Raw genomic sequence first — 72,089 nt, 5'->3', positions numbered from 1 at the left:
TTTAGTGGTGTCATTTCACCTGGAAGCGGCCAATACAATTGATGCAAGCGAACAAACGGATAAAACAAAAATGCTAAATAATTACAAGAACAGATTTGTTCAACAGATATCGAGTGGGACGGTCCTTGTTTGCGAATGTTGATAGATTTTGGATTTTATTAATTGATATTTTTATACATTTAGGCCCAGTCAAATATATATTTTTTAAGACGGCTAGCGTGTCGCTTGGAAAAGGCAAGTGAAAATGTGACAATTTTGGGGGGGGGGGTTGACAGCAATTTGCGCTGATGGCTTACCCAGACTAATCCCAAGGCACTTGGGATGAATTAGCGTTTCGAGGTTCCTCAAGAGATTTCACCACAGTCAAATTACGCTTGAGCTCCGCAAGTTCATTTGGGATAAGGAGTTGAACTTTGCGATGGATTTAGAGGTGGTAGTACACTGTAAGCGGTCATTAGAATTGATGCAGACAAACAAACGCGCTGAAACCCAGCCATTTGGAGGGATAAATCAAAAATGATGAAAACTACGAGAACAGACTTGTTTAACAGATTTCGGTTGGTACTGAATGTACAACTCGGGGCAATTATGGTCAAGGAGACAGCAGAGACTGGAGACGAAACGGACACAAAGGCAAGCAATACAGGTAACAAGGTTCACAAATTCGAGCAGTAACTCCCACCCCAGGACCAAACACGTGCGAAAAAAAAGACAAACAAGAAGGCAAAAGTCGAATATGCGGGCAAAAAAGCCAATGAGCAAAATTTTTGCCGTTGATTGTCTTACTTGTGGAAGCGCTACCCACATAAAGCGAAATTATTTTTGGGTTATTAATATGGACCACACCAACGTGATTGAGGTGTGCTCCTTTAACATACCTTGGGTTATTAATATGGACCACACCAACGTGATCGAGGTGTGCTCCTTTAACATACCTAAATGTTTGAATGTGGATTTACAATTGAACTGTAAAGCTCAGAAGTCTCATTGTTTATAAAGCACGAAAACTTGTAATAGTAAACCACAAGCAGCTAGTAATTTGATATTGAAAGTAATTGTCATTGGGCTCAACAGAATCCGATTGAAAATAAACTCCATGAGCTCGCTCGAGACTTTTGATGACCGCGGATGATTTTTTTAACCCGCCTTCTTGGCTTGGATTTTAATATAGACAACTATGCATTTTAAACATTGGCAAAAAAATGCTTTATTAGAAAAAAACATTGGACAAAACTTCCAATTGAACAGTAAAGCTCAGAAGTCTCATTGTTTAAAAAGAACGAAAACTTGTAATAGTAAAATACAAGCGGCTAGTAATTTGGCATTGAAAATAATTGTCATTGCGCTCAATTGAATCCGATTGAAAATAAACTCCAAGAGCTCGCTCGAGACTTTTGATGACGGCGGATGATTTTTTAACCAGCCTTCTTGGCTGGGATTTTAATATAGACCCAAAATGCATTTTAAACATTGGCAAAAAGTTGCTTTTTAGTACAAAACATTGCCCAAAAATTCCTATATCAGCACATAAAAAATGACCGATATCCAAAATTTTGCACATGCAGAAGCGAAGCACACTTTTTAAAATGATTCAAATTCTTGGACTTCTTAGTAGCAAGGTAGTAACGCAGCATCAGAAGCCCTTTCAATTAATGGAACGTGCTACTTTGGGTGGTGCGCAGTAGTCATTGGAAGGAAAGAAGAAAGTACAGATCAGTTTTGCTAGAGATGACCAGGTCTTTTGACGCGGTCAACGGACGAAAAATTTTCTGATAGAATCTTTTACAGACGGAATTGAATGCCTGATGCAGAACCATTTCTCCAGGCATACAGAAGGATAAACTTTTAAAAACGGAAGCCAAGAAATTGGTCTGCCATGGTTTTTTGAGATTTTTCTACCATGAAATTGGTCTGCCATGGTTCGGAAACTATAAAATGGGACTCTGGTCTATAGGAGGGGTTTATCGGCTTGGAGAGTCTGGTGGTGCGCCGCTGGACCTTCTGACATCGGGTGGGACGTTCCTTGTTTGCGCATATTGATAGATTGTGGATTTTATTAAATTATATTTTTTATACATTTAAGCCCAGTCAAATATATTTTTTTAAGACGGCTAACGTTTCGCTTGAAAAAGGCAGGTGAAAATGTTTTAGTTTCTTGGGGGGATTGGCAGCAATTGGCGCCGATGGCAAACCCAGACCAATGCAGAACACATGGGATCAATTATCGTTTCGAGGTTCTCTCGAGATGAACCACACACAGTCAAGTTACGCTTGAGCTCCGCAAGTCCATTTGCTACGAGGAGTTGAACATTGCTATGGATTAAGAGGAGGCAGTACACTGTAAGCGGTCATTAGAATTGATGCATACAAAAAAAAGCGCAGAAACCGGGCCATTTTGTGCGATAAATCAAAATTATTGAAAACTACGAGAACAGATTCGTTGAACAGTTTTCAGTTGGTACTGAATGTACTACTCGGTTCGGGTTATTTGTGGTCGTGGAGACAGCAGACACTGGAGACGAACTGGACACAAAGGCAAGCATTACAGGGAACAAGGTTCACAAAATCGAGCAGTAACTCCCACCCCAGGACCAAACGCGTGCGAAAAAAAGACAAAACAAGAAGGCAAATTTCGAATATGCGGAAAAAAAGTGCCAAGGAGCAAAAGTTTTGCCGTTGATTGTTTTACTTGTAGAAGCGCTACCCACATAAAGCGAAACTAATTTTGGGTTATCAATTTGGACCACACCAACGTGATTGAGGTGTGCTCCTTTAACAAATCTAAATGTTTGAATGTGGAGTTAAAATTGAACAAAAAATTTAAGAAATCTCATAGTTTATGAAGCACAAAAACTTCGAATAGTAAAAACAAGCGGCTAGCAATTCGGCATTGAAAGTAATTGTGATTGTGCTGAATAAAATCCAAATAAAATCAAGTTCCAAGAGCTCGCTCGAGACTTTTGATGACGCGGATGTATTTTTAACCCGCCTTCTTGGGTTGCGTTTCATTATAGATCAATTATGCATTTTAAATCTTGGCAAAAAATAATTGCTTTACAATACGAAACCTCGGACAACACTTCCTTAATCAGCACAAAAAATGACCGATATCCAAAATTTTGCTCATGCAGAATTGAAGCATACTTTTTAAAATGATTCAATTATATGGAATTCTTAGTAGCAAGGTAGTAACGCAGCATCAGGCGCCCTTTCAGTTAATGGAACTTGCTACACTGGGTGGTGCGCAGTTATCATTAGAAGAAAAGAAGAAAGTACAGATCAGTTTTGATGTAGATGACCAGGTCTTTTTACTCAGTCAACAGACGGAAAGTTTTCTGATAGAATCATTTACAAAACCGAAATGAAACCTGATGCAGAACCATTTCCTCAGACATAAGGAAGTATAAACTTTGAAAAGCGGAAACCATGAAATTTGGGTCTCTGGTCGAGATGAGGGGTTCCGGCTTGGAGAGTCTGGTGGTGCGCCACTGGAACTTCTGAGATCGGGTGGGACGTTCCTTTTTTGCGAATGTTGATACATTTTGGAATTTTTTGAATTATATTTTTATACCTTTCAACCCAGTCAAATACATTTTTTTAAGACGGCTAGCGTGTCACCTGAAAAAGGCAGGTGAAAATAAAAGAATTTTTTGGGGGGATTGGCAGCAATTGGCGCTGATGGCTTACCCAGACGAATCCCAAGGCGCTTGGGATCAATTAGCGTTTCGAGGTTCTCTCAAGAGAATTCACCACAGTCAACATACGCTGGAGCTCCGCAAGTCCATTTGGGACCAAGGAGTTGAACTATGCGATAGATTTAGAGGTGGCAGTACACTGTAAACAGTCATTAGAATTGATGCAGACAAACAAACGCCCTGAAACCCAGCCAATTAGAGGGATAAATCAAAAATAATGAAAACTACGAGAACAGAGTTGTTGAACAGCTTTCGGTTGGTACTGAATGTACTACTCGGGGCATTTGTGGTCGTGGAGACAGCAGACACTGGAGACTAACCGGATACAAAGGCAACCAATACACGGAACAAGGTTCACAAAATTGAGCAGTAATTCCCACCCCAGGAATAAACACGTGCGAAAAAAGACAAAACAAGAAAGCAAAAATCGAGTATGCGGAAAAAATGAGCCAATGAGCAAAAATTTTGCCGTTGATTGTTTTACTTGTGGAAGCGCTAGCCACAAAAATAGAAACCATTTTTGGGTTATTAATATGGACCACACCAACGTGATTGAGGTGTGCTCCTTTCCCATACCTAAATGTTTAAATGTGGAGTTACAATTGAACTGTGAAGCTCAGAAGTCTCACAATTTATGAAGCACGAAAATTTGTAATGGTAAAATACAAGCGTCTAGTAGTTCGGCATTGAAAGTAATTGTCTTTAAGTGCAACAAAATCCGATTGAATTTAAACTCCAAGAGCTCGCTCGAGATTTTTGATGACAGCGGATGTTTTTTTAACCTGTCTTCTTTGCTTGGATTTGAATATAGACCAACTATGCATTTTAAATATTAGCAAAAAAATGTTTTACAGTACAAAATATCAGGCAAATTTTCCCATATCAGCACAAAAAATGACCGATATCCATAATTTAGCACATGCAGAAGTGAAGCACACTTTTTCAAAATGATTCAAATATATGGAATTCTTGGTAGCAAGGTACTTCCGCAGCATCAGGAGCCCTTTCAGTTATTGGAACTTGCTACACTGGGTGGTGCGCAGTTATCATTAGAAGAGAAGAAGAAAGTACAGATCAGTTTTGATAGAGATGACCAGGTCTTTTCACGCGGTCAACTGACGAAAGATTTTCTGATAGAATCATTTACAAACGGAATTGAACCCTGATGCAGAACCACTTCCTCAGGCATACGGAAGAATAATTTTTGAAAAGCGGAAACCATGAAGTTGGTCTGCCATGTGGTTATCTCGTCTAGAGGAAGGGTTTACCGACTTGGAGGGTCTGGTGGTGCGCCGCTGGACCTTCTGCGATTGGGTGGGACAATCGTTGTTTGCGAATATTGATAGATTTTTGATTTTTTTTAAAATTATATTGTTTTTACATTTAAGCCCAATCAAATATATTTTTTTAAGACGGCTAGCGTGCCGCTTGAAAAAGGTAGGTAAAAACGTATTACTTTTTTGGGGGATTGACAGCAATTTGCGCTCATGGCTTACCCAGACTAATCCCAAGGCACTTGTGATGAATTAGTGTTTCGAGGTTCTCTCAAGAGATTTCACCACAGTCAGAGTACGTTTGAGCTCCACAAGTTCATTTGGGATAAGCAGTTGAACTTTGCGATGGATTTAGAGGTGTCAGTACACTGCAAGCGGTCATTAGAAATGATGCAGACAAACAAACGCGCTGAAACCCAGCCAGTTGGAGGGATAAATCAAAAATGATGAAAACTATGAGAACAAATTTGTTTAACAGATTTCGGTTGAGACGAACCTGACACAAAGGCAACCAATACAGGGAACAAGGTTCACAAAATCGAGCAGTAACTCCCACCCGAGGACCAAACAAGTGCGAAAAAAAGACAAAACAAGAAGGCAAAATTCGCATATGCAGAAAAAAAAGAGCCAAGGAGCAAAAATTTTGCCGTTGATTGTTTTACTTGTGGAAGCGCTACCCACTAAAAGTGAAACTATTTTTGGGTGATTAATATGGACCACACCAACGTGATTGAGGTATGCTCCTTTAACAAATCTAAATGTTTGAATGTCAAGTTAAAATTGAACAGTAAATTTAAGAAATCTCATAGTTTATGAAGCACAAGCACTTCGATTAGTAAAAACAAGCGGCTAGCAATTCGGCGTTGAAAGTAATTGTGATTGTGCTGAACAAAATCCAAATGAAATCAAGTTCCAAGATCTCGCTCGAGATTTTTGATGACGCGGATATATTTTTAACCCGCCTTCTTGGTTTGGGTTTCATTATAGATCAACTATGCATTTTAAACCTTGGCAAAAAATAATTGCCTCACAATACGAAACCTCGGACAACACTTTCTTAATCAGCACCAAAAACGACCGATATCCGAAATTTTCCACATGCGGAAACAAATCACCACCTTAAAATGATTCAAACTAACGGACCTCTAAGTAGCAAGGTACTACCGCATTTTCTGGAGCTCTTTAAATTAATGAAACGAGCTACAATGGGTGGTGCGCAATTGTGATTAGAAGAAAAGAAGAAAGTACAGATCAGTTTTGATGTAGATGACCAGGTCTTTTCACTCAGTCAACGGACGGAAAGTTTTCTGATAGAACCATTTACAAAACCCAATTGAAACCTGATGCAGAACCATTTGCTAATGACATAAGGTCTTTTCACTCAGTCAACGGACGGAAAGTTTTCTGATAGAACCATTTACAAAACCCAATTGAAACCTGATGCAGAACCATTTGCTAATGACATAAGGAAGTATAAACTTTGAGAAGCGGAAACCATGAAATTGGTCTGCCATGGGTTTCTGAGATTTCTTAACCATGAAATTGGTCGCCATGGGTCGGAAACTATAAAATGGGTCTCTGGTCTAGAGAAGGGGTTTACTGGCTTGGAGAGTCTGGTGGTGCGCCGCTGGACTTTCTGACATCGGGTGGGACGTTCCTTGTTTGCGCATAATGATAGATTGCGCGTTTTATTAAGTTATATTTTTTAAACATTTAAGCTCAGTCAAATTTTTTTTTTAAGACGGCTAGCGTTTCGCTTGAAAAAGGCAGGTGAAAATGTTTTAATTTCTTGGGGGGATTGGCAGCCATTGGCGCTGATGGCATACAACCGGTTCCGGTTCACATGTCTCTCCTGTTACCGCTTGCATTTTCTTCGTTGCCAGCTCTTGCGGTTTTTCTTTTCTGCGCGCCTCCGCTTCACTGAAAAGGCGAGCCTTGCTGGCTTTCATACCCGATAAAGCTTCCTCATGCCTTGGATGCTTGATGTCTGCTACAGCATCCCAGAATTGCGGACAATCTGATTTAAATGACCTTCCAAGTTACAAAAGAAGCACCTCGGGCCGAATTTTGCAATTACTCCTCTCATGAAATTCTCATGGTCGACTTCTGACGCATCTTCGTCCTCGAGGCTAAAGCCTATTGCTTTCATGCCCTGTTTGTAAGTTGTGCATGCTGACACGTGATGGTCCGTTGAACTACAATTTGCACAAGAGCGTCTCTTGTCCATATCTTCCCTTCGTTTGTACCAGTTGTTTCCTTGGTTTACTGGTCCGTTGTTAAAATTGCCATAATTATTCTTGTAATATCCAGATCTCGATGGAGGCTTCAGCAAAAGATATTCTTTTGACTTGAGTCTCAACTCTTCTGGTGTTGGCGCAATGGTTGAGAGTGGTGTGTATTGTGTTGCTAACATTGTTCGAAGTTCATCATTCTTCACGCCATCGATGAATTTTGAGGCTACTGCCAGGTTCATCATTCTGTTTGATTCATCTGGTTGGCTACGCCTTCTCAGCATCTCCAAAGTGCCTAGAAACTTGTCTATCGTCTCATCTTCCCGTTGCCTCCGTTTCTCGAAGCGCATCATTGCCTGGTGCCCCTGCACCCCTGATCCAAAACGATTTAACAAGATTTCGACGATTTTCTCAGCTGCGTCTCGCTGATTTTGCTTCTTGGCCATGACACAGTTCAGGGCTGTCCTTTCCAAGTTACTCGTAAGCGCACTGAATTCTTGCCTTTCTGACAAGTCCTTTTCCTCAAAGTGCAGTTTCATCAGTTCTATCCAGGTATCAATACAGCCATCAGATTCGTCTTTGTAGCATCTTGGTTTCTAAAAAACCCTTCTGGAATTTTCGCTACGTTCATTGGTTCTAGATAACCTCGTGAGGAATGTCTCCATAGACCTGTTCAGTGGTTCAAAGGCTGTGGCCATTGATGTTGCATCTCTTGAATGGCCCGCTTTTGTATCATTGCCCCCTGATAAGGGTTCTGTACTTGGAACTTCCCTTCCGTCCGAATCGCTCTGCTTGTATCTTCCTTGGCTTGCATGAGTCCTCCCTGGGCTGGCATGACTCCTGTTCCTGGATTCACCTCTCCCACTCGCATGTGTGCCTTGCGTCGGTCGCTCGTTTGAGGTCTGTCTGTTGCCAGTTGAACTTCCTCTGATTTTTGGGCCCCATGTTCTATTATCCCCTGTGGCAAAGCCTGATGAACTGCCCCTACCTCTAGTGGATCCATTTGTCCTTCTCCTATTCTGATGGTCATTGAAGTTCACCATCGGCTCCCTGCTGGGTCCTCCCGAGTTCGATTCCCCATCTTTTGGTCCACTCCTGCTGCCTAGTAGCCCGTCCAACCTATCCATAATAGCCTGAGTTCGCTTCTCCATCATCGCATCTATCTTTTTGTCAAGAGTCCCAAGAGTATGCTCTTGTTGAATTCTCAACTTCTCCATGTCGTCTCTTAACCGCAACTCTCTTTGTTCCGCTTCGCTTGTCATTCGCGACAAGTTCTTCGCCCAATGTTCATATGTTCTTTCCTTCAAGCGTTTTTTGCTTCTACTATTTTCTTGTCTATTGCGGTTTATTTCTTCCCGCATATTTTCTCTCTCGACGTGGACTGCCCTTTATAGTTCACTCATTCTTATGGACATCTGTTCATTCTGTTCTCCCATGTCGGTCAAGGCTTCTTCAATTGATACCCCGATATCCACTAGTGGCGTCACAAGTGGTGGTGTCACCCTGTCGATCCCAGGTAGCTTGGTGCTGGTCGAGATTCGGGCTTTGATTCTCTGCCTCGACTTGTTTTCGTTATTCGCCTCTAGATCCGCCGGTGCGTTGGTTAGCCCAGTGTTTCTATTCTCTCCAGTTCGCATTCCCGAATTCGTCAAACTCACAAAGTCTCCTGACTGGCCTGATGCGTTTGTGGTTTTGCTTACTGTCCTTACTTCACCAAATTGGTCCATGATGCCGATTCCTCTGTCGGTGTATGCTTCATTTTCCTGGGTCGATCTATTGAGGCTGACTCGAGATCCAAAGCCAACTTGCTCGTCATCGTCCTCTTCTTCTTCCTGGGATTCTCCTTCATCGCCTGTACCCGCTCCCATGGTAAATGGAAAGATGTTTCCGAAAGTGTTCTTCACTCTTTCTGAAAACGATGAGGACGTTGCCTGTTTCTCCGTCACGCCTGCCATCATTATGTTGTCTGTGGGAGATGTTCTAGTTGCCACAGTTTCAGTAGAGATGTCGGACAGTTCCGACATCTCCTCTCGGTCCAGTGTCCCGGTTGAAGTGGCAAAATCTTGGCCTTGTTCTACCGGAGTAGATTCACTCGCCAGTCTTCTGTTTCTTTTCCCCTCCGGTCCATGTATTTCCTGGTTCTCATCCATGGCTTGGTCCGGATGGACCTCCACTTCTAGCATTGCTTTTCGCTCTTCTGAGGAATTCTGACTCCTGGTCTCAACCATTCTGCCTGAAACCGTCTCCCCTTTGTCGGTCCGGTTTCGTGTGGTCCTTTCCACAAAAGGATCGTTCATTGCTTTTCTCTGTTTCTCCGGTATAAATTTCCTTGAGCTATCACTTAGTTTAGGTATCCTTGACTTGTCTAAACTCGTTTTTGATATATCACTTCTTACTGCCTATGCACTCAATTCGATTGCTAGTGTCCTTTTAATCTGATTACTGATAATAATAACACAACACAATAAATTCCAAAAATTTCTATTGAATAGTGACCACGAATCCTTTTATGTTATTACAGTACAGCGTGTATACAACTTATCACAATAATCGATTAATAGTTGTAAGATGTGAAGCTAGCACAGTATGATGATTTCAGTCCTTTTAAAAGATAGTGTTTTCACTACCCAATCAAGCACAAATATTATTGATTTAAAACCAAAAATAACAAAAATATGATTATTTCCTATGAAAAACGTATGTGTTTTGTACTTAGTCGGTCGCAATATGATAGTCAAACCTGTTTCTAAAGAAAGAGCTTTCCCTGCATGGTGCTGCACCAAACAGACAAAACTCGAAGGCAGTAACTTTCTCAAGTGGGCGTCTATTGCACCCACCGAGTTCTGTGTTACCTATCTGCCTTCGGACTGCCCGAGCTAGACCTACTAAAATCCTCAGGGCAATCACTTTTCTCAAAAACGTTATGGATTTCAATCCACACCAATGAGTTACACACTCTTGTTCAATTTAAACTTAGTGTCGCAAATATCCGAGTTTAGACCTGTTCAGTTTTGTTTTGTTTTGGTTTTTATAAAAGGCAAGTTACAAGTGCAGTCACTGGTTCCCAGTCTATCTCTTAATAACCTAATATGTTTAAATACTTTCTTTTCTGTTGTCCTCTTAAGTCTTGACAAAACAATACCCCTCCGGATTGACAAAAATAGGACCCCTCCGGATTGACCAAATTGGGACCCCTCTGGATTGGCAAAACTGGGGCCCCTCCGGATTGGCAAAATTAGACCCCTCCGGATTGGCAAAATTGGGACCCCTACGGATTGGCAAAAATAGGACCCCTCCGGATTGGCAAAATTAGACCCCTCCCGATTGGCAAAATTGGGACCCCTCCGGATTGGCAAAATTAGACCCCTCCGGATTGGCAAAATTGGACCCCTCCGGAGTGGCAAAATTGGGACCCCTCCGGATTGGCAAAATTAGACCCCTCCGGATTGGCAAAATTAGACCCATCCGAATTGGCAAAATTGGGACCCCTCCGGATTGGCAAAATTAGACCCCTCCGGATTGGCAAAATTGGACCCCTCCGGAGTGGCAAAATTGGGACCCCTCCGGATTGGCAAACTTAGACCCCTCCGGATTGGCAAAATTGAACACCTCCGGATTGGCAAAATTGGGACCCCTCCAGATTGGGACCCCTCCGGGTTTGTAAAAATAGCTTCTCGGAGACTTTCTAAATTTTCACCCGATACCCTTCTGGATACTTTCTCCGATGCTATTATGCTGTTTGAACTAACTAGGAAGGGTGTATCGCCTTCCCTAGACCCTTCCGGAATGAAGTTAAGCCTCATATTTGACAATTCACCCTAACCGTGAAGGGTTTTATCACTAGGCTAGTTTCGACTTGACTATGGTTTTCTGGTCCCCTTGGCCTTCCCAAGGACTGCGTAAAATTGCCTTATTCAACCGTTACTACACTTTGGTAGGGTGTGAGGGCTTCCAAATGTTTTTTTATAAAACGTGAAGGATCTACCTTCCCAAATTAGTGAATTTGCTAAAAACAATCCTAAAAAATTTTCACGCTTATTTTTTTGAATAATTGATGTTTCTATGAGTAAGCTCACCTAATGTTTGATCTAATGGTATCAAGATCAACTGAATCTGTCCAGTAGTTCCAAAGTTATTAACCAAAACGTCTTTTTTTTAAAAATCAAAAAAATTTCTCTCTTATAGGTTCCGCCTAACTTTTTCGCAATTCTGTTCTATTCGACCTAAAAATTATTGATCTGAGCTCAACAAGCCTATACTTGTCTAGTTTGATGCAAAAAACCCGATCTAAAAGGCTCTAGTTGAAAAAAATTGCCAAAAACTTTGCTATTTGGACCCCTCCGTATTGATGAATCCACTAAATCAAACACGTTAAGTTCTATTTCTCTGTAACCCGGAAGGTTATCGACAAACAGGTTTAAAAACCTGTCGATTCACTAGTCGACGTTGACTGAACAACAATTTTTACTGTCCTAACTCAAAAACTTTTAAAAAATTTCTTATTTTATAGTGTTTCGTTTTTTCAAAAATCACTAAAATTCGGTTTTTGGTACCCAAATAGTTCCAACCACTTCTGAACTAAACTCAAACGGTTCCGCCTATTATACTAGTACACTTACAATGTAACAACCTAATTTAGCGCATTTTTCCGTTTCAAAAATTATAGATATCTCAAAAATCGCTATTTGTGGGGGCATCAAAATATCGCTATTTTGACCCTAGAAACCGGTCCGCTTATTGTGTTTTCCACTGAAAAACGATATAGGAGTATTGATATAGACAGTATAAGTAATAACACTAGTAATACTATACCCTTCCGGGTTTGTTCAATATCCGAATTAAGGTGCTTAACTCGGAAATTCGCAGTTCGGTGAAGGGTCACCACAGTGCAGCACTGTCGAGACCCCCACAGATTACTATCTTACTTTTTGTACCAAAAGGGATACAAGACTTGTTAACGATACCCAACAGTCGATTGTTGTTGTCGCTGATCCCCCTTTTGTCGCTCCTTGAACTGCTGCCGGATCAGTTTTCTTCACTAATCCCGAGACCCTTCCGGATTGAGCTCAAATTAGCATTAACGTGCTTAAATAGTCAAATAACCCTACAGTACAAGCACCAAAAAAGGGCCACAAAAATGATCGTAACAATCCTGACTGATATATATGCCTGTATCAACAATATATCTAACAACAACAAACGGGAGAATTGGATCACATCTCTTCGGGGAGGATGATTTCTACTGATTTTATACTTTTTTTGTTACTGTTTTTGGTTTTTTCGGTTATTTTTTATGTTTTTGTTTTTCTTAGGTACTATACTACTTTTTGTTTGGTTTTTTGTATATCTTGGTCACGGACCACTGTCACAGTGTTTTTGGTCACGGACCCCCCAGGAAATGACGGGACCGCGAATCCCCCCACCCTTCCTGGTTCGTGAATTTTCGGTCTTAACTAGGTTAAAAAGCTATTCACGGGAATCCGGAAGGATTGGAACCCTCCGGAGTGGAAAAATTGGGACCCCTCCGGATTGGCAAAATTAGACCCCTCCGGATTGGCAAAATTGAACCCCTCCGGGTTGGCAAAATTGGGACCCCTCCGGATTGGGACCCCTCCGGGTTTGTAAAAATAGCTTCTCGGAGACTTTCTAAATTTTCACCCGATACCCTTCTGGATACTTTCTCCGATGCTATTATGCTGTTTGAACTAACTAGGAAGGGTGTATCGCCTTCCCTAGACCCTTCCGGAATGAAGTTAAGCCTCATATTTGACAATTCGCCCTAACCGTGAAGGGTTTTATCACTAGGCTAGTTTCGACTTGACTATGGTTTTCTGGTCCCCTTAGCCTTCCCTCTTTGTCAAGGACAGCGTAAAATTGCCTTATTCAACTGTTACTACACTTTGGTAGGGGTGTGAGGGCTTTCCAAAATTTTTTTTTTAAAACATGAAGGGTCTACCTTCCCAAATTAGTGAATTTGCTAAAAACAATCTTAAAAAACTTTCACGCTTATTTTTTTGAATAATTGATGTTCCTATGAGTAAGCTTACCTAATTTCTGATCTAATGGTACCAAGATCAACTAGATCTGTCCAGTAGTTCCAAAGTTATTAACCAAAACGTCTTTTTTTTTAAATCAAAAAAATTTCTCTCTTATAGGTTCCGCCTAACTTTTTCGCAATTCTGTTCTATTTGACCTAAAAGTTATTGATCCGAGCTCAAAAAACCTATATTCTTCTAGTTTGATGCAAAAAACCCGATCTAAAACGCTCTAGTTGAAAAAAATTGCCAAAAACTATACTATTTGGACCTCTCCGGATTGATGAATCCACTAAAGCAAACACGTTAAGTTCGATTTCTCTGTAACCCGGAAGGTTATTGACAAACGGGTTTAAAAACCTGTCGATTCACTAGTAGAAGTTGTCTGAACATCAATTTTTACTGTCCTAACTCAAAAATTTCAAAAACGATTCTTATTTTTTTTTAAATCACTAAAATTCTTTTTTTGTTACCCAAATAGTTCCAACCAATTCTGAACTAAACTCACCCGGTTCTTCCTATGATACTAGTACAGTTACAATGTAAGAACCTAATTTCGCGCTTTTTTCCATTTTAAAAAATATAGATATCTCAAAAATCGCTATTTGTGGGGGCATCAAAAAATCGCTATTTTGACCCTAGAAACCGGTCCGCTTATTGTGTTTTCCACTGAAAAACGATATAGGAGTTTTAATATAGGCTGTATAAGTAATAATACTAGTAATACTATACCCTTCCGGATTTGTTCAATATCCGAATTAAGGTGCTTAACTGGGAAATTCGCAGTTCGGTGAAGGGTCACTACAGTGCAGCACTGTCGAGACCCCCACAGATTACTATCTTACTTTTTGTACCAAAAGGGATACAAGACTTGTTAATGATACCCAACAGTCGATTGTTGTTGTCTTTCAGCCCCCTCTTGTCGCTCCTTGAACTGCTCGCCGGATCAGTCTTCTTCACTAATCCCGAGACCCTTCCGGATTGAGGGCAAATTAGCATTAACGTGCTTAAATACTCAAATAACCCTACAGTACAAGCACCACAAACAGGTCACAAAAATGATCGTAATGATCTTGACTGATATAAATACCTGTAACAACAACATATCTAACAACAACAAACGTGAAGGTGGGATCACATCTCGTCTGGGGGGATGATTTCTACTGATTTCATACTTTTTTTTTTACTGTTTTTGGTTTTTTCGGTTATTTTTTATGTTTTTTGTTTTTCTTAAGTACTATACTACTTTTTGTTTGGTTTCTTATATATCTTGGTCACGGACCACTCAGGAAATGACGGGACCGCAAATCCCCCCACCCTTCCTGGTTCGTGAATTTTCGATCTCAACTAGGTTAAAAAGCTATTGACGGGAATCCGGAAGGCTTCCGCGTTTCGAACTACCCCTCCGCCCCGGGGGTTAGGGCCTTATTAAGGGCGTTATTATGAGCATCCGCTCGGCGCGGAGTGCTCGTTAATGGTTCTGCCGGTCATGATGTTAAAAAGAATAACACCCAGGAGCGCCATAAAAACATCTATCTAACATTCGCCCGGAATTACATATCGACGGAAAATAAAGCTAAGCTATAAAACGACTGGACAGCGTCTAAACGAAGCTCTACATGCTATTCACCGGCTCTACCAAAGCCTGTTCTTTCGGTGGTTTTTCTAACATCGGGTCGACAAAAACTTTACTGCTTTCGACCTTCGGTCAAAACACTCAAATTAACTTAATTATATGCAAAAATAGTGAGCTCATGGCTCAGTCTCAGTATCCCCAGACCACGAGGTCACCCCTAAAACCAAGGCTACTACTATTTTTTATATTACTATTGTTTTTGTTCAGTAGATAAAAATCATCATCTCCATCGATGATGGATCAACCCTTTCCCTCAACTTCTAGCTTCTCAATATCAGAAAATGAATCTAGATGTTAATTAATTAAATTCAATTCAGGACATAACCAGGAAGCTCAAATTAGTTTTTATCACTTCGAGTTCAGGTCTCGAGACCCCTCCGGATTCCTGAATCCGGGGAAATAACACTCTTATTTCCTTTCCGGAAGGCTGGACTCACTGTTCCAACACCCTTCACCGTTGGCGTGAATGGCTCTGTAACGATTGTAGCGACACAATCGTTACAACTCGGAGTGGTCTCAGATAACTTGCAGTTGTATTTTTCTATTTCTCGTCGTTGTATCTATCGCTACTAACGTTGTTGTTGTGTTTCTTTTCTGATTTTTTCTCCAGATTGGCCGTTTCAACATTTCTCAGAAATATGACGTCATCATTCGAATTTTTAAAAATTTAAAATACCAGAATATCTGACCTTCACAGTTTGTCTAATCGTTCAATTAACGTCGCTCATCTACTAAAACTGCCAATTCTCAAGGTCAGCGGCCATCAATTTGAAACTACAATTTGTCCATTCTGGTCGAAGGCCACATTTTTAGAAGACTTAGTTTTAAGTTTCTCAAAATTTGAAATTCCCAACGCTGTAGTTGGGTACTGTAAGAGCTCTATCAGGAATTGAAAATTGTGTGTCCAAATGCGACTGCTCAATTAGTTTTAGATTCAGAGATGATGATGTTTCTGAATTTTTCAAAGATTTTAAACTTTTTCAAAGAACTTAGAAGTTCTTCATGGCTTTTAAAAATTTGAATTGAAAAAACTTGAATGGATTTTTTTTTCAAAATTTGAAATTACCAAACTTGTAACACGGTACACTCAAATGATGCTGATTTTTTCCATTATTTACGGTTTTTTACAATTTGTTAAAAATTCGAAGCACCGGATGTGCGTTACACACTATTTAAACTAACTGCGAAATTGATATTTTAAGCGATATTGATATTTTAACACACAACGTACTTAGATAATTTAGATTCGCAAACTGCCTGGTAAGTTTTAAATACGATTTTCTTTGTCTCTCTGATACCTGGCTAGTTTCTTTTTAATAATGTAACATTCGTCCAGAAGTACATATCGACGGAAAATAAAGCTAGATTCTAAGACGACGTTGTTCTTCTATCGCAATCCTCGTAGTTATCACTATCGCAACTATTGTTGTTCTGTTTTTCTTCTGGTTTTCTTCCAAAATGGCGGTTTTTGCCGTTTCTCAGAAGTGCGACTTCTCAGTTCGAACTTTTAAAATATCAAAAAACCAGAATATCTTGACCTTCACCGTTTGACTAATCGTCCCAATAACGTCACTAATCTCTCAAAACTGTCAATTCGGAAGGTTAGCTGCTAACTATTCGAAATCGTCAAATCTGCATTTTTGTCCATTCTGGTCGAATGTCACATACTCCCCGGACAGCCCGGTCAATGTCCCCATTGAATCTCGTAATGTTCGTAAAATTGGTAGTGTCATCGAACAGAATTTACAAAATGCACGAAATTATTCTTATCCACGTCATATCGACTCACTGCAGAATATAAATGGCATCATACTACACTACTATAGCCTTCCAAATTCTTTCACTAAACTGCACTTTCAAGCATATGACTTAAGATTGACATTTTTTCTGACTTTCAATGTCAACGCCCTGATTTAAAATTTTGTCTCCTAGATTTTAAAAGGTGTTAGTTTGCAGGACAGTCCCGCCAACCAACAAGCTAAAAATATCCTACTATGCTTCTTCCCTTCGGAAATTTTAGTTGTTATTGGTCCTGGATATTAAAAGTAAGGAACTCTGTGGTTAGAAAGAACAATGAAACAATCTCCCTCTTTGAGAAATTACACAAGCCTTTCATGTCACCACAAAGTGATCAGTCGTCCTAGTTGATTAAAAAAAATCATGCAGGCTGGAATATTTTAATATACTTTTCACTCAAGTCTTTCTAATAAATAATAAGTGTCTCTAAAGCCACCAACTAAAATCCTGATGCAAATTTATATATGCAATAATTTCTTTAATCTTCAAAAATCAACTAAATGTTTTCTTTTCAGTTTCAATTGCAACTTAGTTTCTTTTTGCATCTTGTCTCTACGGCTCTCTTCCATTACGTTCAATTGTCCTGGAAAATCTCTTTACAGCGGTGGTCACTGCATTCCGATGAGTCACGAAAGTTCGCTTGAAAACTCCTGCCCCAATGCCCAGCTGATACACACTGTACACTCTGCCGTGCTTCGACATATGCTTCTTGGCATACTCATACAACCAGGCAGTCACGTTGGCTCTAAACCATGGCATCAGTCATCTCCTTCTCCCATATCTTTTTCGCTTCCATCGGAATGTTCAGAAACTTGCACATTGTCTCAAAAAGATCTAAATCTTTTAGACAATACAATTTCTCTCAATTTTCCGTCTCCTCCTCCTGTGACATTGACTCTGCACTTTCAGTTTCTATGTCTTGCAACTCATCGTTAGCTATTCTGACGCTGTTGTAAGCAGTCCTCCAACACTTCTCATCTTCTACCCTCTGTTTGCAACAAGGTAGGGGATCCACGTTAGATTCTCTGTTCCTGCAGAAGCTGTTGTGGAGACACAACGTCACGTTTCTCTCCAAATCTTCCCTCAACATCTCTTCATTCTCTCTTCCATTACGTTCAATTGTCCTGGAAAATCTCTTTACAGCGGTGGTCACTGCATTCCGATGAGTCACGAAAGTTCGCTTGAAAACTCCTGCCCCAATGTCCAGCTGATACACACTGTACACTCTGCCGTGCTTCGACATATGCTTCTTGGCATACTCATACAACCAGGCAGTCACGTTGGCTCTAAACCATGGCATCAGTCATCTCCTTCTCCCATATCTTTTTCGCTTCCATCGGAATGTTCAGAAACTTGCACATTGTCTCAAAAAGATCTAAATCTTTTAGACAATACAATTTCTCTCAATTTTCCGTCTCCTCCTCCTGTGACATTGACTCTGCACTTTCAGTTTCTATGTCTTGCAACTCATCGTTAGCTATTCTGACGCTGTTGTAAGCAGTCCTCCAACACTTCTCATCTTCTACCCTCTGTTTGCAACAAGGTAGGGGATCCACGTTAGATTCTCTGTTCCTGCAGAAGCTGTTGTGGAGACACAACGTCACGTTTCTCTCCAAATCTTCCCTCAACATCTCTTCATTCTCTCTTCCATTACGTTCAATTGTCCTGGAAAATCTCTTTACAGCGGTGGTCACTGCATTCCGATGAGTCACGAAAGTTCGCTTGAAAACTCCTGCCCCAATGTCCAGCTGATACACACTGTACACTCTGCCGTGCTTCGACATATGCTTCTTGGCATACTCATACAACCAGGCAGTCACGTTGGCTCTAAACCATGGCATCAGTCATCTCCTTCTCCCATATCTTTTTCGCTTCCATCGGAATGTTCAGAAACTTGCACATTGTCTCAAAAAGATCTAAATCTTTTAGACAATACAATTTCTCTCAATTTTCCGTCTCCTCCTCCTGTGACATTGACTCTGCACTTTCAGTTTCTATGTCTTGCAACTCATCGTTAGCTATTCTGACGCTGTTGTAAGCAGTCCTCCAACACTTCTCATCTTCTACCCTCTGTTTGCAACAAGGTAGGGGATCCACGTTAGATTCTCTGTTCCTGCAGAAGCTGTTGTGGAGACACAACGTCACGTTTCTCTCCAAATCTTCCCTCAACATCTCTTCATTCTATCTTCCATTAGGTTCAATTGTCCTGGAAAATCTCTTTACAGCGGTGGTCACTGCATTCCGATGAGTCACGAAAGTTCGCTTGAAAACTCCTGCCCCAATGTCCAGCTGATACACACTGTACACTCTGCCGTGCTTCGACATATGCTTCTTGGCATACTCATACAACCAGGCAGTCATGTTGGCTCTAAACCATGGCATCAGTCATCTCCTTCTCCCATATCTTTTTCGCTTCCATCGGAATGTTCAGAAACTTGCACATTGTCTCAAAAAGATCTAAATCTTTTAGACAATACAATTTCTCTCAATTTTCCGTCTCCTCCTCCTGTGACATTGACTCTGCACTTTCAGTTTCTATGTCTTGTAACTCATCGTTAGCTATTCTGACGCTGTTGTAAGCAGTCCTCCAACACTTCTCATCTTCTACCCTCTGTTTGCAACAAGGTAGGGGATCCACATTAGATTCTCTGTTCCTGCAGAAGCTGTTGTGGAGACACAACGTCACGTTTCTCTCCAAATCTTCCCTCAACATCTCTTCATTCTATCTTCCATTAGGTTCAATTGTCCTGGAAAATCTCTTTACAGCGGTGGTCACTGCATTCCGATGAGTCACGAAAGTTCGCTTGAAAACTCCTGCCCCAATGTCCAGCTGATACACACTGTACACTCTGCCGTGCTTCGACATATGCTTCTTGGCATACTCATACAACCAGGCAGTCATGTTGGCTCTAAACCATGGCATCAGTCATCTCCTTCTCCCATATCTTTTTCGCTTCCAACGGAATGTTCAGAAACTTGCACATTGTCTCAAAAAGATCTAAATCTTTTAGACAATACAATTTCTGCAAATGTTCTTTCGTCGGTGCCTCCTGTCTATTGTTCTCCTTCACATGAGCTTCCAGCCATCGTATTGCCATCATAACTCCCACTATCAGTACTGTTATGGGCCGTGATGAGTCTGGTAAACCCATGGAGAGCAGTTCTCCAGAGTCCCAGATCAACACCAGATTACTACGTTCGGGGTACCCCCATGTTTGCAGCAAGCAATGGCAAGGAAACTCGTCATATGTCAACATGATGCTCCTCCAGTTACGCTTTCCCGAAGCTTCCAGTAGTGTTTCCACTTCCATCATCACTCGGTGGACTTCATCATTCTCATCTACTGTTTTGTAATCGGTAACGGTTGATTCTCTCTGTTTTTGTCTCTCAAAGTCACTGAAGTTCCCACTGACGTATCCCATGAACTTCTTTCCCAGTATCGATTCTAACTCCTCCTTAGTTCTCTACGGGACTGCTGAGAATATTTTGCATAGTAACTCGAAAGAATTTTCTGACATTCTCGCTAGTCTTACACACTTTGGCACTGAGAAGGCTTGATCCACGATCGTTCTCGTACTTTTTTCATCCACAGCCACGAAATGCACTTGGTATCTGCTCTTGCACATTAGAGCTAATGTCGATCCCACCGAATTTTGCGCTCCCGATGGTCTGCGATAAGTTTCACTGTGTCTGATGTTCATTTCCGCCTCGATCGCTTCCCTTCATTTTCCTATGTGTTTTTGCTCAGTCTGCAAAACTCCTGGGAACACTTCTACACTGATGGCCGTGACCATCTCAAGTTTCTGTTCTAGATTCAATAGTGACTCTAAAGAACCAAACATGCAGTAGAATCCTAGTGCAGTCACTAGATTCACCTCGGTTCCTCCATGGCAATCTGCGATCAATTCCGTTTCCGTCTTCGCTTTCATCACAAGTTCTCAAACAATGTTGTCAACTGTTTGTGTTGTTTCTCCAGTGTTTTCACAATCTAGACTTCCACAGACGTGACCTTCCAGTCCACTGATTTCTGCCAGACAGCTACCAGGTTTAACCCAGTCGTCTGGTCCCCAGCCAGACAACTCTACTTTGTCTTCCCCGTTGCTCTTAGAGGCTGTTGTCATCACATTATAGATGATATTAAGATCACGCAGGTTACAGTCTCAAATGTAATTCCCTCTGCAGATCTTGTGTTGCAAGTAGTATCGAATCAGCGTTGGAACTGGGGCACCACGATGGTCTCATCAGCTCCCACACTACCATCAAGCTCTTTCTCAGTAATTCATCTGAGAATCCCAATCCAAACTCCACTCGTTTGTCGGATTCGGGCACGGAAGGGCAGCTATTTTTTCATCTAAGACTAGTCCCAGCTTGGTCTGCGGATTAGCAGTGCTTCTTATCGTTGCAATTCTAGACTTCCAGAATCTTAACAACACTGCTTGCACGTAATCAAAGAAGTAATGGCGTATATCTTCACTGAGAAACGGGTTGTACGCTATCCCTATGACTCCTGACACGTAACTGTACGACTTCTTTCTGATTGGTCCGCAGTGCTCCCATGGATTCCTTAGTGAGCTTCAGTTCCTTGTTTGAGAATCTCCTGATTTCGTTTATCTTCCTCATGGGTTCTAGTTCCACTGGCTCTTTCATGTTCAACCTCATCGATTTACTTTGATGTATATCCAGCAGTGCTAGCAAGAGTAGGGCTTTCGCTCGTTCATCACCTTCTCTCAGCAACAAAAATTCAATGCTGGCACTGAAATTTGCTCTATTATGAATCGGATGAAACAGAGAGCGTCTCTCCGCTTCGCGCACGCTACTGCCCTTCCCTCTTCGATTATCAAATCCCTCATGCTCGTCATCAGGAAGACCTTTTCTTCTTTCGATCTCTTCCTTTCTTCTGAATCATCTTCCTTGCGAGTAAGTCCGATCATGCACGTGGCGAACCTCAGTTGTAATACAGTCCGGTACTGCTATCAGAGCGTGTATCCTCGGTGTAGTCCCCATCTCTTCCTCAAAGTACCGTAACACTGCAGCTTTCCATGGAAGGCTCACCAATTGCTCGATCGTTTCTGCCTGCATCTCAGACGACGCTAGAGTCCCGTATGCTTTCTGCTTGAGAGTGGTGCCTTGCATCATTGTCTCCAGATAACCTTCCATGGCACTTTTGTCTTCCAGGGCCATTAAGTGTCCTCTGGCCGAGTTTCTGTACTCCAACATCTCCATGTATCCACCGGCGGGTTCATCTATTGATACAGTGTCCGACAGTGTCAGTCGGTTATATTCCACTGGGACTAGTTGTCCTACGACACTTCCCTTTCCGTGGTTCATGGGAGACGGTTTAAAGTCTTTCATGGTACTCTCTCCACATTGGCTGGGTATTTCCATTTCTAACGTTGCTCCAGTCAGAGTGCGGTCACTCCGTTTGGATTTATAACCCGTTGATTTTATTCCTGCCATGAGAATGGGCGGCATCATTGCTACATCCGTCAACATTCTGTCTGTGCCAGGCAATTGATCATCACGTTGTCCCAAATCCATGACTTCCCCGACTCGTTTCCTTTTCGCTGAGTTGACAGCTTTTATCGAAATTTCCGAATCCACCTTCGTCTTTTTCGCTCTCCTCGGTATCACTTTACTGCCTAGTTTCATCTTCATCTCATTGATCTTATCAATCACCAAATTCGATCGCATCGTTCCTTTCCTGGTTCTCGACAGATATACCACTTCTCCTTTATCCTCTTGCGGTGTCATCTTGATAGGAGAGTTTGCTTCGCTTTCGTCAGTGGCTGAGTCGATCAACATTTCACTCAATCTCCCTTCACACTCGTCGAGTTTATCAAAGACTTCCCGCATCAGTGGTCGGTTGAGACCTACTTTCAAAATGGACTGGGTTCCGTAGCTCTGAACTACTGTCCAGACTTCTTCCATGAATGCCACTCTGTCCAATCTACATCCTGTCCTTTTTTCATGGTCTCGATGATGTACCTCCGACTCTTCTTTGGGCGGTCTATTACTCCCCTCTCTCCGTATGTTACCATCAATAGGACTTCCGTGGGGCGGTCCCCAGGGTTGTCATGCCCCAAGATGTTTATCAGGGCGGTCAGCAACATGACTACCTCTGTGTCCTCCAGAGCGAAGTCTCGATCCATTAGCCGACGATAGATCGCATCTACCATCGGTCCTACATATGCCTCTGCCAGGTCCATCAATTCAATCAAGTTGAAGTTATCCATTCTCTTTTCAGATCCGATTCGATTTGATTTAATGATTCGACTCAAACGGGTAATTAAAAGATCAATCAAGATCTAGAAAAGAGGTCACGAATATTACATTTGTCAGTCGCACCTTAACTTCTCGTTAAAATTTATTTCAAACAGTCAGATAAAAAGATTTTGATCCTAAAATTTTTTAAAATCAGTCGGTCTCTAAAATTTTGGAATTCGACCTAAGATTTGACAGTCCAAACTTTGGATCTATTCCTAAGATCGTCATTGAGTTGTTTGTGGTCACTAACTCCTTCTTACCCAGGATCTTAATAACATAACACATAACATAATCATACCACACACATCACACACTACACATACTTTAATCTGACACCCTCTTGCATGTTACCTTAACTCAGCTTATACTTAAGTAATATTTCTTATGTAAGTATACTGGTATATTAGTATCAAAGAAGATTACGTGTATGAGCGCGTACAGTTCCCGAGGTTGCAGTCGTCCTCTGTTCGGATCGTACACTGGAAGCGAGAGCTCCTTCACTTCCCTTTCCACGAGGAAGTCTCTCAACCTCGTCAAGGACAAGACTAGGTCTTCCGGGTCCACGTGCCGCTTCTCCGTCGCCCATGTCACTAGGAAGCATAAGTTTTTTCCCGGTATCTGTGACGCCGCCGGAGGCAAGGCTGCTACACCCCCTAATCCTGGTCTTTGCTTCCGAAGGAATTCAATGTTTTTATATTCTCTCTTAAAATCCGCTGCTAACGCTGTCCTAAAACTCATGTCTGCTGTGATTGCTATCGCACATGTTCTGTTTGTCAGTATGAAATCGCTGTCTGTTAGTATTATGCTACTTGAATATTCATTTGGTAAGTAAAAATATGACTCAAATACCCTACCTATATCCAGTTTCTTAGGGTTTTTGCCTCTTTTCGCTTCTAAATCTCCTGTTTCTCTTGCTATTCTCATTTTTTTTTATTAATAAATTTTCAGTGTGGGTAAGTCGTACCCCCACTCCTCGGATAAAAACATCCACCGACGTACCCGTCGATCGCATACCGGATATCAAGTCGAGGTTGGAAGCCCGAATGAGTAGTCGACCTTCCTGGGCAGCCCAGGAAGGATCCTCTCGTTCGGTTTTCCTGTATTTCATGCTTCCACGATCTACATCTTGAATCGTGACACTGGTCTCCTTTGGGTCCGACGTCATTTCGTTCAGCCATTCCAAGACACGTAAATTCGTCAAGCCTTGTTCATATGACTACTATTGCTCGTCGTCGAATTCTACCTCGGTTTTGGACCGGTCATCGACCCACTCCTCGTCGTGATCATCGATTATGTCAATGTCCTGTGACACAGTTATTTCTTCTAGATCCACTACTTCTTCCCCTATCCTCTTTAGATCTATCCTGTCCACCACAAAATTGTTGCCGTAAGGGTTATATCTTTTTCTGGGTCTTGTCCTGTCATTCTGTCGAGTCTGTATCGTGAACGGAAGGTCCGGTTCCAAGTTCTTGGGAACCTCTTTTTGTTCAGGGTCTTGCCAGTCCTCTTCTGCATAGGGTAAAGTTTCATCGTCTGCTTCAATCGCCTCATTTGGATCCAGGTCAAATTTTATACTTTTTCCTTCCTCTATGACTTCATTTCCATCGGTCTTTTCCCTGGTGCCCTTCTCGTTGACCTCACAAGCAGGGTCCATCATTAGATGATCATCCTCTTCCATGTCTGCAGGTATACACCAGTCTTCTGTCGATGGATTGTGTGGCTTAATGTTTTCGTAATGAGCGGCTCAGCCAGTACTCAGTCTCTAGAAGCGTCCCTTCTGGTGCACCACAGTAATCATGAAGGATCCCCTCCACTTTTTAGGAGCTTTTTTGTTCCTTTCGGTGGTATGACGTTCTGAAATACCCATACGTAGTCCCTTACCGAATAAGCTTTTGCACCAGCTGCTTTCTTGTCAAATCTTTTCCTCTGCCTTGCCTGTGCCTGCTGAGTATTTCGGCTACATAAGTCGTTTAACTCCTGCTGACGTCTCAATACATCCCTTACATAGACCTGCGGTGACGTTTTCTTACCCTCATACTCTGGGTAGAAGCAAGTCAAGGGCAAAGACTTCTCGTGCCCGGTTAGCATCATATGCGGACTAACTCCGGTAGTGGAATGTTGCGTGCTATTTTAAGCTCCCATCACCTGTGGAAGATATCTGTCCCAATCGGTCATGTACCTGGAACAATATACTCTCAGCATCGACACTAACGTTTAATTTTGCCTTTCCACAAAGCCATTCGTCTGAGGAAGGTATATCGTAGAGTGAGCTTGAGCCACCTGCGAACGTCGCATTAGCTCTTTTGTAAGTTTTCCCACGAAAGCTGTTCCGTTATCCGATTGAAACGTCATCGGACAACCATATCTCGCTATCCACGTATTGATCAGGTGGTCGCACGTCTCTTCCGCTGAGGCAGTTATGCAGGGCACGGCCTCTGCATACTTCGTGAAGTGATCTATCATGACCAAGATCTGATTATAACCACTGTCTGTCATGCATATCGTTTGGTGATCTATCTGCACCACCTCGTTGAATTCAGACGACTCGATCGATTGTAAAGGAAATTGCAATTTCCTTGGATCTTTGACCTGCTGGCATGATAGGCATGCTGTTACCCACTTCTCGCGTGCCTTTTTCATTCCAGGCCACTCAAAGCGCTTCAGGATCCTCTGATATACTTTGTCGATCCCCTGATGGCCCATCTGATCATGCGACCTGAATAAATGTTCTGTCTGATAGAGTTCCGGCAACAATATCGCGTTGTACTTGTATAGGACTTTGTCTTCATCTCTTCTCTTGCGAGCCACAATCCCGTCCTTGTTCAAGTATAACCTTCCCTCTTTCTGCATAAAATACTGTCGCAGAATGCGGTAACTGTCTTCCTCGAGGTCTCTTTTGTCCGGGGAACCATTTCTGATCCACCTTTTCAGGTTGCTTGTCATGCGGTCTTTTCTTTGCGCTCTTAGTAGATCCAAGAGTCTGTATCTCGCCTTCAAGAACGACTTCATGAACCTCATCTGACTATTCAGCTCATTGGGCTGATGCGTATCTTCTTCCATCTTAACGCACCAGATCTTTGCCAATGGCTTTGTTTCCTGTTCGAATGGCTGAAGATCAGTCCTGACTACCTCTTTTTGTGGCAACAGACTCATCGAACGTTTCGATACCGCTATTGTTTCCAGATCATCCGCTGCGTTATCAAAGACTCTTTCACCTGGTATGAGGTAGCGATCACTGTCAGGGTTCTGGTATATCTCTCTATTCAGATTTGCTCGAGTTTCCACTAGTAGTGTGTGGATCGCTAGTTCTGACATTTCCGATTCTGAGCTCGAGTTCCTGTCTGAGTATGTGTCAATTCCTGAGTTTCGGGAGTTGTCTTCTGTTGAAGAGTCTGCGACGGAGTCTGCACCATCTCCTGGGTCAGTTCTGTGCTTTCCTCTCATCCATCTGTACTCCCCGGACAAAACTTTGTTCTCCAGGTCCTGCTTGCCATCAGGAACTTCCTCATCTACATCAGACTCCCCGGACAAACTTCCTTGTCCCGGGTGTTGATCTTGAACTCGCTGGCTCTTCTCATCGTTCGTCTCCCCGGACAAACAATCTGGCACCAGGTTCCGTTCAACCTTCTCACTTTCTTTATCCTGGTCCACAAAGGTAACGGTTTTCTTCTTTTGCGTATCGTTCTTTCCGACCGTATGAAGGACTGCTTAAAACCTCGTGTGGTATTGAGGATACTAGTTGCTGAACTATTGTCCTACAATCCCTCTCGTTTTCTTTGTGTTGTCGTCTGGACGGCCTGATCTTCACCTTCTCACTGACTGTCAGTGATGCCACTGCTGCTGCCCACTCGGGGTCTTCTCTGGTCACTTCTCTCTCTAACAATCCACCCAGCATCCGCATCACTTGCGGTGTCACCTGCACCGTTTTATCCAATAATGAGAGGCTGTTAATGTTCATGCGAGAGAGTTCCTGCAGGACCAGGTTCGAGCGCAGCAACAGATCCATGGGCACCGGGTCCGTCTTGGATAGGATCTTTATCTCGGCTGCTTTCTCTACAGGTAATTCAGGATGTCCTGGAATTGGATGTCCAGACTTGTCCAACCATCTCGTTAAGGGAAGCGCTTCATAAGTTTCTTTGTCCAGAAACGAGAATCCTTCCTTTATTTCCGCCTGATTGGCTTGCTTCTGTTCCAATCTTTCATAGAACTCGGTTTTCTTGCTGAGGCTGTCAGCATTCTGGAGTTTGTCACGCATCCTGTGCTCGATTATCATGTGGTAGCCATCTAATCTCACTATCCACCTTCCTATATAACTCTGATCCATCGAGTATGTCTTCAACCAGGATAAAGCCCTGTTGTCCACGCGTAACTTAAAGGGAGCGCTCCCCAAGTATGTGTCCAGAAGCCCTGTGACTCCGATTTTCTTTCCGTTGGTGTCGAGCAGAGCTGCGTGTCCGTTCTGGGAGCCTTCCATGTAAGCACAGCTTCTACTGCTTCCGGGTCCGGCCTGTCCACCATTCTTCCTAGGTACTTGATCGAATCCCTAGGGATTTCACATTTCGATGGTTTGCATTTCAAGCTTGCTCTTTTCATGCATCCAAAGACCTCATCGAGCCGATCAATGTGGTCTTCCAGGGTCGGTGTTGCTATGACTACGTCATCCACGCAACACATCACATGATTCCTGTACTTCTTTGTCACTCTGGTCAAAGCCTGAGCCAACAGTCTTTGAAAAGTGGCCATTGTGTTGCACAAGCCGAAGGGCATCCTCTTCCACTTGTACAACCCCAATTCACACGCAAATCCGGTCTTTTTTACTGTTTTTGGTTTTTTCGGTTATTTTTTATGTTTTTTGTTTTTCTTAAGTACTATACTACTTTTTGTTTGGTTTCTTATATATCTTGGTCACGGACCACTCAGGAAATGACGGGACCGCAAATCCCCCCACCCTTCCTGGTTCGTGAATTTTCGATCTCAACTAGGTTAAAAAGCTATTGACGGGAATCCGGAAGGCTTCCGCGTTTCGAACTACCCCTCCGCCCCGGGGGTTAGGGCCTTATTAAGGGCGTTATTATGAGCATCCGCTCGGCGCGGAGTGCTCGTTAATGGTTCTGCCGGTCATGATGTTAAAAAGAATAACACCCAGGAGCGCCATAAAAACATCTATCTAACATTCGCCCGGAATTACATATCGACGGAAAATAAAGCTAAGCTATAAAACGACTGGACAGCGTCTAAACGAAGCTCTACATGCTATTCACCGGCTCTACCAAAGCCTGTTCTTTCGGTGGTTTTTCTAACATCGGGTCGACAAAAACTTTACTGCTTTCGACCTTCGGTCAAAACACTCAAATTAACTTAATTATATGCAAAAATAGTGAGCTCATGGCTCAGTCTCAGTATCCCCAGACCACGAGGTCACCCCTAAAACCAAGGCTACTACTATTTTTTATATTACTATTGTTTTTGTTCAGTAGATAAAAATCATCATCTCCATCGATGATGGATCAACCCTTTCCCTCAACTTCTAGCTTCTCAATATCAGAAAATGAATCTAGATGTTAATTAATTAAATTCAATTCAGGACATAACCAGGAAGCTCAAATTAGTTTTTATCACTTCGAGTTCAGGTCTCGAGACCCCTCCGGATTCCTGAATCCGGGGAAATAACACTCTTATTTCCTTTCCGGAAGGCTGGACTCACTGTTCCAACACCCTTCACCGTTGGCGTGAATGGCTCTGTAACGATTGTAGCGACACAATCGTTACAACTCGGAGTGGTCTCAGATAACTTGCAGTTGTATTTTTCTATTTCTCGTCGTTGTATCTATCGCTACTAACGTTGTTGTTGTGTTTCTTTTCTGATTTTTTCTCCAGATTGGCCGTTTCAACATTTCTCAGAAATATGACGTCATCATTCGAATTTTTAAAAATTTAAAATACCAGAATATCTGACCTTCACAGTTTGTCTAATCGTTCAATTAACGTCGCTCATCTACTAAAACTGCCAATTCTCAAGGTCAGCGGCCATCAATTTGAAACTACAATTTGTCCATTCTGGTCGAAGGCCACATTTTTAGAAGACTTAGTTTTAAGTTTCTCAAAATTTGAAATTCCCAACGCTGTAGTTGGGTACTGTAAGAGCTCTATCAGGAATTGAAAATTGTGTGTCCAAATGCGACTGCTCAATTAGTTTTAGATTCAGAGATGATGATGTTTCTGAATTTTTCAAAGATTTTAAACTTTTTCAAAGAACTTAGAAGTTCTTCATGGCTTTTAAAAATTTGAATTGAAAAAACTTGAATGGATTTTTTTTTCAAAATTTGAAATTACCAAACTTGTAACACGGTACACTCAAATGATGCTGATTTTTTCCATTATTTACGGTTTTTTACAATTTGTTAAAAATTCGAAGCACCGGATGTGCGTTACACACTATTTAAACTAACTGCGAAATTGATATTTTAAGCGATATTGATATTTTAACACACAACGTACTTAGATAATTTAGATTCGCAAACTGCCTGGTAAGTTTTAAATACGATTTTCTTTGTCTCTCTGATACCTGGCTAGTTTCTTTTTAATAATGTAACATTCGTCCAGAAGTACATATCGACGGAAAATAAAGCTAGATTCTAAGACGACGTTGTTCTTCTATCGCAATCCTCGTAGTTATCACTATCGCAACTATTGTTGTTCTGTTTTTCTTCTGGTTTTCTTCCAAAATGGCGGTTTTTGCCGTTTCTCAGAAGTGCGACTTCTCAGTTCGAACTTTTAAAATATCAAAAAACCAGAATATCTTGACCTTCACCGTTTGACTAATCGTCCCAATAACGTCACTAATCTCTCAAAACTGTCAATTCGGAAGGTTAGCTGCTAACTATTCGAAATCGTCAAATCTGCATTTTTGTCCATTCTGGTCGAATGTCACATACTCCCCGGACAGCCCGGTCAATGTCCCCATTGAATCTCGTAATGTTCGTAAAATTGGTAGTGTCATCGAACAGAATTTACAAAATGCACGAAATTATTCTTATCCACGTCATATCGACTCACTGCAGAATATAAATGGCATCATACTACACTACTATAGCCTTCCAAATTCTTTCACTAAACTGCACTTTCAAGCATATGACTTAAGATTGACATTTTTTCTGACTTTCAATGTCAACGCCCTGATTTAAAATTTTGTCTCCTAGATTTTAAAAGGTGTTAGTTTGCAGGACAGTCCCGCCAACCAACAAGCTAAAAATATCCTACTATGCTTCTTCCCTTCGGAAATTTTAGTTGTTATTGGTCCTGGATATTAAAAGTAAGGAACTCTGTGGTTAGAAAGAACAATGAAACAATCTCCCTCTTTGAGAAATTACACAAGCCTTTCATGTCACCACAAAGTGATCAGTCGTCCTAGTTGATTAAAAAAAATCATGCAGGCTGGAATATTTTAATATACTTTTCACTCAAGTCTTTCTAATAAATAATAAGTGTCTCTAAAGCCACCAACTAAAATCCTGATGCAAATTTATATATGCAATAATTTCTTTAATCTTCAAAAATCAACTAAATGTTTTCTTTTCAGTTTCAATTGCAACTTAGTTTCTTTTTGCATCTTGTCTCTACGGCTCTCTTCCATTACGTTCAATTGTCCTGGAAAATCTCTTTACAGCGGTGGTCACTGCATTCCGATGAGTCACGAAAGTTCGCTTGAAAACTCCTGCCCCAATGCCCAGCTGATACACACTGTACACTCTGCCGTGCTTCGACATATGCTTCTTGGCATACTCATACAACCAGGCAGTCACGTTGGCTCTAAACCATGGCATCAGTCATCTCCTTCTCCCATATCTTTTTCGCTTCCATCGGAATGTTCAGAAACTTGCACATTGTCTCAAAAAGATCTAAATCTTTTAGACAATACAATTTCTCTCAATTTTCCGTCTCCTCCTCCTGTGACATTGACTCTGCACTTTCAGTTTCTATGTCTTGCAACTCATCGTTAGCTATTCTGACGCTGTTGTAAGCAGTCCTCCAACACTTCTCATCTTCTACCCTCTGTTTGCAACAAGGTAGGGGATCCACGTTAGATTCTCTGTTCCTGCAGAAGCTGTTGTGGAGACACAACGTCACGTTTCTCTCCAAATCTTCCCTCAACATCTCTTCATTCTCTCTTCCATTACGTTCAATTGTCCTGGAAAATCTCTTTACAGCGGTGGTCACTGCATTCCGATGAGTCACGAAAGTTCGCTTGAAAACTCCTGCCCCAATGTCCAGCTGATACACACTGTACACTCTGCCGTGCTTCGACATATGCTTCTTGGCATACTCATACAACCAGGCAGTCACGTTGGCTCTAAACCATGGCATCAGTCATCTCCTTCTCCCATATCTTTTTCGCTTCCATCGGAATGTTCAGAAACTTGCACATTGTCTCAAAAAGATCTAAATCTTTTAGACAATACAATTTCTCTCAATTTTCCGTCTCCTCCTCCTGTGACATTGACTCTGCACTTTCAGTTTCTATGTCTTGCAACTCATCGTTAGCTATTCTGACGCTGTTGTAAGCAGTCCTCCAACACTTCTCATCTTCTACCCTCTGTTTGCAACAAGGTAGGGGATCCACGTTAGATTCTCTGTTCCTGCAGAAGCTGTTGTGGAGACACAACGTCACGTTTCTCTCCAAATCTTCCCTCAACATCTCTTCATTCTCTCTTCCATTACGTTCAATTGTCCTGGAAAATCTCTTTACAGCGGTGGTCACTGCATTCCGATGAGTCACGAAAGTTCGCTTGAAAACTCCTGCCCCAATGTCCAGCTGATACACACTGTACACTCTGCCGTGCTTCGACATATGCTTCTTGGCATACTCATACAACCAGGCAGTCACGTTGGCTCTAAACCATGGCATCAGTCATCTCCTTCTCCCATATCTTTTTCGCTTCCATCGGAATGTTCAGAAACTTGCACATTGTCTCAAAAAGATCTAAATCTTTTAGACAATACAATTTCTCTCAATTTTCCGTCTCCTCCTCCTGTGACATTGACTCTGCACTTTCAGTTTCTATGTCTTGCAACTCATCGTTAGCTATTCTGACGCTGTTGTAAGCAGTCCTCCAACACTTCTCATCTTCTACCCTCTGTTTGCAACAAGGTAGGGGATCCACGTTAGATTCTCTGTTCCTGCAGAAGCTGTTGTGGAGACACAACGTCACGTTTCTCTCCAAATCTTCCCTCAACATCTCTTCATTCTATCTTCCATTAGGTTCAATTGTCCTGGAAAATCTCTTTACAGCGGTGGTCACTGCATTCCGATGAGTCACGAAAGTTCGCTTGAAAACTCCTGCCCCAATGTCCAGCTGATACACACTGTACACTCTGCCGTGCTTCGACATATGCTTCTTGGCATACTCATACAACCAGGCAGTCATGTTGGCTCTAAACCATGGCATCAGTCATCTCCTTCTCCCATATCTTTTTCGCTTCCATCGGAATGTTCAGAAACTTGCACATTGTCTCAAAAAGATCTAAATCTTTTAGACAATACAATTTCTCTCAATTTTCCGTCTCCTCCTCCTGTGACATTGACTCTGCACTTTCAGTTTCTATGTCTTGTAACTCATCGTTAGCTATTCTGACGCTGTTGTAAGCAGTCCTCCAACACTTCTCATCTTCTACCCTCTGTTTGCAACAAGGTAGGGGATCCACATTAGATTCTCTGTTCCTGCAGAAGCTGTTGTGGAGACACAACGTCACGTTTCTCTCCAAATCTTCCCTCAACATCTCTTCATTCTATCTTCCATTAGGTTCAATTGTCCTGGAAAATCTCTTTACAGCGGTGGTCACTGCATTCCGATGAGTCACGAAAGTTCGCTTGAAAACTCCTGCCCCAATGTCCAGCTGATACACACTGTACACTCTGCCGTGCTTCGACATATGCTTCTTGGCATACTCATACAACCAGGCAGTCATGTTGGCTCTAAACCATGGCATCAGTCATCTCCTTCTCCCATATCTTTTTCGCTTCCAACGGAATGTTCAGAAACTTGCACATTGTCTCAAAAAGATCTAAATCTTTTAGACAATACAATTTCTGCAAATGTTCTTTCGTCGGTGCCTCCTGTCTATTGTTCTCCTTCACATGAGCTTCCAGCCATCGTATTGCCATCATAACTCCCACTATCAGTACTGTTATGGGCCGTGATGAGTCTGGTAAACCCATGGAGAGCAGTTCTCCAGAGTCCCAGATCAACACCAGATTACTACGTTCGGGGTACCCCCATGTTTGCAGCAAGCAATGGCAAGGAAACTCGTCATATGTCAACATGATGCTCCTCCAGTTACGCTTTCCCGAAGCTTCCAGTAGTGTTTCCACTTCCATCATCACTCGGTGGACTTCATCATTCTCATCTACTGTTTTGTAATCGGTAACGGTTGATTCTCTCTGTTTTTGTCTCTCAAAGTCACTGAAGTTCCCACTGACGTATCCCATGAACTTCTTTCCCAGTATCGATTCTAACTCCTCCTTAGTTCTCTACGGGACTGCTGAGAATATTTTGCATAGTAACTCGAAAGAATTTTCTGACATTCTCGCTAGTCTTACACACTTTGGCACTGAGAAGGCTTGATCCACGATCGTTCTCGTACTTTTTTCATCCACAGCCACGAAATGCACTTGGTATCTGCTCTTGCACATTAGAGCTAATGTCGATCCCACCGAATTTTGCGCTCCCGATGGTCTGCGATAAGTTTCACTGTGTCTGATGTTCATTTCCGCCTCGATCGCTTCCCTTCATTTTCCTATGTGTTTTTGCTCAGTCTGCAAAACTCCTGGGAACACTTCTACACTGATGGCCGTGACCATCTCAAGTTTCTGTTCTAGATTCAATAGTGACTCTAAAGAACCAAACATGCAGTAGAATCCTAGTGCAGTCACTAGATTCACCTCGGTTCCTCCATGGCAATCTGCGATCAATTCCGTTTCCGTCTTCGCTTTCATCACAAGTTCTCAAACAATGTTGTCAACTGTTTGTGTTGTTTCTCCAGTGTTTTCACAATCTAGACTTCCACAGACGTGACCTTCCAGTCCACTGATTTCTGCCAGACAGCTACCAGGTTTAACCCAGTCGTCTGGTCCCCAGCCAGACAACTCTACTTTGTCTTCCCCGTTGCTCTTAGAGGCTGTTGTCATCACATTATAGATGATATTAAGATCACGCAGGTTACAGTCTCAAATGTAATTCCCTCTGCAGATCTTGTGTTGCAAGTAGTATCGAATCAGCGTTGGAACTGGGGCACCACGATGGTCTCATCAGCTCCCACACTACCATCAAGCTCTTTCTCAGTAATTCATCTGAGAATCCCAATCCAAACTCCACTCGTTTGTCGGATTCGGGCACGGAAGGGCAGCTATTTTTTCATCTAAGACTAGTCCCAGCTTGGTCTGCGGATTAGCAGTGCTTCTTATCGTTGCAATTCTAGACTTCCAGAATCTTAACAACACTGCTTGCACGTAATCAAAGAAGTAATGGCGTATATCTTCACTGAGAAACGGGTTGTACGCTATCCCTATGACTCCTGACACGTAACTGTACGACTTCTTTCTGATTGGTCCGCAGTGCTCCCATGGATTCCTTAGTGAGCTTCAGTTCCTTGTTTGAGAATCTCCTGATTTCGTTTATCTTCCTCATGGGTTCTAGTTCCACTGGCTCTTTCATGTTCAACCTCATCGATTTACTTTGATGTATATCCAGCAGTGCTAGCAAGAGTAGGGCTTTCGCTCGTTCATCACCTTCTCTCAGCAACAAAAATTCAATGCTGGCACTGAAATTTGCTCTATTATGAATCGGATGAAACAGAGAGCGTCTCTCCGCTTCGCGCACGCTACTGCCCTTCCCTCTTCGATTATCAAATCCCTCATGCTCGTCATCAGGAAGACCTTTTCTTCTTTCGATCTCTTCCTTTCTTCTGAATCATCTTCCTTGCGAGTAAGTCCGATCATGCACGTGGCGAACCTCAGTTGTAATACAGTCCGGTACTGCTATCAGAGCGTGTATCCTCGGTGTAGTCCCCATCTCTTCCTCAAAGTACCGTAACACTGCAGCTTTCCATGGAAGGCTCACCAATTGCTCGATCGTTTCTGCCTGCATCTCAGACGACGCTAGAGTCCCGTATGCTTTCTGCTTGAGAGTGGTGCCTTGCATCATTGTCTCCAGATAACCTTCCATGGCACTTTTGTCTTCCAGGGCCATTAAGTGTCCTCTGGCCGAGTTTCTGTACTCCAACATCTCCATGTATCCACCGGCGGGTTCATCTATTGATACAGTGTCCGACAGTGTCAGTCGGTTATATTCCACTGGGACTAGTTGTCCTACGACACTTCCCTTTCCGTGGTTCATGGGAGACGGTTTAAAGTCTTTCATGGTACTCTCTCCACATTGGCTGGGTATTTCCATTTCTAACGTTGCTCCAGTCAGAGTGCGGTCACTCCGTTTGGATTTATAACCCGTTGATTTTATTCCTGCCATGAGAATGGGCGGCATCATTGCTACATCCGTCAACATTCTGTCTGTGCCAGGCAATTGATCATCACGTTGTCCCAAATCCATGACTTCCCCGACTCGTTTCCTTTTCGCTGAGTTGACAGCTTTTATCGAAATTTCCGAATCCACCTTCGTCTTTTTCGCTCTCCTCGGTATCACTTTACTGCCTAGTTTCATCTTCATCTCATTGATCTTATCAATCACCAAATTCGATCGCATCGTTCCTTTCCTGGTTCTCGACAGATATACCACTTCTCCTTTATCCTCTTGCGGTGTCATCTTGATAGGAGAGTTTGCTTCGCTTTCGTCAGTGGCTGAGTCGATCAACATTTCACTCAATCTCCCTTCACACTCGTCGAGTTTATCAAAGACTTCCCGCATCAGTGGTCGGTTGAGACCTACTTTCAAAATGGACTGGGTTCCGTAGCTCTGAACTACTGTCCAGACTTCTTCCATGAATGCCACTCTGTCCAATCTACATCCTGTCCTTTTTTCATGGTCTCGATGATGTACCTCCGACTCTTCTTTGGGCGGTCTATTACTCCCCTCTCTCCGTATGTTACCATCAATAGGACTTCCGTGGGGCGGTCCCCAGGGTTGTCATGCCCCAAGATGTTTATCAGGGCGGTCAGCAACATGACTACCTCTGTGTCCTCCAGAGCGAAGTCTCGATCCATTAGCCGACGATAGATCGCATCTACCATCGGTCCTACATATGCCTCTGCCAGGTCCATCAATTCAATCAAGTTGAAGTTATCCATTCTCTTTTCAGATCCGATTCGATTTGATTTAATGATTCGACTCAAACGGGTAATTAAAAGATCAATCAAGATCTAGAAAAGAGGTCACGAATATTACATTTGTCAGTCGCACCTTAACTTCTCGTTAAAATTTATTTCAAACAGTCAGATAAAAAGATTTTGATCCTAAAATTTTTTAAAATCAGTCGGTCTCTAAAATTTTGGAATTCGACCTAAGATTTGACAGTCCAAACTTTGGATCTATTCCTAAGATCGTCATTGAGTTGTTTGTGGTCACTAACTCCTTCTTACCCAGGATCTTAATAACATAACACATAACATAATCATACCACACACATCACACACTACACATACTTTAATCTGACACCCTCTTGCATGTTACCTTAACTCAGCTTATACTTAAGTAATATTTCTTATGTAAGTATACTGGTATATTAGTATCAAAGAAGATTACGTGTATGAGCGCGTACAGTTCCCGAGGTTGCAGTCGTCCTCTGTTCGGATCGTACACTGGAAGCGAGAGCTCCTTCACTTCCCTTTCCACGAGGAAGTCTCTCAACCTCGTCAAGGACAAGACTAGGTCTTCCGGGTCCACGTGCCGCTTCTCCGTCGCCCATGTCACTAGGAAGCATAAGTTTTTTCCCGGTATCTGTGACGCCGCCGGAGGCAAGGCTGCTACACCCCCTAATCCTGGTCTTTGCTTCCGAAGGAATTCAATGTTTTTATATTCTCTCTTAAAATCCGCTGCTAACGCTGTCCTAAAACTCATGTCTGCTGTGATTGCTATCGCACATGTTCTGTTTGTCAGTATGAAATCGCTGTCTGTTAGTATTATGCTACTTGAATATTCATTTGGTAAGTAAAAATATGACTCAAATACCCTACCTATATCCAGTTTCTTAGGGTTTTTGCCTCTTTTCGCTTCTAAATCTCCTGTTTCTCTTGCTATTCTCATTTTTTTTTATTAATAAATTTTCAGTGTGGGTAAGTCGTACCCCCACTCCTCGGATAAAAACATCCACCGACGTACCCGTCGATCGCATACCGGATATCAAGTCGAGGTTGGAAGCCCGAATGAGTAGTCGACCTTCCTGGGCAGCCCAGGAAGGATCCTCTCGTTCGGTTTTCCTGTATTTCATGCTTCCACGATCTACATCTTGAATCGTGACACTGGTCTCCTTTGGGTCCGACGTCATTTCGTTCAGCCATTCCAAGACACGTAAATTCGTCAAGCCTTGTTCATATGACTACTATTGCTCGTCGTCGAATTCTACCTCGGTTTTGGACCGGTCATCGACCCACTCCTCGTCGTGATCATCGATTATGTCAATGTCCTGTGACACAGTTATTTCTTCTAGATCCACTACTTCTTCCCCTATCCTCTTTAGATCTATCCTGTCCACCACAAAATTGTTGCCGTAAGGGTTATATCTTTTTCTGGGTCTTGTCCTGTCATTCTGTCGAGTCTGTATCGTGAACGGAAGGTCCGGTTCCAAGTTCTTGGGAACCTCTTTTTGTTCAGGGTCTTGCCAGTCCTCTTCTGCATAGGGTAAAGTTTCATCGTCTGCTTCAATCGCCTCATTTGGATCCAGGTCAAATTTTATACTTTTTCCTTCCTCTATGACTTCATTTCCATCGGTCTTTTCCCTGGTGCCCTTCTCGTTGACCTCACAAGCAGGGTCCATCATTAGATGATCATCCTCTTCCATGTCTGCAGGTATACACCAGTCTTCTGTCGATGGATTGTGTGGCTTAATGTTTTCGTAATGAGCGGCTCAGCCAGTACTCAGTCTCTAGAAGCGTCCCTTCTGGTGCACCACAGTAATCATGAAGGATCCCCTCCACTTTTTAGGAGCTTTTTTGTTCCTTTCGGTGGTATGACGTTCTGAAATACCCATACGTAGTCCCTTACCGAATAAGCTTTTGCACCAGCTGCTTTCTTGTCAAATCTTTTCCTCTGCCTTGCCTGTGCCTGCTGAGTATTTCGGCTACATAAGTCGTTTAACTCCTGCTGACGTCTCAATACATCCCTTACATAGACCTGCGGTGACGTTTTCTTACCCTCATACTCTGGGTAGAAGCAAGTCAAGGGCAAAGACTTCTCGTGCCCGGTTAGCATCATATGCGGACTAACTCCGGTAGTGGAATGTTGCGTGCTATTTTAAGCTCCCATCACCTGTGGAAGATATCTGTCCCAATCGGTCATGTACCTGGAACAATATACTCTCAGCATCGACACTAACGTTTAATTTTGCCTTTCCACAAAGCCATTCGTCTGAGGAAGGTATATCGTAGAGTGAGCTTGAGCCACCTGCGAACGTCGCATTAGCTCTTTTGTAAGTTTTCCCACGAAAGCTGTTCCGTTATCCGATTGAAACGTCATCGGACAACCATATCTCGCTATCCACGTATTGATCAGGTGGTCGCACGTCTCTTCCGCTGAGGCAGTTATGCAGGGCACGGCCTCTGCATACTTCGTGAAGTGATCTATCATGACCAAGATCTGATTATAACCACTGTCTGTCATGCATATCGTTTGGTGATCTATCTGCACCACCTCGTTGAATTCAGACGACTCGATCGATTGTAAAGGAAATTGCAATTTCCTTGGATCTTTGACCTGCTGGCATGATAGGCATGCTGTTACCCACTTCTCGCGTGCCTTTTTCATTCCAGGCCACTCAAAGCGCTTCAGGATCCTCTGATATACTTTGTCGATCCCCTGATGGCCCATCTGATCATGCGACCTGAATAAATGTTCTGTCTGATAGAGTTCCGGCAACAATATCGCGTTGTACTTGTATAGGACTTTGTCTTCATCTCTTCTCTTGCGAGCCACAATCCCGTCCTTGTTCAAGTATAACCTTCCCTCTTTCTGCATAAAATACTGTCGCAGAATGCGGTAACTGTCTTCCTCGAGGTCTCTTTTGTCCGGGGAACCATTTCTGATCCACCTTTTCAGGTTGCTTGTCATGCGGTCTTTTCTTTGCGCTCTTAGTAGATCCAAGAGTCTGTATCTCGCCTTCAAGAACGACTTCATGAACCTCATCTGACTATTCAGCTCATTGGGCTGATGCGTATCTTCTTCCATCTTAACGCACCAGATCTTTGCCAATGGCTTTGTTTCCTGTTCGAATGGCTGAAGATCAGTCCTGACTACCTCTTTTTGTGGCAACAGACTCATCGAACGTTTCGATACCGCTATTGTTTCCAGATCATCCGCTGCGTTATCAAAGACTCTTTCACCTGGTATGAGGTAGCGATCACTGTCAGGGTTCTGGTATATCTCTCTATTCAGATTTGCTCGAGTTTCCACTAGTAGTGTGTGGATCGCTAGTTCTGACATTTCCGATTCTGAGCTCGAGTTCCTGTCTGAGTATGTGTCAATTCCTGAGTTTCGGGAGTTGTCTTCTGTTGAAGAGTCTGCGACGGAGTCTGCACCATCTCCTGGGTCAGTTCTGTGCTTTCCTCTCATCCATCTGTACTCCCCGGACAAAACTTTGTTCTCCAGGTCCTGCTTGCCATCAGGAACTTCCTCATCTACATCAGACTCCCCGGACAAACTTCCTTGTCCCGGGTGTTGATCTTGAACTCGCTGGCTCTTCTCATCGTTCGTCTCCCCGGACAAACAATCTGGCACCAGGTTCCGTTCAACCTTCTCACTTTCTTTATCCTGGTCCACAAAGGTAACGGTTTTCTTCTTTTGCGTATCGTTCTTTCCGACCGTATGAAGGACTGCTTAAAACCTCGTGTGGTATTGAGGATACTAGTTGCTGAACTATTGTCCTACAATCCCTCTCGTTTTCTTTGTGTTGTCGTCTGGACGGCCTGATCTTCACCTTCTCATTGACTGTCAGTGATGCCACTGCTGCTGCCCACTCGGGGTCTTCTCTGGTCACTTCTCTCTCTAACAATCCACCCAGCATCCGCATCACTTGCGGTGTCACCTGCACCGTTTTATCCAATAATGAGAGGCTGTTAATGTTCATGCGAGAGAGTTCCTGCAGGACCAGGTTCGAGCGCAGCAACAGATCCATGGGCACCGGGTCCGTCTTGGATAGGATCTTTATCTCGGCTGCTTTCTCTACAGGTAATTCAGGATGTCCTGGAATTGGATGTCCAGACTTGTCCAACCATCTCGTTAAGGGAAGCGCTTCATAAGTTTCTTTGTCCAGAAACGAGAATCCTTCCTTTATTTCCGCCTGATTGGCTTGCTTCTGTTCCAATCTTTCATAGAACTCGGTTTTCTTGCTGAGGCTGTCAGCATTCTGGAGTTTGTCACGCATCCTGTGCTCGATTATCATGTGGTAGCCATCTAATCTCACTATCCACCTTCCTATATAACTCTGATCCATCGAGTATGTCTTCAACCAGGATAAAGCCCTGTTGTCCACGCGTAACTTAAAGGGAGCGCTCCCCAAGTATGTGTCCAGAAGCCCTGTGACTCCGATTTTCTTTCCGTTGGTGTCGAGCAGAGCTGCGTGTCCGTTCTGGGAGCCTTCCATGTAAGCACAGCTTCTACTGCTTCCGGGTCCGGCCTGTCCACCATTCTTCCTAGGTACTTGATCGAATCCCTAGGGATTTCACATTTCGATGGTTTGCATTTCAAGCTTGCTCTTTTCATGCATCCAAAGACCTCATCGAGCCGATCAATGTGGTCTTCCAGGGTCGGTGTTGCTATGACTACGTCATCCACGCAACACATCACATGATTCCTGTACTTCTTTGTCACTCTGGTCAAAGCCTGAGCCAACAGTCTTTGAAAAGTGGCCATTGTGTTGCACAAGCCGAAGGGCATCCTCTTCCACTTGTACAACCCCAATTCACACGCAAATCCGGTCTTTTCCCTATCCTTCTTCCGCAGAGGGACCTGCCAGAAGGCAGAGCCCAAATCCAATGTGGTGAAGAACTTGGCATCACCAAGTTTAGAGAGGCTCTCGTCTATTCGCGGTATCGGGTATGCATCTTTTATTGTCACCGCGTTTAAGTAGCGAAAGTCGCAACAAAACCTAAGCTGCCCCCCTTTCTTTTTCGCCATTACTACCCCGCAAGCCCATGGCAATTTCGACGGTTCTATCATGTCGTATTCGAGCAACATTTCTATTTCCGCTCTTCACGCTTCCGTGACATCATTCGTCTTGCGCCTTCCCTATGGGGAGCGGCGCCTTCCTCAAGTTCGATTTCGTGTTGGACGAAGTTACAGCAACCGATATCCGCCTTATGTCCTGAAAATACGTCCGCGTTCCGATTTAAAACCTCCCGAAGTGATTCAAAATCTCCCTCGCCTTTTTTTCACTTTTAAGTGTTCTATCACTGGCAAAACCGGTTTGTCAGATTCTAATTCATATGACGAGGGGCGTTCCGGAAAATTCGAGCAGCTCGATAAGCCGTCGTCCGTGTCGGACTTCATTGAAAACAATTTATGAATAGATTTTAAGTCATTAATCTTTTTAAAAATTTTATCTTTTTTGGCATGATAAGGACAGTCTGTCACTCTATGTTTCTTCAAGTTTTGTGTCTCTTCATAGTCGGTCCTCATCGGCAAAGCGTAACCAAGTTTCTTTCCACGCTGGATTGAAACCGTGATGTCCAGTGTGTTCAATAACACACTGACACACAGTCCATTTCGAGTTACCGAGAAGCTCCGGCCAAAAATCACTGAACTTTGACTTTTTGGATTCGGTACCAAACAAACCTGTTTACTATCACTTAACGAATTTAAATTTCTCATTCTAAAAATTTCCACCATCTGCTTGTCCCGGCTGTAGTTTTACTTTTCTGTCTAGTTACTTTCGATAACATACTTTTGATCCGGGTTCCTAATCATTATTAGACCGTTGTTCAAGTCGATCATCACGTCAAAATACCTGACGAAATCTCTGCCCAAGATGAATTGGTCGGCGTCGTCCAAATTCTCTACCACCAGGAAGCTCATCCAAAGATCCCGTCCTCCCATGTGGAGGACCGTTATTGGTGTTCTTCCGGCTACGTGAATCGCTCCTCGATTGGCTGCCGCTAGTCGGATATTCGTCGGAATTAGATCTTCCCTCGTGAAGCCCATTCTTTCCAAAGTCTTTATCGGCATCTCACTCACTACCGCTCCTGTTTCCAGAAGCCCTGTGACTCCGATTTTCTTTCCGTTGGTGTCGAGCAGAGCTGCGTGTCCGTTCTGGGAGCCTTCCATGTAAGCACAGCTTCTACTGCTTCCGGGTCCGGCCTGTCCACCATTCTTCCTAGGTACTTGATCGAATCCCTCGGGATTTCACATTTCGATGGTTTGCATTTCAAGCTTGCTCTTTTCATGCATCCAAAGACCTCATCGAGCCGATCAATGTGGTCTTCCAGGGTCGGTGTTGCTATGACTACGTCATCCACGCAACACATCACATGATTCCTGTACTTCTTTGTCACTCTGGTCAAAGCCTGAGCCAACAGTCTTTGAAAAGTGGCCATTGTGTTGCACAAGCCGAAGGGCATCCTCTTCCACTTGTACAAACCCAATTCACACGCAAATCCGGTCTTTTCCCTATCCTTCTTCCGCAGAGGGACCTGCCAGAAGGCAGAGCCCAAATCCAATGTGGTGAAGAACTTGGCATCACCAAGTTTAGAGAGGCTCTCGTCTATTCGCGGTATCGGGTATGCATCTTTTATTGTCACCGCGTTTAAGTAGCGAAAGTCGCAACAAAACCTAAGCTGCCCCCCTTTCTTTTTCGCCATTACTACCCCGCAAGCCCATGGCAATTTCGACGGTTCTATCATGTCGTATTCGAGCAACATTTCTATTTCCGCTCTTCACGCTTCCGTGACATCATTCGTCTTGCGCCTTCCCTATGGGGAGCGGCGCCTTCCTCAAGTTCGATTTCGTGTTGGACGAAGTTACAGCAACCGATATCCGCCTTATGTCTTGAAAATACGTCCGCGTTCCGATTTAAAACCTCCCGAAGTGATTCAAAATCTCCCTCGCCTTTTTTTCACTTTTAAGTGTTCTATCACTGGCAAAACCGGTTTGTCAGATTCTAATTCATATGACGAGGGGCGTTCCGGAAAATTCGAGCAGCTCGATAAGCCGTCGTCCGTGTCGGACTTCATTGAAAACAATTTATGAATAGATTTTAAGTCATTAATCTTTTTAAAAATTTTATCTTTTTTGGCATGATAAGGACAGTCTGTCACTCTATGTTTCTTCAAGTTTTGTGTCTCTTCATAGTCGGTCCTCATCGGCAAAGCGTAACCAAGTTTCTTTCCACGCTGGATTGAAACCGTGATGTCCAGTGTGTTCAATAACACACTGACACACAGTCCATTTCGAGTTACCGAGAAGCTCCGGCCAAAAATCACTGAACTTTGACTTTTTGGATTCGGTACCAAACAAACCTGTTTACTATCACTTAACGAATTTAAATTTCTCATTCTAAAAATTTCCACCATCTGCTTGTCCCGGCTGTAGTTTTACTTTTCTGTCTAGTTACTTTCGATAACATACTTTCGATCCGGGTTCCTAATCATTATTAGACCGTTGTTCAAGTCGATCATCACGTCAAAATACCTGACGAAATCTCTGCCCAAGATGAATTGGTCGGCGTCGTCCAAATTCTCTACCACCAGGAAGCTCATCCAAAGATCCCGTCCTCCCATGTGGAGGACCGTTATTGGTGTTCTTCCGGCTACGTGAATCGCTCCTCGATTGGCTGCCGCTAGTCGGATATTCGTCGGAATTAGATCTTCCCTCGTGAAGCCCATTCTTTCCAAAGTCTTTATCGGCATCTCACTCACTACCGCTCCTGTGTCCAGAAGCCCTGTGACTCCGATTTTCTTTCCGTTGGTGTCGAGCAGATGTGCAGTCAGATCTGCTTCGTATGCAATGTGTACTGCGTCTTGCTCCATCATGGCGTCATGGCCTATCCTGCGGACTTTGAGTTCCTCCTCACCCAAATAGATCTGCCCTATCTGGTCACTGTCTGTCGTTACTTATGTCCTAGTGTAGATACTGATTCCATCTACGTTCAGCATCACTTGATACGGTCCGTAGACTTCCACGTAGCGCCCATGAAGCTTCTTTATGCGAGGGCCACCCGTTGTTAGTAGTGCTCGCACAGCTCTTGACTCGACTCCACTTGCCTCAGATAGTCTGCATATGTTTCCAAATTCATCAAGGTGAGCTCTGATGGTTCACTCAGGTTTCTGATTACCTGGTGTCCCGCTACCGAGTTTTTTGACTGTTTTTGCTTCCTTGTGGCACCATATCGAACTTCTGCCAGGAAATTACATTAAGTTTTATGCTCAAACTACTTGGTGCCTTTGTTTCTTCGACTTCTGTTGCCTCGAAGGTATTCAGCTTCTCCTGTAGTTTCTCATTTTCCAATTCGAGCTTCACTTTTGCTCGATCTCTTTCGTTACCAGTTCCTGCTTCACTCTATTTAGAGCATCCCTCGCGGCTGCCCTATAATCAATCTTGAAGTCATCCGCCGCAGTCACCGGTTCCGGTTCACATGTCTCTCCTGTTACCGCTTGCATTTTCTTCGTTGCCAGCTCTTGCGGTTTTTCTTTTCTGCGAGCCTCCGCCTCACTCAGTAGGCGAGCCTTGCTGGCTTTCACATCCGATAAAGCTTCCTCATGCCTTGGATACTTGATGTCTGCTACTGCATCCCAGAATTGTGGACAATCCAATTTAAAATGACCTTCCAAGTTGCAAAAGAAACGCCTCGGGCCAAATTTTGCAATTACTCCTCTCATGAAATCTTCATGGTCGACTTCTGACGCATCTTTGTCCTCGAGGCTAAAGCCTATTGCTTTCATGCCCTGTTTATAAGTTGGGCATGCTGACAAATGATGGTCCGTCGAACTGTAATTTGCGCAAGAGCGCCTCTTGTCCATATCTTCCCTCGGTTTATACCAGTTGTTCCCTTGGTTTGCTGGTCCGTTGTTAAAATTGCCATAATTGTTCTTAAATTATCCAGATCTCGAAGGAGGTTCTAACAAAAGATATTCTTTCGACTTGAGCCTCAACTCCTCTGGTGTTGGCGCATTGGTTGATAGTGGTGTGTAATGCGTTGCTAGCATTGTTCGAAGTTCATCATTCTTCACACCATCGATGAATTTTGAGGCTACTGCCAGGTTCATCCATCTGTTTGACTCATCCGGTTGGCTGCGTCTTCTCAGCATTTCCAAATCGTCTAGGAAGTTGTCTATCCTTTCATCTTCTCGTTGCCTCCGTTTCTTGAAGCGCATCATTGCCTGGTGCCCCTGCACCCCTGAGCCAAAACGATTTAACAAGATTTCAAAGATTTTCTCAGCAGTATCCCGCTGATATTGCTTTTTGGCCATCACACAATTTAGGGCTGTCCCTTCCAAGTTACTGGTGAGCGCACTGCACTCTTGCCTCTCTGACAGGTCTTCTTCCTCAAAATGCAGTTTCATCACCTCAATCCAGGTGTCAATGCAGCCGTCAGATTCGTCTTTATAGCATCTTGGTTTGTTAAAGACTCTTCTGGAATTTTCACTGCGTTCATTGGTTCTAGATAACCTCGTCAGGAATGTCTCCAAAGACCTGTTTAGGGGTTCAAAGGCTGTGGCCATTACTGTGGCATCTCTTGAATGCCCCGCCTGAGTATCTTTGCCCCCTGATAATGGTTCAGTATTTGGTACGTCCTTTCTATCCGAATCGCCGGGATAGTTTCTTCCTTGGCTCGCATGACTCATCCCTGAGCTTGCTTGACTCCTGTTCTTGGAATCACCTCTCCCAGTCGCATGTGTGCCTTGCGTCGGTCGCTCGTTTCAAGTCTGTCTATTGCCAGGTGAACTTCCTCTAAGGTTTGGGCCCCATGTTCTATTATCCCCTGTGGCATAGCCTGCTGAACTGCCCCTATCTCTACTATCTCTAAAAGGATTTCCATATGTCCTTCTCCTATTCTGCTGGTCATTGAAGTTCACCCTCGGCTCCCTTCTGGGACCTCCCGAGTTTGGTTCCCCTTCTCTTGGTCCACTCTTGCTGCCTAGTAGCCCGTCCAACCTATCCATGATAGCCTGAGTTCACCTCTCCATCATCGCATCTATTTTTGTGTCAAGAGTCCCAAGAGACTGCTCTTGCTGAATTCTCAACTTCTCCATGTCGTCTCTTAAGCGTAACTCTCTCTTCGCTATGTATTCATCCGTTCTTTCCTTCAAGCGTTTTTCGCTTCTACCAACTTCTTGTCTATTGCGGTTTATTTCTTCCCACAGACTTTCTCTTTCAATGTGGACTGCTCTCTCTAGTTCACTCATTCTTATGGACATCTGTTCATTTTGATCTCCTATACTGCCCACTATGTTATTCGAGGCTTCTTCAATTGATGCTCCGTTTTCTACTAGTGGCGTCACAAGTGGCAGTGTCACCCTGTCGATCCCAGGTAGCTTGGTGCTGGTCGAGATTCGGGCTTTGATTCTCTGCCTCGACGTTTTTACATTATCCACCTCTGGATCCGCCGGTGCGTTGCTTAGCCCTATGTTTCTATTCTCCCCAGTTCACGTTTCCGAGTTTATCATACTCACAAAGTCTCTTGACTGGCCTGATGTGTTTGTGTCTTTGCTTATCGTTCTCACCACACCAAATTTGTCCATGGTTCCACTCTCTCTGTCGGTGTATGCCTCATTCTCCTTGGTCGAACTATTGAGGCTCTCGAGGTCCAATGTCAATTTGCTCATCGTGGTCCTCTTCTTCCTCCTGGGATTCAACTTCATCTCCTGTACCCACTCCCATGGTGAATCGAAAGATGTTTTCGAAAGCGTTCTTCACTCTTTCTGAAAACGATGAGGACGCTGCCTGTTTCTCCTTCACGCCTGCCATCATGATGTTGTCTGTGGGAGATCTTCTAGTTGCCACAATTTCAGTAGAGATGTCGGACAGTTCCGACATCTCCTCTCGGTCCAGTGTCCCGGTGGAAGTGGCGAAATCTTGGCCTTGCTCTACCGGGGTAGATTCACTCGCTAGCCTTCTGTTCCCTCTCCCTTCCGGTCCATGCATTTACTGATTCTCATGCATGGCCTGGTCCGGTTGGACCTCCACTTCTAGCATTGCTTTTCGCTCTTCTGATGACTTTTGACTTCTGTTCTCAACCATTCTGCCTGAAATCGTCTCCCCATTGTCGGTCCGGTTTCGTGTGGTCCTTTCCTTAAAAGGGTCGGTCATTGCTCTTCTCTGTTTCTCAGGTATGAATTTCCTGGATCTATCACCTAGTTTAAGTATGCTTGACTTGTCTAGGGTCATACTCAATCTACCACTTCTTACTGCCAATACACTCAATTCGATTGCTAGTGTCCTTTTGATCCGACTACTGATAATAATAACACAACATAATAAGTTCCAAAAGTTTTTATTAATAATCGATTTTTAGTCGTAAGATTTGAGAACTAGCACAGTATGATGATATCAGTCAATTTAAAAGATAGTGTATTCACTACCCAATCAAGCACAAATTGCTGATTTAAAACCAGAAATAACAAAATTAGAATATTTCTATGAAAAGCGTATTTGTATTGTATTTTTAGTCGGTGGCAGTACAATAGTCGAACTTGTATTTTAAAGAAAGAGCTTTCCCTGCTTGGTGCTGCACCAAACAGACAAAACTTGAAGGCAGTAATTTCCTCAAGTGGGCGTCTATTGCACCCACCGAGTCTCCTGTTACCTATCTGCCTTCGGACTTCCCGAGCTAGACCTACTAAAATCCTCAGGGCAGTCACTTTTCTCAAAAAAGTTTTGGATTTCAATCCACAGCAATGAGTTACACACTCTTTTTTAATTTAGACTTAGTGTCGCGAATATACGAGTTTGGACCTGTTTTGTTTTGATCTGGTCTTTTTTGAAAGGCAAGTTACCAGTGCAGTCACTGGTTCCTAGCTTGTCGCTTAATAACCTAATACTTCTCAATATTATCTTTTCTTCTGTTTACCTAAGTCCTGAAACAAAAATAATACCCCTCGGGTTGACAAAAAACACTAGCCCTCCGGATTGGCAAAATTGAGATCTCTCCAGATTGGGACCCCTCCGGTTTTGTAATAACAGGATCCCTCCGGATTGGGGCCCCTCCGAATTAGGAAAAATTTGGACCCCTCCAGATTGGGACCCCTCCAAATTAGGAAAAATTTGGACCCCTCCGGATTGGGACCCCTCCGGTTTTGTAAAAATAGCTTTTCAGAGACTTCCTTGATTTTCAACATATACCCCTTCGGATACGTTCTCCGATGCTATTATGCTGTTTGTATCAACTAGGAAGGGTATGTTGTCATTGCCTAGACCTTTCCGGATTGAAGTTAAGCCTCTTATTTGTCAATTCACGCTAACGGTGAAGGGTCTTTTCGCTAGCCTAATTTCGGCTCGACCAAGGTTTTCTGGTGCCTTTAGCCCTTACCTTTCATCTAGATCAGCGTAAAATTGCCTTATTCAATCGTTTCTACCCTTTGGTAGGAGTGTAAGGGCTTTCCAAAAAAATTTTATAAAACGTGAAGGGTCTACACTCCCGAATTGGTGTATTTGCTAAAAAAAATAATCCTAAAAAAATTTCACGCTGATTTTTTTGAATAGTTTTTGTTCTTATTAGTAAGCTCAGCTATTTCTGATTCAATGGTACCAAGATCAACTGGATCTGTCCAATCATTTCAAAGTTATTAACCAAAACGTTTTTTATCTAAATTCAAAATTTTTCTCACTTATAGTTTCCGCCTAACTTTTTCCGCAAATATGTTCTTTGCGACCTAAACTTATTGATCCGAGCTCAGAAGGCCTATACTCTCCTAGTTCAATGTAAAAAACCAGATCTGAAACGCTCTAGTTGAAAAAATTTGCGAAAAACTATGATATTTGAACCCCTCCGGATTGATGAATCCACTGAATCAAACACGTTAAGTTCGGTTTCTCTGTAATCCGGAAGGCTTTGGGTAAACGGGTCTTGAAACCTGTCGATTCACTAGTGGACGTTGTCCGAACAATTATTTTTACTGTCCTAATTCAAAATTTCAAAAAATTTTCTGATTTTATAGTGTTCCGTTTTCTCAAAAATCGCGAAAATTCGGTTTTTGGTACCAAAATAGTTCCAACCACTTCTGAGCTAAACTTAACCGGTTCTACCTACTATAGTAGTGGAATTACGATGTAACGCACTAATTTAGCGCTTTTTCCGTTTCAAAAACTTTCAATATTTCAAAAATCGCAATTTGTGGGGGGGGGCGGTCAAAATATCGCTATTTTGATCCTAAAAACCGGCCGCTTACTGTGTTTTTCACTGAAAAACGATATAGGAGTAATAATATAGACTATATAAGAAAAATATTAGTAATACTATACCCCTCCGGGTTTGTTCATTATCCGAATTAAGGTGCTTAACTCGGATTTTCGCAGTTCAGTGAAGGGTCACTACAGTGCAGCACTGTCGAGCCCCCCACAGATTACTATCTACTTTTTGTACCAAAAGGGATACAAAACTTGTTAACGATACCCAACAGTCGATTGTTGTTGTCGTTGAGCCCCTTCTTGTTGCTCCTTGTACTGCTTGCCGGATCAGTCTTCTCCCAAGACCCTTCTGGATTGAGCGCAAATCAGCAGACCCTTCCGGATTGAGCGCAAATTAGCACTAACATGCTTAAATACTCAAGTAACCCTTTAGTACAAGCCTCACAAATGGGCCATAAAAATGATCGTAACGATACTGATTGATATAAATGCCTGTAACAACAATATATCTATCAACAACACACAGGAGGGTCGGATCACATCTTGTCTGGGGGATGATTTCTACTGATTTTTTCCTTTTTTTTTTTTTTTTTTTACTGTTTTTGTTTTTTTGTTTTTTTAGTGTTTTTTGTTTTTCTAGGGTACTTTACTGCTTTTTGTTTGGTTTTTTGTATATTTTCAAGTGTTTTTGGTCACAGACTTCACGGGGAGCGAGGGGACGGCCAATCCCCCCACCCTTCCTGGAACGTGAATTTTCGGTCCTAACTATGTTAAAAAGCTATTCACGGTAATCCGGAAGTTTTCCGCGTTACGAACGACCCTTCCACACCGGCGGTTGAGGCCTATTAAGGGCGTTATTATGAGCATCCGATCGGCGCGGAATGCTCGTTAACGGTTCTGCCGGTCGTGATGTTAAAAAAGAATAACACCCAGGAGCGCCATAAAAAAATCTATGTAACGTTCGCCCGGAAGTACATATCGACGGAAAATAATGCTAGGTTCTAAGACGACTGGCCAACGTCTAAAAAGAGCTCTACATGCTTTTCAACGTCTCTACCAAAGCCAGTTCTTTTGGTGGTTTTTTCAACATCGGGACGAAAAAAACGTTACTGTTCTCCGGCTTCGACCAGAACGCTCAAATTATTTTAATTGCATGCAAAGTGGTGAGCTCGTGGCTGGGTCTCAGTTTCCCCAGACCACGAGGTCACTCCTAAAAACAGGGCTGCTACTATTTGTTATATTACTTTTGTTTTTGTTCAGTAGATAAAAATCATCATCTCCATCGAAGATGGGTCAACCCTTTCCCCCAACTCCTAGCTTCTCATCGTCGTAAAATGAATTCAGATGTTAATTAAATTCAATTCAGGACATAATAGGGAAGCTCAATGTCTATATAAAACAGTTTCAGTTCAAATCCCGAGACCCCTCCGGATTCCTGAATCCGGGAAAATAACGCCCTTATCTTCCCTCCGGAAGGCTGTTTTTCCACCCTTCACCGTTGTTGTGAACGGCCTTGCGACGATTGTAGCGACACAATCGTTGCAACTCGGAACGGTCTCTACTAAATCTGCAATTCGTTGTTGTTTTTCTATCGCAATCCTCGTAGTTATCACTATCTATCGCAACTATTGTTGTTCTGATTTTCTTCTGGTTTTCTTCCGAAATTGCGGTTTTTGCCGTTTCTCAGAAGTGCGACTTCTCAGTTCGAATTTTTAAAATTTCAAAATACCAGAATATCTTGACCTTCACCGTTTGACTAATCGTCCCAATAACGTCACTAATCTCTCAAAACTGTCAATTCGGAAGGTTAGCTGCTTACTATTCGAAATCGTCAAATCTGCATTTTTGTCCATTCTGGTCGAATGTCACATAACTCAGAATTCAATATTTTTGAAATATGGTATTGAGGTTCTGATGATCCCAAAAAGAGGTAAAGTTCATTTGAAAGATTTTTGAGACTTGACTCTGAAACCAAGTCAAACCAGTCTTCAATTTAATCAATTTACGATTCGGCTTAATGTCCGGCTCCGGGTTTTCATAGTGGTACCTGTTTTAATCCACTTAAGAGCGTGTAGCTATCTCTTCATGTTTGTGAGCTGTCTTTAAATGAAATGAGGGGTTTTTCCTATTATAGCCATCAAGACATCGAAGAGATTGATCTGAGCTGAATGATTTATTAGTACCGTATTAAGAGTAATGAACGTAGTGAGTACTCTTATATAGGTTTTCCAAATTTTTTAGAACAATTTTGTTCACGCTCACTTATGATTTTTTTGTGGTTTGACTTGTGATTTCTTTTGGAGTCCAGTGCACTTCTATTGTTACAAAGAAGGCAAACTAACCTATCGAACAGCAAAAGTGTAAAGGTCACGAAAGACGTGATCGACTTCTAATTTCGAATATGGAAATTAGTTATCAGATTTCCCAGCGAAATAAAAGTTTTGCCTATTGATCCAGTTTTCTCAAATTGGGTTAATTTTAACAAAAAGTGTCTATCATAAATTGTTCTACAATTTCAAAGAGCTTTAATGCCATCTATTTTTTTTCTTTGAAATTCATAAGTTGAAGGTTTTCAAAAGAACAAGTCAATTTTCTTTTAGTTTCCTTGCGTTCATGGCTCTTTTCCAACTGTCAGTTGGCTATAGTAATCAAGTACTCATTTTCTTACTGGCTTATACATCCTGCAGGGGGTGTTTCTAAGGACCATTTTTTTATGTCCCTTATGTTTTCATCCCCTGGAAGTCATTGTTCCAGCTGTATTTTTTTTTCAGAAGAAACGGAATTATTTTTACAGAAAGCGTTGGCTATCTGATTTAATCGATGGGCAAGAAGGTTAAAAATGCTCCAATAGCGGATGATAATGATTGTTTGACCGATTCTAATGCGCTAGTTATTGAAAGACAATCTAAGAAAAAGCCTAAAAACTACGTAAAAAAAGCCCCTGTCCAAGCGAAACTTAGTAAAAGGAAGCGTAAAAAGCTTGAGCTTGTGATTTCACGGCGAGAAAAGAAAGCAAACCGAGCATCTGTGCTCTCAAAACTTGACGATTTACCGCAAGTGGAGATTCAGAATCTTGACAGTGTTATTTCATTAGGACAACGAACGCATGGAAAGAAGCGAAAAGCCAAGGAATCGGAGCCTACAAATGCACAAGACAGCGATATTGAAATTTCTGATGCAGAATTATCGGAACAAGAAGGTGAGTTCAGCAGTGTTCAAAAGTTAACCGGTAAATTGAGCGTAGTAGTTAATAAAGTGCAAAAAATGGATTGTTTAACAAATAGCAGATAAACCAGCAATAATTCATGTGAATGTGAACATTTTCAACCAATATGAGAGTTTTTTCTTTCATATATACAAGCAATCATATACAAAGTTGAGCAAGGATAGCCGGTTACTGTCCAAATAGCTCAGAATGTTCCGACCAGTCTTAAAAAATTACAACAAAATTATTTTTCCAATTAGTGTTGTTTTTTCGGCTTGGTGTGATAAAGGAATCTGAGCGAAAAAATAGAGCCTAGGCATTTCCATCAATCATGTAAACTATGCAAATTGGAAAACAATTTTTGAAGACAAAGAAGAAGAAAAACAAAAAAGTTTTAAATTTTTTTAAATAGTTTTTCATTTTTTCCAAGTTTTTGATTCATAAGTTGAAGCTAAAAACTCCAAAAACTAACTTCATTAAAGAAAAATTAAATTTTCAAGGCTTAAATTAAGCATAAATAAGCTAATGTAAGCCTGCTCACTCGCTCGAAATTAGACGAAAAAATTTCAAACCGGGTTTTCTCGACACTGGGAATTTTTTTTGAACTTTTTTGATGTCGTTCGAATCATGATTAAAAAAGCTTTTATATGATATATCACGCCACCCAGTCCGATGATTATTTGTGGTAGCTGATTTTGCTTGCTTTATTCGCTCGAATTAAGACAAAAAAAAGTCAGAAGTTTCAAACCGGTTTTTCTCGACATTGGAAAAGTTTTTTGAATTTTTTTTTAATGTGGTTCGAATCACTACTGAAAAAGCATTTTTTTATCATATATCACTCAACCCAGTCCGGTCAATATTTATGGTAACTAATTTTGCGTAGAAAACAAAATGAAAAAAAAAAACTAAAACGCCCGAATACAAACTTCCTCCCCATTTTCAATGGTCGGAACAAAAACCACCTGGACGAAATGGCCAGACAGCTTCAAAGAATTTTGCTATGTGGTAAAAAGGTAACTTTAAGCTTGCGATTATCAAGCATTATCAAATCGGAAGGTAGACTTTTTTCGGGTTAACAACTAGGTGAATAAAATCAGTTGAAACAATTGCTGCTGACATGTTCAATTTAAAATAAAATCACTTTATCTAGGCAGTAAATAGGTGGTGTACATTTTGGACATTAGCTAGTTTATCTAATATTTTTTTATCGGATTCGTGGTTCTCGTCTTAATTTTGGTCGGCTCATTTTCCGTTTTTTTAAATGGCATTTGTTTTTATGGTACTAAATATCATCGTAATTTGTAACTTCTGTAATTTGTCATTTTACCAAGTCTGATTTCGAATAATTTTGTTGTTTTAAGTTTTTTTTATTAAACGGTTTCGGCTCTGGTTGTATCGGCTTAGTCAATTTATATTGCGTAGTTTTGAATGACGAAAAATTACTTTTCGACAAAATCAGGTATAATGGAAATGTATGTGATTGGGTTTTTTGATTTTTTCCATTTTTTTCATTTTTTAAAGTTTGTTGTTTGGCAGAAAACTACTCTTTAGATTTTCAGAAAAAGTATCAATAAAAAGAACTCCTGATTATCGAAGTGCCTGCTCATTTTTCTAATATGTTTTTTTTTACTTTGCCCTACTCTATACAGCCTTCAAAAAAGTCTTTGGGGGGAATATTTGACCCAAATTTTTCATTTTTCTCGTTTTCTCAAATTGAGATTTTGGGTTCATGGGATTAAACGGTTTGCATATGCGGTTACATTCAGTTCTTTAAAACGACAAGTTATGGCCCTCGGAAAAGTCAAATTTTTGCTTTTTTGACCTGTTTGAATTTTTGTCTTTCCTCGAAAACTACCGTCGCAAGGCTGAAATTTTTGGTGCAATGGAATCAAGAGTGTTATGGAAAGCTTCCCTGAACAATCGGCAATGCCAAATTTTTTAAAACATAAAGTTATGGCACTCGAAAAAGTTAATACTTGGTTTTTGTACCGTTTTTTTTTTAAAACTATTTGATTTTTCTCGAAAACTGCCCCCTCATATCTTGAGCTATTGCGTTCAATTGAAACAACAGATTGTGTGAATTTCTTCCGCATAAGCGGTTTTTCAAAAAAAATAAACACAAAAGGCTTGGTCCTCGAAAATGTTGATGCTTGATTTTTGTACCGTTTTTTGAAACTTTTCTCAAAACCTACCCACCTAATTCTTAGCTTAAGTGTTCAATCGAGAAAGCGAACTTTGGAAGTGTTCTCTGCTTAAACGGCCATGTCCTTATTTTGCTGAAATTTGTTTTGGATTTCGAAAAGTCAAGTTGTTGAACTTTTGAACGTTTTTTTTAAAGAATTTTTCTTACTTTTCTTAGAAACTACCCTATGAAATCTGAGATGAAGGGTTCAATCGAAAGAACCGCTTGCGATGCTTTTTCCTTCAAAAGCGGAGACTCCTCAATTTTTTGTAATAAAAAATTTATCTCGGAAAGATTCTTTTTTTCCCAGAAATTTTTAGTCTTCTCAATTATTTTAGTAGATAAACAACAAGGTTTCGGTCAAAGTCCAATTGTTGATATTACCCATTTTGTTCTGCATCATTGTAACAGATTCCAAAACTATCGAACAGTTTCTCCTAGCTTTATGTGGGCCCCGTAGTTATTTTCTATCGGATTTTATGAACTAGAACCTTTCACATTTTCACATTTTAATTTTTTTTCGACTTATTGTTACTGTTCATGTTGTATCTGTGTTTAAAATGTAGATCCGCTTCGCCTCTGCGTAAATGAACTGCTAGTGGTTGTGAAATATCCATTGCATCGCAATTATACAACTATTAGATATTTGGCGATTTATTGGGAAATTGACTGATTACAGGGAAAAATCAAGTTATTGATCGCCGCCTCGATCAATTAAGAAATAAGCTTTGAGGACCTTATATATACTCAAAAATTTATTTATTTTGCACATGGATTTTTGAATCGTTAAGTTGAGTTCATTTTTTGTTAAAAAGAAGGGAAAATCCACTATTGAAAAGCAAAAAAGTAAAGGCCACGAAAAATGTGATAGTCTTCTAGTTTTGAAATTGGGTTTTAATTTTCAGATTTCCTTGCAGACTTCAAATTTTAACTGATAATCCAGTTTTCTCAAATTCGGTTAATTTTTGTCAAAAAAGTGCTGATCATATTTTTTTCTTGAAAATTGCAGAGCTTAAAGGCCATCTAGGTTAGAGTAATAAACGCAGTGAAGACTCTTATATAGGTCTTGCTGATGTTTTTTTTTGTTTTTTTTTTTCGCTAAAAAGTCTTAAAATGCTCTAATAACTACAGATGTCCATTCATACATATTGATGCTTTCATGAAAGCACCTTGGTATATATGCACTTTTTCAGTTCAATTCAAATTCATCTGCTGAAAAAGGCGTAAATACCACTCACCAATTACGAACGTGGAAATGGCGCAAAAAACCTGAACAATTTTAGTTTCGAAAGTGGAATGTAATTTTTAGATTTCCAGTGGATTAAAAATTTTACTTATTGATCCAGTTTTCTCAAATTGGGTTAATGTTATCAAAAAAAGCGCCTGTCTTAAATTATTCTAGAAATTCAAAGAGCTTAAAGGGCATCCATTTTTTTTCTTTGTAATTCGAAAGTTAAGATTTTTTCAACAAAGTCAGTTTTTTTGTTTACTTGCGTTCATTACTCTTTTCCAACTGTTAGTTGGCTATATTTTTTAAATTCGTAAAACAGTGTTTCTTGTTTCCTTGCGTTTGACTGTTTTCCAACTATCTGTTGGCTATGTTTTTGTTCTGACCATTGAAAATGGGGCGGAACTTTGTATTCGGGTGTGTTGTTTTTTTTTCATTTTTTTTTCAAAGTCAGGTATCACAAATAATCATCGGACGGGGTCGAGTGATATATAATCTTCAAGCTCTTCTGGTCGTGATTCGAACGACATTAAAAAATTCCAAAAATATTTTCTACTGACGAAAAAAAATTGAAATTTTTGATTTTGTCTATTTTCGAGCATGTGAATCGTTCGGCTACGTGTGTTATATATGAAAATTGGAAATTTAAGATAGAAGAATTGATTTTACTAAAAGGAAGCTCCATTTAGCTTTTCTCTGGCAAAAAAAGTGTCAAAAACATTTAAAACTTTTCGTGCAAAAAATGGATTTAAATTTGAATTTAAATTTTTTTTTGAGGACCCATAGATTTGTTTACGCCTAATTCACTATTTTTCTACGCCATCTTATAGTTGTATTATCACATGACGTACAAAAACACACTAACTTGAAAAAAAAATGTTTTTTTTCTTCTGAAAATGTGGTCGGTTCATTCTGTGCTATTTGTTGTATTTGTTCATAGTTGTTTATTTGCTTATTTGTTCATTTTGTAGGAATGAAATTCTCGATAGAGATTTAATTCACCACAACAGCGCTGCTAACTCATTCAGCGCTGCGAATTTATTTGAAAAAAAAAGATCACAGGGGAAGTATCTATAGTTATTTCGAATTTTTTTTAAATTTCATTATTTGAATTTTGCCAAATCTTCGACCGTAACTAAATTGCTCTCAAATAGTTTTGTTTCGTTTTTTATATTGTATTCAGAAATTGAGTTTGCATGTTCTGTTTGTGTTGAAAATACGATCCAACTAGTTAATTGAGGAATTCATGGGCGCTGAACTTCGTCTTACCAATTACTGATAATGTGAGATATCACGCAATTTGGCTTAATTGAAATTTTTTTTTGCAGAAGTTGCTGCTTCAGTGGACATACCTATGTCGGAAAAGTGGGACGATTTGAATAAAGAAATAGAGCGCTTAGAAGCAACTGAGAATGAAATTGAAGAGTCGAATAAAGTGGTTCATAACCAAGATGAAGACGAACCTTTACCTTTTCCAACTGGCGAAGACACGATCACTGGATTAAGAAGAGTGAATGTCGACCGCACAGATGAAGTAGTTGCTTCTCGAAATAACCTGCCCATAACCAGTGAGGAGCATACAGTTTTAGAGGCAGTGGCCACAAATACAGTGTGTATAATTTGTGGTGCTACTGGAAGTGGAAAAACTACGCAAGTGCCTCAGTTTCTGTATGAAGCGGGGTACTGTTCAAATGGGTTAATAGGTAATTTGAAAACCGACATTTTATTTAAAAAAGAGGAAATAAATGCTTCCAATTATTTTAAAGTAAGATCTTCTATAATTACGTTGTCAGAATAGTCTCTTCAACTGCACGCTCGGCCTATCTCAAATTTTTGAAGATGTGATTTTTGTTTTAAAGAATGGTTTCTGGTTAGATTCAAATAGTGTATTTGTAACGGTTTCTGGTTAGATTCAAAAAGTGTATCTGTGACGCGAGGGAAAGGGTCAGCATACTAGCTCTTCAAATCCTTTCTAGAAACCGCTGTTGTGACACTTTGTTAAGTACTACATGCAATTTTTAGGTTGTTTTCCTGGTTCAAAAACGTTGACTCGCCTGCATGCAACACGGATCATGATGGTCATCGAAATACCAAAATTTGATGGATAGAAGCGGAGATCTTTGTCATTTTGCCATTCCTGCCCGGATATATTTTTTTTCGTTTTTTCATTATCGACGTATCCTAATTGATAGAAGAAAAAATTGCTCGAAAAGGGGTGTGGTTTCTAAGTTAAAGAGTTTTTTTTCTCTTTTTAAGGTGTGACGGAACCTCGCCGTGTGGCTGCAATTTCAATGAGTCATCGAGTTGCAAAAGAACTGAACCTTTCTAACTCAATCGTCTCTTACAAAATACGATATGAATCAAACTGCACTAAAGATACGAAGATCAAATTCATGACTGATGGAGTTTTGTTACGCGAAGTGCAGGATGATTTCCTGCTTGAAAAATATTCAGTGCTGATTTTGGACGAAGCACATGAAAGAAGTGAGTTTACAGATATTTTAATTGGGTTGTTGTCTAGAATTGCGCCACTGAGGAAGAAACGAAACTTGAAGCCGCTCAAAATTGTAATCATGTCTGCGACGCTGAGAGTGGAAGACTTCACGAAGAATAAGTTGCTTTTTAAAAGTCCGCCTCCAGTTGTGAATATCGAAGCGAGACAGTTTCCGGTGACTGCTCATTTTCAGAAAAGAACTCCAGCTGAGAATGAGTACTTGAAAGAGGCGTATAAGAGGGTGTGTAAGTTGCACCGGATTTTACCTGGGGGAGGGATTCTGGTGTTTGTGACTGGAAAGAACGAAATTGCATTGTTGACTAAATGGCTCGAAGCCACGTTTCCACGAAGAGTCAAAGAGGAGAAGGACGAATCAAGAGAGGAAAAAATTGCGAATGTTTCTGATGATAAGAAAACACTAAATGAATCCAAATCAGGTAGTTTTTTATCGTTACTTTTGAAACTAATCTGGGAGGTACTAATCTAAGCTAATATCTTTCAACCCCTCCCACCACATAACCCAAGTTGAGATCTTGCACGCAAACATTTGATTTGATTCACAGTTTTGTGCTGCGTGTGAAATATCGACTCTCATTGGCCGATATTTCCAATATAAGACGAGGCAACATTTTTTTCCTTAAACTGCTTTTTGGGGAGGTTGTTTGTTGGCTTCTACCGGAAGCTGCACTTTTGCTTCTAAAGACTGTTTTTAAAAACAAAATAGTTTGTCTGAAGCCATGAGTTGTTGTGTGATTTGAATGTGGACTGATTTAAGGCGATGAATCATTGAAAGCTAAGAAGAAAAAGAAAAAATCTGCCAAAAGGTTGAAACTTTCGAACTTCAGCGAAGAAGCCGAGAGAAAAGAAAGCGAAAAACGAGATGAAGAACATGAAAATAGAGAAGTAGGCTCTGCGGAAGTTCCAAATGATCAATTAGCCTACAAAGACATTAATCAGGCGAAAGCGGATGAACAGTGTCCCCTGTATGTTTTACCATTGCACTCTTTTTTGCCGACTGAAGAACAGAAACTAGTGTTTGAGCCACCTCCAGGTAAGCTGTGGTTTATTCAAGTGTGAATGTTTTTGGTGGATTTCCCCATTTTTTTAAATTAAAATTCGAGTTGATAGTTCAGTTTTATAATTAAAGTATCAACAAAGAAAGATTTTGATTTTCATGCAGCTTAAAGGATATGTTTTATTGTACAAAAATCGGAATTTAAAGCACTTTCAAAAATTTGGTCGTTTTTATCTTTGGTTGACTAAAGACGCAAAATCATAGTTCCTCTCAAACTTCTTTAGGTCGCACTACTGGTTGTTTCAAAGGGTTATACATGACATTTTACCTTATTTACATTAGCGTCAGCTTAGTGTATTATAAAGAACTTTCTTTTTTTCTAGTCTATTGCAAATATTGGTGCCACTTTAGGGGCACCTTTACAGCTTTTTGATAGCTTGTGCTTTGACATTCGAATACTAGTAAGTTAAAACAGTTGATACATTTTTAATTCATCAATTGAACTGAAAAACGCTATTTGTTTAAAACAACGTAACATAATAAAAACTCGATTTCAGAAATTTTCTTACAGTGCATCGCGCAATTTTTTGAAGTCCATAATTTATAAATAATATGGCTTTATGCTTTGCGATTTGCTACATGCAAAGTTGGTGTGGATGCCTTCAGTTTGTTATATTCCAATTTATTACTTGCAAAATTGTGTCTATTTGTATTTGGTGCCACTTTTTGCTGAATGGCATTGGCAATTTATTAGCATATGTAGCTGCTTTATTCGTGACTAGGTTTGTCGGTGGCTAAGCGTGCGTGGTTGAGTGATTATTGCTTTAGACTTAAAATCTCTTGATTGCAGTAGGTCGCATATCGAATCCTAGACCTAGCCGAACTTTTGCTAATTCGAGGCTTATTTCTCAATTTTTATTGCACTTCTAGAGCTGCTTCTTGTCGTATTCTTGCTATTGTTTGCGAAGCGAAGTCTCGCCTCTGTGTTCAATTTACCCTTTTTTATTTATTCTGTGCCATTTTAACCTACGTTCCAACTTAAGCTATTCCAGTTTACTCTACGCACGTTATAATATAAAGACGCAAAATCATAGTTCCGCTCAAACTTTATTAAATCGAATTACTGGATCTTTCAAATGGTTATACATGAGTATTTACTTCATTTCAGTTTACCAATTACCTATTTATTCTGCGCCATTTTAACCTACGTTCCAACTTTTTTCCTGTTTACCCTACGCTTGTTAAAATAAAATTTTACCTTATGTCTTTGAAGAAGTCCGTAGAATAACTCCGATTAGATATCAAACAACCATTAACTTTGATCAGGAAATAGTTGCCTCATGTGAAGAAAATTTCAAAGCAATGTAAAATAAATTGTTCAAAATTAAAATGTGATCAAAGCATGAACGGGCAAAAAGTCATCCGACTATTTTTAATTGCAAATTTCGTTGCCAATTAAATATAGGTTGTGTAATATTTACCAAATTGCATTGGGCATATTTGAAAGTGCCAACTTCAAGCAATAAGTCTCGGTTTGACGCAAGAGCAGTCACATTTTGGCGGTCGCCGTCTTTCGAAAACCTCGATACCGCTGTCGAAAAGGCAGAAGCTCTCAAATTGTTTCGATATTTCGAAATGCCCATCAACGATTGGTGGGGTGAAGGGTCTTTCCACTGTTTTCTGTCAATTAAGAGCCCTGTTTATTGCAGATTGAGAAGGGTAAAGCTAATTGCTGAGCTTTTTCGTCCGCCACGGATTGCAGGCAGGTGGTTGCAAATACACTGCTGTATACCGGCACTTGGCTAAATTTTGGTATCTTTTCATGTGCTGAGCAAGAATTTGTGCTTCAGATCGATCAGGGAAGACTTCGTGGCTGTGATGATTGCTTGGATAAATCAAATTATTGCCAAATGTGATAGCTGTGGCTATGAATTTGTGGGAATGCTATCATGAAAATTTCCAGATATCGTTTCCATTTTTCGCTTTTTGGTATGTTCGTGGCCAAATATGTGCAGGTTAAATTTTTCGTTATTGAATTAGTATACCAAAGAATAGAACTTATTACGACACAATTGGGCTTAAGATAAATTAGCGTGCTTATGTTAGAAAATAGAGTAAAATGGCAAAAGCGTACAAAAATGATTTCTTTTTGCGTACAAAAATGAAAATGTTCGATCTTTTGTATTTTCCTGATAATTTCCAAATCTTTTTATACTATTGTTTCATAAAGGGTTTTATTTTGTTTTGATGGGAACCGTTCAGAAAAACGATATTTTTGGGCCGTTTGAAAAGTTTTTACCGATACATGGTAGATTGATCGAATGACAGCGCGAGACATATCATATTAACTTTTCACAGACCGAGGGAAACCAAAAGTGAAATAAATTACTACATTAATAACTTCTCCCATGGTTTAGACTCAAATAAAACGCCTTGTGAAGTTTTCCTGGCGTCGAAGAAACGCGAAGTGAAAGTTTTTGCTCTCTTGACAGATTGAAACTTGCATCATTTTGACAAAGGCGGACATGATAGACGCTATGACTGAGGGTTGAAAAGCAAAGAGATTGTATTAATGGAAGCGCGCTCGCGAGCATAGTAGTATCAGATGTGTCCACTTTTTCTCGAGCCAAAGCAACACATTACAGTTTATGCGTTTGTTAGACCGCTTTCCTTGTCTGATATCCAAAAAGAAAATATATAATCCATGAAATATAAATATATAAAGAATCGCGTGTGGCTAAGACGGAATTCTTTGGCTAAGCATATGGCTCTTGAATTCAGAGTTTCGATAATTTCTCGTATCTTGTTTGTTGAAACCTGCCCTAATAACAATGCTAGTATAACTTTTTTTGAAGCTAGCGGTATATATTTTAGGAAGATATAGGAATTCCGCCGTTTCATATAAATTTTGAGATGCATTTTTTACGGAAACCGACCCGAAACCTCAATTTTACTGCTCAAAATGAACCAAACAGACTTAAAAATACTGAAACCGATGTGCTCTGAGATTTCCTGTTCTTTTGCCTAGAGGGATCACGACTGTGTGTGGTTTCAACGAACGTGGCGGAGACGTCGCTGACGATCCCAAATGTGAAATATGTAGTTGACACTGGTAAGGAGAAGAAGAAGGTCTATGACACCAGAACAGGAGTGTCTGCCTTCGTAGTGGACTGGATATCCAAGGCATCTGCAGACCAGAGGGCTGGAAGGGCCGGCAGAACTGGACCAGGCCACTGCTACAGGTAATAGAGTGAGTAGTATTCGAAAGAACAGCAATAAAAGAGAGGCCTCATTGTGCCTAAAAGACCGAATGAGCAAAGTTTTAACGAGGCGAGTGATCGTGGCTATAATGCATTGAATGATACTTGACGCTTCACAGTTTTGAAAATCACATCAGAGCTATAACTTTCGAGATACGTGCTGCTAATTAATCCAAAGTTAAAACAGGCAATTTGGATGCTCAAGGTAGCACAGAATTTTCCGACATTTTTTCCGAGAAAATAAAGGATAAACTGATTTCGCTTCACGAAGAATTACTAATAGCTTCCTGGAGAACATTTTTCGCTTGAAAATCATTGTTCTAGAACCGTAGTTTTCCGACGCTGAATATCAATTTTTCGGAATTTTTAATTCAAATTAGAATCACGACTGCAAAGGCTTCAAAATTATATATCGATCGACCCATCTTACTTTTTAGCTTTGCGATAACCAACGGTATTGCAATCGGGTACTAGACTTTTTTCCCGTTAACATTTTTGTCCACAAGATCTGCACTTCTAGACGACTTTCACTTCTAGAGGAAGATATCTCAGTTGTATCTTCCTCTAGAAGATACTTAATAAGTAATAAGTTCAAAGCCGTTTCCGGTAGTAATTATCTTTTCAAAAAATTTATCAATTTTTTTTCGTGTTCGCCGTTTTCGTCCTTGTTTCTGTCGGTTCATATTCCGTTTTTAAAGACTTTTTTAAAATCTGGTAGGGTTTTTATTACTTTACTTTTTAAAGCATGGGTTTTGTTCCAATTTAAACAGTTTTACTATAACCGGAACTTCACAAATTTGTAAATTTACCATGTCTGATTTTGAGTCTGTTTTTTTTTCTTTTTTTTTCTTCGTTTTTTAATATTCCAAAAAATTCAGTTTATGTGGTATTGACTTAGATTTACGTAATTTCGAGAGCAAAATATATAGGTTTGGGATTATATATTTCAGTTCGGAGGGGTCGTAAAAAACTTTTTATGACAAGAGGTTTGTTTTGGGCTCAACAGGTTTCGACTCTGAGTTTGTCTCCTTTTTTGCCGCTCGGTAAATGATTTCCATTTATAATGGCCTGTTTATGAACTTCATCCGATACAATTATGAAGTTTTTGTAGCTGTAATTTATCAACTTTTGTCAACTTATCTTTTCAAAAAAAAATTTCCAACTTAAATTTTCAGAAATATTTTTGATTCTGTCTTTTTTTTCATTCACGAAGTTCTAGCGGAATGTGTTTTTTTTTGCATCGCAAGTGTTGCGAAGTTCCGCTTCGCCTCTGTGTTTTATCTTACGTCCTATTGACTATAATTGGCTTTGATTTGGAAAAACAACAACCGAACCCAAAACTTCGAAAATCAAAAAAGTCAAAAGCCTTTTTAAAAATGCCTTTGAAAATGAGATTTCAGCTAAAATGGAAGGGGGAACTGGAGAAGAGCCCAAAGTTCTTGTTTAATCACGTTTCATATTTCGGTAATGAATTTAACTATGTATCTAATTACTGAATTAAATTTTAATACTATTTTATTCATAACTAATTGTGTTTGCAGGTTGTTTTCTTCTGCGGTGTTCACAGAGTTTGCATCCTTCTCTCAGCCGGAAATTCTGAGTCGCCCGATTGACGATCTGGTGCTGCTCTTGAAGAGTCTGGGTCTGACTAAAGTGGCCAATTTCCCCTTTCCAAATGCACCCTCGAGACATGCCATTGTGGGGGCAGAGTTGCATTTGAATCATCTTGGTAAATGTCCTGCGGTTGATTTTTGTTTTTGAAAAGTTTAGGTTAAGATTAATTGTTTTTTTTTTAGGAAACCTTTAAAAATTATTTCGGAAATGCTTTGTGAGTGCGCGTTCGTTTTTTTTAATGAAGATAAATACCATGTAAGTAAATGCTTTATGTTGAGTTAAATATGTTTGAGAAATTACTGTTCGTTTATTCTAGGCGCTTTGAATAAGTCGAAAACAAAGAAAGGAGAGTTATCTTACGCAATTAACGATCTCGGCAGAACAATGACGAATTTCGGCATATCACCCAGATTTGCAAAGATGTTGGCATTATCAAACCAACACGTGACTAGTAAAAACTCATCATCTAAAAATATGTTGCCGTATGTGGTAGCATTAGTTTCTGCTTTCACTGTACGCGAGATGTTTGTGAATCCGTCTAATTTGGGAAATCAGAAAGAGGTGGCTGAGAAATTGGATGGAGCGAGTCGGAAGGCAAGGAACAGATTGATCCGAGAGACCATGAAAAAGTGGCAGGGGTCTCCCAATATGCGTGGATTAGGTGAGCTAGCTCTCTTTTGCTGAGATTGAGTTTGCTGGAAATTTAGCTTCATTAATAAATTAATTTCCAAGCATATACAAATTTAACACACTTTGAAGAACGTCCAAGGTGTTTAGGGTGGCGAGTAGCGCATCCAGGAAAGAAGAGGAATATACCATTTATGCACGTTATATGCGTGCATTGGGTTTTGTTGCTCGGGTTTGCAGAAAATTTACATTCGATCCCTGGTAACATCCTCATCCTCCCCCGAAATCGTGTTAGGGGGTAGGATAATGAATTCTATGTAAGTTGAAACTTTCAGTCAATCAGAGTTGAGTAGTTTAATGGCTGGAGTTTTTATCCAAATAAAAAAGGGGGAAGTTCAAATTGATCAGTCAGTTTAGGGGGTATTCCAGTGCATGTTTTTGTCTACTACACCCCAGAAAGATGTGTTTTATGTTTTCTCTCTCCTATTCTACTTTGTAATTGAAATTGAACCTAAATCTCCAAAATATTTCATTTACAATGCCCTTTAAATGACTGTTGTTTAAAGTGCAGATTTGTTCAAAACCTATTTTTTTCAATTGAAAGTAGAATGGTAAACTTAGATGCGAAAAAGTTGCCAAAAGGTTAGTACAGAATATTTTGATTATTTTTTTTGTTTCAGGTGATATAATTGTTTTGTTGAATGCGATAATTGAGTTTGAAAAGGTGTGTGGAAGCCCGATGTGGTGTAGGAAACACGGTCTGCGTCTCAAAGCGATGCTGGAAATCAGATCCCTCCGAGCACAGCTCACAGACAACGTGAACGAATTTCTCCCTCAAGACTCAAAGTTAAGTTTACAGATGAAGTTAGACGAATTGACATCTAAAGAGGAGGCGGACACCTTGCGCCAGATTGTGTTGTCGGGCTTAGGTGATAAAATTGCGAGAAGAGTTGTCTCAGACGAACATGATTCAAAAGAGCATAAATTGAAACAACTTCTGGGTGCGAAAAAGGGCAAAAATGATGAAGACGGTGTTAAGGAGAAAGTCGGAAAAAATGCTTACCAGGCAGTTAACTTGGAAGGATTTGTCTATATACATCCGCATTCTGTCCTAGGTTAGTTTTGAAGCATCTTTTTTGTTTCCTAATCTCTGTTAATTGTTTATTCCTGCTTTAAGCTTGTGTTTTGTTTCGATGCAAGTATTTTTCAACCATGGTCTCAAATCGTGAATCTTGTAGTTTTAAAATCGTTTTTTTTTTTTAAAGAAAAGTCCTACATTTTTTCAGGCTCAAATTTTCTTTTCCGCAGTTTGACTTTTGATTTCTTTTTAAGTTCAGTTCATTTCCTTTGTTAAAAGGAAGGCAAACTCTACTATCGAACAGCAAGTCCACGAAAATTGATTTCTTTTTCGAAAAAAAAAGCTTTTGGTCAGATTTGAATTATCTGTTTCAGCCATGGAACTTCCAGAATACATCGCCTTTCAAGAGATCCACGAGACCTCCAAAATGTACGCCAAAGACTGCATAGCTATTGAAGACACCTGGCTACCGTATCTGTTTCCGTCTATGATTAATTTATCCGAACCTCTCGAACACCCGAAGCCATTTTACGACACAGACACGGATACAATCAAGTGTGAAATGACATGCACGTATGCTAACAACGCTTGGCCAATCAGAGCTCAGATATACAATCATCCAATCAACTTGAAGTATTACAAACTGTTCGCTGAATGTCTGCTAAACGGAGAGGTTTTTTCATTTTTCGACGAGTACAAGTCAAAGTTAGAATCAAGCCCGAAAGTTTTAATTAAATCATGGGGGCATATGCAACCCAAGGTCGATGCTTTTGTGAACGCATTGGTCAACAAACAGAGCTGCTCAAAGGCGAGGTTGAAAGAAGTGTGGGAAGTCGATTCGAACTTTCTTTTGAAGGAGTTTTTGCAGTGGCTGCCAGTTGATTGTACGTTTTCAGTGCAGGCCAAATGGCCCCCAAATTACTGATGATTGATATTTGTCAGATTGAGTTGATGTAAGTCAAATCAATATAAATGCAATAAAACTCATCTTGTTTTATAACAGGGAAGAGAAAACGATGGAAGGCTTAAAAGACTTGCAAGTTGAGAGAATTTCAATTGCTGATACGATAGATTGAATTTTATTCGTGTAATTGAACATGTAATTACAACCTAATGTTCGTGTAATTGAACATTCGTAATAAGGAATGCAATCGATGCAAACTGGACTGTCAACATGTTGAACATGTAATTACAACCTAATAATCGTGTAATTGAACATTCGTAATAAGGAATGCAATCGATGCAAACTGGACTGTCAACATGTTGAACATGTAATTACAACCTAATAATCGTGTAATTGAACATTCGTAATAAGGAATGCAATCGATGCAAACTGGACTGTCAACATGTTGAACATGTAATTACAACCTAATAATCGTGTAATTGAACATTCGTAATAAGGAATGCAATCGATGCAAACTGGACTGTCAAATGGTATAGATTTTTCAAAGAGAAGAGTCTTCGGTCGCTGTGCAAGTAGCTCAGAATGTTACCTACAGCTAGGGGAGGGAGGAAAAAGAGCCCCTCCGATTGGCATGGCGCTTTCCATCCAACTCACATTTTCCCGCTATTCTAGCACTGTATTGAGAAATTAAGTCTGAATAGCAATAAAAAATTTCAGACCGTTTTTCCCGAAATTGAGTTTTTTAAATGTCTTTTTGAAATCGGATTAACGACTAGAAAGGTTTCACTATGGGGGTACAGGTGATTATGTATGAGCTTTCTTGTTGGGGGTGTCTAAAGTAGCGCATGAAAAACATCGTACGCAATAGATCTTTAGGCAGCACCGTAAAGAGAACAAAAACGGAAGACTAAATTCCCAGTTGATATTTAGTTTTCTGATTAAGAGTTGAACCGACTCATAATCAGATTAAGATGAACGTACCGTACCTAATTGGATTAACTTTATCAAAAAAAGTGTCAATCATAAATTGTTCTAGAAATTCAACGAGCTCTAAATTCATCTATTTTTTTTTGAAGTTCGGAAGTTGAGATTTTTTCAGAAGTTAAGACAGTATCTTTTTTCTGTTTACTTCCGATCATTGGAATTTTTACAACTCTTGTGTTCATGGTTGCTATGTTCGAAAATGACTGTTTTGGTTTTCAGAATGGCTAATGTACAGGAAGATGGAGTTGCACCAGCTGCTAAAAAAGCCAAACTTGAACCACCCGACGATGGAGTTTTTTTGGAGCAAAAACAAGAACCCAGATACTTAGTTGACCCATCATTCGACCGATGTTGTCGAGCTTATGTTCTAGACAAATACGCCATAGTTTCATACAAAGACGAGTCAAATTGGATGCAAATCGAATGCGCAGTACCAGAGCAATGTCCACGAAAACTACCTAAACCCTCCCCCTTAGAAATTAAAAATGAAACACTTGAACCGCCTGAGTTAACTAATAGCGGAAATTGTAGCAGTAATTTAACAACTCAAATAGAAGACAAAACGACGATCGAAGTATCAGTTACATTGACATCACCTACCCAAAAATCATCGCCGAATATAACTTTGAAATCGAGTCTATCTACTAGTAATGTGTGTCAAGCTGGAAATAGTACAGCCAGTGTGACTACAACAAAATCTGTTAGTTTCAGTTTACCACCGGACCATAAAGAGGACCGAATTAGTCTCGGCAGTGTGAGCAAAGTGAACAAAAAAGGAGTTCACGCTTCGAAAGCTGATGTCTTCATCGAGGAGTCTGAAAGTTATGCTGAACAATTGAATGATCAGCTGCAAAATGCCGCAACCGATTCAAACGTGACAAACGCGACCGTTGACGTAAAAATGGGTCCGCTCATGCCAAATATCCACACATTAGGTGCCCCGCCCCCGTCGCTGCCAAGTTACCCCCCGCCGATGCCAAAACACCCAGTTAACACAATTTCAGCTCCTCCGCCACAACTAAATGCTCCGCCAGCCGGGTTCCCACCTTACCCGGACCCTCTGCAATTCCCGAATGCAGTCAACGGATCAAATTTTATCCATCATCCTCAACATTCAGTTCCACCACAACCCTTGGTTCCTGCTAATCCAGGACAACCTCCCTTGTACATGGGAGGTCCATCCGGGTACCAACGTCCGCCCTCCTTACCTATGCATCACATAGTTCCGCCCAACTACCCTCATGCCGGGGCCTTTGTTGGAGGACACCCGCCGCGACATCTTAGTCCAAACCCATCAATCAAAGAACACTCGAGTCGAGTTACCTATCCGCCAGCACCTATAGGACGGTTTCCGAATGGTACAACTGTTGAGAGAAACATATCTAGTGGTTCAATATACCCCAAGAGTCCGGAATTCCACCAACATTTGCATAGTCATCTGCATCAACATATGCATTACCCGCCGAGCGGAACGCAAAACCCAAATTTGGGATCGTCTGTGGGTAAAAATGGCCCTTCATCCGTAGCACATGTGCTAACTATGGCAGTTCAGCCTAAGGGCAAATGGTGTGGTGCGCACGCGAAGATAGCATTCTTTATCCACGCCCATAAACGAGACAAACATGATTTAGTTCCGAACACTACTGGTGCTTTTGTCGCTCTACAGCCGAGCAAAAACTCGCCCTTTTCGAAAGTATCAACCGGAAGTAGTAATCAGCCGAAATCGACCAATCAGCAATCGATTTCGACAAATGGCAATTCTCAGAATTTGACAGTGGAACCAAATATGCAATCCAGGGGCACGTGACACTGTAATCGTGTCACTTGAAAATTGATCTGTTGTTAGATGTCTGTATATCCTTGGGAATTTTCATGGGACGTAACAGCCAGTGCTGATTTTTTTGCTGTCTAATCTGATGAATGTTCAGACTGATGCTTCCTTGTGCAATAATGGCGATTACTATTTCAAAATTGTGTGGTCATTACAGAAAAACTAAGTAACGAGATTCGACTGGAGTTTGGATTCAAATGAAGTTTGGATGGTTTGAGATCGGAAATTGCAGCTACGACGGTGTAAATGATCATATAAGCTATGGTTTCATCAAAACGCGAAAAACGCGATAAAGACTTTTCAGTTAAACTTTTTCTTTGTTTAATCATTTTGCTACGGCTATTTATTAATTTAAATATAAATTATTGCGTTAAATTTATTGTTGTTAGATTTGCAGATCAATAGTTTGCTCCACATAAGTTCCTTATCATTTATTTGATTCCTTAAAGCTGATTTGGTTTTTCTTAAATCAATTCATATCTTTACTGAATTTAGTTTTCTGATCAGTAACAGAAATTGAGAACAGATTATTTATTTGGCAAATACATTTTATTTAGTAAAAGTAGACTATAGCATGTGGTGTCGTGCCCTTAAAAAATTTCGACGGATTTCTTGGATATTTTGCGTTTTGACCGAAGTTCTGGCTCCAATTTTTGAACTTTTAAATTGAACCCGTTTTGTAGGAAAAATTAGTTGGCTCTAAGATTATTTTTTTTTGCGGTTGAACTCTTGATCTCTTTTCAAGTTCATATTGAAATCTGTTGCCAAGGAGGCAAATAACGCTCTCAAATAAAAATAGTGCAAATGGTGTGAGAAGCGTGATTGACTTAAAGTTTCAAAATTTGGGTTAAATACTTACACGTGCGATTGTAATCGGGAACTAGTTAGTTTTTGCAGCGGAATAAATAAAACAGCTTGTGAATCCTGTTTTCTCAAATTGAGTGAATTGGAATAATATTAAAGAAATGCCAAGTAATAACAAGGATAGCCGGTTACTGTGCAAGTAGCACAGAATGTTCCGACCACAGTCATTAAAAACACAAAATTTTTTCAAACTTTAACCGTTTTTCGGCGTGGTGTGATTAAAGGAGCTGAGCAAAAAACTGGGAATTAGTTTTATTTGACAGTCATAGTAAAATAAGCAAAGTGAAATACAAGTTTTGTAGAAAAATTACTAGAAAACGAAAAAATCAATCATAAGGATGTTTTCAAATTTTTTTTTGCAGTTCCAAGAAGGCGCTAAAATACTCAAAGTAAACTAACGTTACTCAATTAAAAGTAAGCTTTAACGTTTTAAATAAGCTATTGTAAGTTTTTAAGCAACTAAAATAAAACTGCTCGCTCGCTTTATTCGCTCGAAATAAGACGAAAAATGAAAAATTTCAAACCGGTTTTTCTCGACACTGGGAAAATTTTATTATGTGATTTGAATCACAACTGAAAGGGCTTTAATATGATATATCACTCAACCCAGTCCGATCATTATTTGTGGTACCTAGTTTTGCGTAGAAAACAAAATGAAAAAAAAAACTAAAACACCCGAATACAAACTTCCTCCCCATTTTCAATGGTCGGAACAAAAACCACCTGGACGAAATGGCCAGACAGCTTCAAAGAATTTTGCTGTGTGGTAAAAAGGTAACTTTAAGCTTGCGATTATCAAGCATTATCAAATCGGAAGGTAGACTTTTTGGACATTAGCTAGTTTATCTAATATTTTTTTTGGACATTAGCTAGTTTATCTAAAAATTTTTTTATCGGATTCGTGGTTCTCGTCTTAATTTTGGTCGGCTCATTTTCCGTTTTTTTTTAAATGACATTTGTTTTTATGGTACTAAATATCATCGTAATTTGTAAGTTCTGTAATTTGTCACTTTACCAAGTCTGATTTCGAATAATTTTGTTGTTTTAAGTTTTTTTATCAATGGTCGAAACAAAGCTTTTGAAAAAGAATGTTACATTTTTCCGTGAAAGTCATTTATAAACAGATCAATTTTTTTCCGGTTTCATGAGTTCATTGACTCTTCACCAGCTGGCAGTTTGCTTTTCCCAGTTTTTTTTTGAAGTGTCAAAGAAGGAACTTTATACGTCGAAGTTTTTTAAATTTCTCTTCACTAGTTTTATCAACATTCTTGAACTTTAGAATGCTTTAATTTGTTATGAAGATCTCTTGCCCTTGTGATAAGCAAATGTGTTGCAATCTGGTGCTAGATTTTCCCCCCGTTAGTATTATTGTT

The 72,089-nt window shown here is 40.9% G+C and overlaps 1 protein-coding gene across 1 annotated transcript; it reads left to right on the top strand.

Moving 5' to 3' along the window:
* The first annotated feature begins 52,171 nt into the window (after positions 1-52,171).
* LOC134841253 (probable ATP-dependent RNA helicase DHX37) lies at positions 52,172-67,120 on the top strand. Its single transcript, XM_063857109.1, has 9 exons — positions 52,172-52,629; positions 57,374-57,748; positions 58,302-58,976; positions 59,315-59,590; positions 62,583-62,796; positions 64,356-64,543; positions 64,745-65,089; positions 65,736-66,170; positions 66,508-67,120. Exons 1-9 carry the CDS (start codon positions 52,251-52,253, stop codon positions 67,056-67,058), a joined length of 3,438 nt encoding a protein of 1,145 aa, XP_063713179.1. The 5' UTR covers positions 52,172-52,250; the 3' UTR covers positions 67,059-67,120.
* Positions 67,121-72,089: the final 4,969 nt, after the last annotated feature.

Source organism: Symsagittifera roscoffensis, chromosome 3 (assembly GCF_963678635.1).
Source record: "Symsagittifera roscoffensis chromosome 3, txSymRosc1.1, whole genome shotgun sequence".
Taxonomy (NCBI): domain Eukaryota; kingdom Metazoa; phylum Xenacoelomorpha; order Acoela; family Convolutidae; genus Symsagittifera; species Symsagittifera roscoffensis.
The sequence above is the reverse complement of the archived record's forward strand: the minus strand, read 5'-3'. Positions and strand labels throughout refer to the sequence as shown.

Excerpts from the sequence above, each read along its gene's own strand:
- LOC134841253 (XM_063857109.1), top strand. The coding sequence starts at position 52,251 with ATGGGCAAGAAGGTTAAAAATGCTCCAATAGCGGATGATAATGATTGT. Across the intron at positions 57,749-58,301 it reads CTGTTCAAATGGGTTAATAG|GTGTGACGGAACCTCGCCGT; the intron begins GTAATTTGAAAA and ends TCTCTTTTTAAG. Across the intron at positions 62,797-64,355 it reads GGACCAGGCCACTGCTACAG|GTTGTTTTCTTCTGCGGTGT; the intron begins GTAATAGAGTGA and ends TTGTGTTTGCAG.